At 44.6% G+C, this 72,089-nt stretch overlaps 1 protein-coding gene across 1 annotated transcript; it reads right to left on the reverse strand.

Moving 5' to 3' along the window:
• Positions 1-969: 969 nt before the first annotated feature.
• arhgef2b (rho/rac guanine nucleotide exchange factor (GEF) 2b) lies at positions 970-58,784 on the reverse strand (the record flags this gene model as incomplete). The annotated part of the gene is made up of 26 exons (XM_080540946.1): positions 970-1,566; positions 2,693-2,870; positions 3,376-3,738; positions 3,912-3,962; positions 4,438-4,479; positions 4,626-4,684; positions 5,044-5,136; positions 6,890-7,087; positions 7,915-7,982; positions 8,195-8,367; positions 8,699-8,775; positions 8,964-9,212; positions 9,333-9,450; positions 10,079-10,204; positions 10,320-10,570; positions 10,812-10,955; positions 11,174-11,283; positions 11,862-11,991; positions 12,626-12,689; positions 14,030-14,097; positions 21,569-21,731; positions 49,588-49,744; positions 50,481-50,532; positions 52,320-52,461; positions 56,450-56,636; positions 58,507-58,784. The coding sequence occupies 26 exons, from the start codon at positions 58,782-58,784 to the stop codon at positions 1,484-1,486; spliced, it is 3,624 nt and encodes a 1,207-aa protein (XP_080397072.1). The 3' UTR covers positions 970-1,483.
• Between the last annotated feature and the right edge of the window lie 13,305 nt (positions 58,785-72,089).

Raw genomic sequence — 72,089 nt, forward strand, 5'->3', positions numbered from 1 at the left:
ACACACTTCAGACTTTCCACACACCAATTAATGACGACACCCAAGACACTCGATTTCTGTAAGATTTATACAGCACACGAAACATACAGGACTTGTAAGTCAAATAAAAATAATGAAAAAGACAATAAAATTACATCAACGTTTACAAAGTCAACTTTTCTTTTCTTCCAGAATGGATGAAATATTTATACAGACAGATACTTCATATACAATATAATGTAGCATATATAAGAAAAACACGGGTCTAGTCTTTTTAAATGTAGTTAAAATAAGGAAACACACTTTGAATCCAGTCAAATAATTTCCTTTCCCTATTAATACAGTTGTTCTGAGTCTAGGGAGGTAAGCTCACAAATGAAGTCTTAACATGAGTCAAAGGAGGTTTTGGTTGGTGTGGGATACTTGAGTTGACTTTGGATACCAGCATAATTTACTGTAGCCTACCTCAGAAAATGTACTCTTGTTGTTTGTTACATTCCACCCTCAAGACTGAACCAATAATTAAGTGCACACCATATTTACTCTGATTACATTAGTAGTTACTTTAAGAAACTTGTGACTTAACATTAGATTAGAGGTCATAATACCCCAGAAACATTTAAGTACATCAGTCAGTCATTCCAAATCATTGAGTAATTCATACAGTAAATCAACAATGGTGTTTGTAAATTATAACTTTGGTTCAATGTGGTCCTTGTGTGTGTATCCTTCAAAAAACAGTTAATTGTAAACCGCCTTTCACCTTATAAAATGCCTTACGGCCAAATACCCTTACTTTTCCAGAAAAAAGAAACAATTTGGATTTTTTTTTTAAAAAGCAAGTTTAAGTGTTTCAAGTGTTTACGTTCAAGAGGGAGTGGGGTGAGGGGTAAGAGTTGATTAATACCCGCGGAACGTTTAAACAATTATATACAGTATATATATACACCCCCCCCTTTCCTGACCCCCGCCCCCTCCTCTATGGTCCTTCAATGGTCTGGAGTTTAGTTTCAGTCAGTCAGACCCACCACAGACAAGCCAGGTCTCAGAGGAGACAGTTAAAATAATGACAGACAGTTACAGTATATAGTAATATCATAGTTCCTACTGGTATCAGTGGATACCTAGATCTAAGTCCATGGAATACCTTTGTTGCTATGAATCTTGTCCCCAGTCTCTCTTTTACAATGTTGTCTTTGTTTTTTTTCAAATGGTGATAAGAGGATCAATCTCCTGGTTGAAGCCTTCAACATAACATTTGAAAAACATATAAAAAACCATCATACAACACTCAGAACACATTTATATCACAACATTAGAAGATATAATACGCTTCCTGGGTCATTTTTCTATGCCAAAGCAAAAAAGAACAGATGAAATCACTGAAGATAAGTTCAATTAAAGTCTTGTTGGTTGAAAGTTGAAACTAGGTTGGTCCAGTCCTCACGTTTGTTTTTTTCTGGTTGCATGTCCAGTTTATGGTCTTAAAAGGCCTGGGTTGTCATTAACAGGGAGAAGTCTGGGAATCGGCTTCAGATTCCCGTGCCTCAGGCCCACACTCGCTCTCCTCCGGGATGTCTTGGAGATCTGGGGAGGTCACAGCAGGTTAGTCATGATTTAACATCTTGTTAATGTTGTATTCATGTCTCATTAGTGGGTCGATCAAACAGGATGAGCTTTGTCATGTCAATAGAGGCTTTCTGACAGGACTGAAGGATATACTCTACGTTCCAAGACACTGACTGGGGTAAAAATGTCAGACTGAGGGTGGTCAATATTGTCAGAATGGTTATCCACCACTCATTAATTAAACAGGAAGTTGGGGGAGGAGGGGTGGGGGGGGGTTAGAAACAGTGTGAGCAAGAACGTTTAGAGGCTGTAGCTGTATGAGGACTACAAATGCTCTAGTCTAGATAGTCATCAAATTATTGTTCAGTCAGAAGGCTGAAGAAGGGTGAACAAGGCCAGACAAGCATTTGTGGCTGTGAAGGCAGCCAGTGTAAAAGAAATATGGGATAGAGGGAGAGGGAGGGAGGGAGGAACGGGATATGTTTCCCACCCTTTCTGCAAATAGCTGAACTGACAATCCTGTGGCAGAGAGATATGACATGCAGAGGAACAATGTATTATATTGCATTTCATCTAATTGTATTTTGCACAGCTCTTTTGCACTATAGAAGCCACTACTGTAGTATTCTTATTTCACTTATTTACTTTACTCATTATTGTGATTTTGTATCTTGATGCAACAATGCCAATGTTGAGGAACCATAGCCAAATAATTGTACTCTTGTGGACTTTGAGACGTAATAAAAGACTTGTACATTGAGACGTAATAAAAGTGATTCTGATTCTGAGATATGGCAGGGGCAAAAGGTCATAAACCGAGAGGGAGTGTGTGTGTGTGGCTCCCAATGAACATTCCTCTTAAACTATTTCTAGGTGTGTTGCAGTTAGTTACGGAATTTGCATTACCAACCTCTCTAACTCACTGATAACAACCTAATCGGTGACTCATACTCGTCACTCAAGTATACTTTATCTCTGAATATTGTAATAAACAGGGGTTTGATGGTTGAAAATAAGTTTGAGGTGTGATCTTCAGCTCAAAAAGAGGTGTTGGTGCCAACGAGAATGTTCATTTGACCCCATTATACAATATGTACCTGTACAAGTTGTGTTTGTGTCTAAATCATGTTGTGGACAGTCTCACCTCTTGGACTGTCAGAGCGCGGCGAAATCTTTACGACTTCTGTCTCTTCCTCTGACATTTCCTCCTCTTCCTCGCTGCCTTCCTGTACGCCGTCCAGTTGGTCCACTGGTTCTTGACAGGCCAATGGGGCGACAGGGCCCGGCTCTCCGTCACCACTCCCTCTTCTTTTGGGCGGAGCCTGATGGAGTGAGTGAGAGAACTGTCATATCCTGTGGAACCTCTTGTGGAACCTCACCTACCAGGTGAGGCTATTCCATTCTATGCATTACAATGAGCCCATCCTCCGATGTCTACCTTCCCCAGCCTCTCCTGTCACCTTCAGGTCAACTATAGTGTACATTAATCTACGTTCAAAGGTCTAAAGTCTTATGTCTACTCATTTTCTTGTTTATGATGACATCATCAGCACAGTTACACTCAAGGTAAGCAGGCACTTCAGGTGGGGACCAGAGCGAAAGCACCACTTTATTACACACACATTAAGCTGCTACCTAGAACCATACAGAGTTCTTCAGCTGTGGGAAAACCCCCTGAAGAACCATGTTGGGTTCCATGTAGAACCCTGTCCACAGAAGCTTCTAAATGGGTTCTTCAAAAGGCTCCCCCGACGGGGACGGCCGAAGAACCATTTTGGAACCCTTTTTTCTCAGACTGCACAATTTGTCCTAGTGACGTCAACTCACCTGCTCTGAGACGACTACGACGTCGACTTTGTCTCCGTTACTCCCTCCTTTGCCTCTCCTGCCTCTCCTGCCCCTCCTGCTCTGCTGTGCCTCTTTCAGCTGCTGCTCTAGCTGGGTCCTGGCCCTCTCGCTGTCCTTCATCTTGGCCTCCAGGGGGCGTAGCCTCCCCACCTCCTCCTGCAACAGACTGTGCTGCTTCTGCAGCAAAGCCAGTTCTGCCAAAATGGCCACCCCCGGGCCGGTGTCGAGGCCCGTGTCACGTGACATGGAGCGGCAGAGCCTGGGGGCGGGGTTCGGGTGAGTGGGGGTGAACGGAGAGGCGAGGCACAGCTCGAGGACTGAGTCCTGGCGAATAACGGCGGCCTGAGTGAGAGAGAGAGAGAGAGAGAGAGAGAGAGAGAGAGAGAGAGAGAGAGAGAGAGAGAGAGAAGGAAAGAAGGAGAGAGAGAAGCTGTAACCACAATTGAAAAAGACAAAGTGAAAAGATGAAACGGACAAATGTGTTATATATCACTCTGTATGTCCTGTAGCCTGACCTGTAGTGCGTGGAGCTGAGCACTGAGGTTGACCAGCCTCTGACACACCTCCTGAAACAGAAACACAATCAATATAATCATCTCGTCATCAAGTCAAGTTTATAATCTGACATCTTTAAAGGTAGACTCAGCAATATGAGGGGGCGGCTGTGGCCCAGGAGGTAGAGCCGGCGTCTAATAATCAGCAGATCGGTGGTTCGAACCCTGGCTGGTCACATGTCGAGGTGTCCTTGGGCAAGACACTGAACCCCAAACTGCTCCCAATTAGCGGGCCGGCGCCTTGCATGGTAGCTTGCACCCATTGGTGTGTGAATGTGTGTGTGAATGGGTGAGTTAGAGGCCGTTATAAAGCACTTTGGAATAAGGCGTTATATAAGTCAGTCCATTTACAATAGGGGGGGGCCTTCGTCCTTGTACACTGAAGAAATCAATAGCAAGTGAAATGTCTTGCTTGCATCCAATGTCCCGTGGTAATGTCATATCGCTGAGTGTACCTTTAAGTTGTGAGAAACTTCACTAGTCATACCTCGTTCAGGGGTCTGTCTTGTAGTTGGTTACCATTTCGGTCCTAAAGGGGTGGAGAATAAATATGTATTGCATTGAATTAACAAAAGCAACAGTTTTACTTCTCTTATGCACTTCACTGATAATAATACAACTATTTTGCAACTCTACTGTCTAACCAACTATTTGGCATTGCCTCTCCATCCTCACCTTGGGGGCTGGACTACCATTGACTTCATGTGTTCCATTGACGGATATGGAATCGCCATCTGTGTAGATAGGATTGGGGGATAGATACACACACACAAAAAGGAGAAAACGTTGTCAGAATATAGTTTTGGAGGGATACAGAATGTTTGGACGGTCAATATTCTCATCATTATTTCTCATGCAATAGACCAAAGTCAAAGAACACTGCATTTAAACACTGCATTTTTGTCTTAACAGCATCAATAGAGATTCTTAAACAACTTTTAAGTCAGAGCTACTTTTGTTTTATTGACACAGATTAATCCAACTGTCGCTCTGGTCCACAAGAGAACGAAATAAACCCAAAAAATAAGCAACGCCATTTTTTCTCACTCATGCAGCAAAAGAAAAAAAAGAAGGAACAAAATAAACCACTCACTGCTCACTGGTGCCACTGGGTGGTTCTGGTCACCGTTGGTACTGCAGGGGAGCTCAATGTTCGAACCCAGCAGCAACTCACTCAGCCTGTCAACTAATTCAGGGAAAGAAAGCGAGAAAGAGAGAGAGAGGGCACACATTAAACACAGAAGACAAAGGGTATATGAAAAAATACCATGCAGTACAGTATTTCACACAATCTGTTTTAATGAAAACAGCTGAATGGATCTATGTGATATTTGGCCTATTATTTAGTCTGTCACCACTCAGAGAAATATTCAGTAATAGATGACAGGCAAAACTGCCCTTCTCAATGCAAAGTGCAACACAATCTTCTGTAGGGGCTAGTAGAGGACAGTATACCCTGGTCATCCTTAGGTCAGGTTGACTCTTGTGGCGCTTCTCCACTACTGTCCCGTACCGTACCAGAACTTGTGCGCCCGGTTTGTTTTGCTTTCTCCACTGCCAACTGGGCCGTACCGGGCCGCAGTACCCATACTGATTTTAGCTACCCTTCCTGACTCGGAGCTAAAGGTACTATCCAGGCTACGATGTGACGCTGCAGACCGTTGATCGGTTTGATTGATAAGTGACGCATCGTACAGATGTTGTTTACAATGGTCCGAGAGCCTTGAGACCGAAAGCTCGCAATAAACATCGTTTTTTGCACAGATTTGAGTGTGCAAATGCAGATTTTTTGCACTCTATTTGATACTCTTCAGCTGCAGCACCCCAGCTAAGTCTGATCACGGATGAGCGGTGGTATTTTCACTACATTGGTCATTTACATGGTGAAATACATTCTTAGACATGACTACGTCGTCATGATTACAAAGATGCCACTTGAAATGCATGAAACCCAAGTTTATTTGTGTCTTACACACACGTTCGCCTAGTGTTTGACTGCCTGTAGCCTAGTCACGAATGTTCCCAGTATTGTTGCTTCAGACGGAACAATTTGTTTTATTGTGCTTGCTGTAGCAAGCCCACAATATGTTATTGCTCATATATATTTATTTTAATCCTGTTCTTTTACCAACTGCTAAAGATATTGGCCCCCCAAATCTTTTTACAACTTGTTTAGCAATTATATTATGATGTTTCTGTCGAACCCCGCAGTGAAGGTATCTATGCAACGTAATGTAGCTAGTGAACAGACGTGGGGACTGTCCCGACTCGCTCCAGGTCTGTTGTGTATAATGGAGAAGTGTTTCTGAAAATACGGTGCGGGTAAGATACAAATGCGTGCCGTCCTGTACCGTCCCGGTCTGGTCAATGGAGAAGTGCCATTAGAGAGTCCCTGAAGAGCTCTTACTGGAGCTCTCTCTCTGCGGGGCTAAGCCCCATGTTAGCTGTCCTTTCACACTTGCTGCTTTAGAAGAGACATTATCGTACCCTCTGGCATGGCTCTAGGACAAGCTAACCCTACCCCATACGTCTAGATTTATTTATCCAGGTTAGTCTCACTGAAATAACATATCTTTTTCAAGAGAGACCTGGTCCAAGACAGCAGCAAGGGGTAACAATGTTGCAGATCTTAGATCTCCTTGGTTTGGAGGGTTTCTACAATCTCTTACCAACAAACATGGTATCGGTCATTAGGTGTTAGGCCTGGGCACTCACTGAAATAGAAACTGACCAGCAACCTAACCAGCAATCTAAAGCAGTCTTTAGGGGCACATTGCTACATCTCCTTACCCTCTGAGAAAGAAACTGAGTAAATGTACATGATCCAACCCTAACGGATGGCATCTGTAAAGTAGGGTTTGGCCTGGTCACACAAGTGACCGTAGGCTTCTCTATGGTAAGACTCAAGTGACCGTAGGCTTCTCTATGGTAAGACTCACCCTCTGAGATGGAGTCTGTGAGCAGGCGTTCAGCCTGGGGCGCGTGGGGCGTGTCTGCTCGGAACATGTTCCTGGAGTTGGTGGGTGCCGTGACCTCCTGACCCCCGCTGCCGCCTGTGACCTCGGCCAGGTCAGAGAACAGGGTTACCCTCTCCTGTAGCAGCTCCAACACCTCACTGTCCTTCTGCTGGATGTCCGCTAGGAGAGGGAGAGACACTTAGTTATTCTGCTGGATGTCCGCTAGGAGAGGGAGAGACACTTAGTTATTCTCACCAATTCAACAGTCTTCATTGGCATGAAAAATGGTGCACATGATGTTGAATTAAGTGAAAAGGTGTCAGATTATTCATATTAAAATACACTTTGTAAATAACAATACAAGAGACAAGACTTTTGTGTCAATTCTTCTAATTATAACTGATAAATAGCCTACATTTAATGGCAACTGCAAACGCCCATAAACATTTGTTTACATTGCCAAAGCAATAAGTAGACACAAAATCGTAACAACCACACACATGTACAGTAATAGTCCCCTTACAGGCACGCATTGCTGGAAATAATGACATTCATGTGCAATTGTTGTCATTTAAGTAAATGTAACTCGTATCTTTTCATATCTTAGTCTTTTAGTCATATTTTTCTTTTCTTTTTCTTATTCGTCTTTTCATATATATGATACCTTGATTTAATATACTGTATTCCTGTATTACAGCTTTGCCATCAAGATAGGGTTAGGGAGTGTATTGAATGGGTAAAGAGAAAAAGCAGGAGAGAGATGGAGCAATGCCACTAGAGCAGTGGTTCTCAAACCTCTCCTCGGGGCGCCCCAGCCGTTCCACATATTTGATCTGTTCCACCACCAGCACACCTGATTCAACTAATCAAGTACAAAGCAATTATGATATGAACGGCTGGTGGTCCCCGAGGAGAGGTTTGAGAACCACTGCTCTAGAGGGAGAGAATCAGAGAGAATCAGTGAGGAAAGAGGGATGGAGGAGAAGACATTAGGTGTTGCAGCCTACCTCTGAGCCTGCGCAGTAAGGCCTTGTCTTCTGTCTCAATCAGGGGGAATTCCTCTCTGGATGGACAGCTGGAGAGAGAGAGAGAGAGAGAGAGAGAGAGAGAGAGAGAGAGAGAGAGAGAGAGAGAGAGAGAGAGAGAGAGAGAGAGAGAGAGAGAGAGAGAGAGAGAGCTGGGTCATGACTAGAGGCTAGGACATAGTAGCTACTGGTTAGGATAGTAGTGTGTGTGTGTGTGTGTGTGTGTGTGTGTGTGTGTGTGCTTGTGTGTGTCTTGTCTGACCTGCTGACGGTGTGCTGTATGAGTTTCATCCACTTGTTCCTGTCATCTTTGGAGGGGGCGTGCAGCTCGTACATCTCAGGAGGTGTGGAGCTACTGAGGAGGAACATCCCCCGCTCCTGATTGGCTATGTCCCTGACAATCAGGCCCTTCAGAGACAACACCGCAGGCTTGTCCTGAAACGGAGAGACATTACTTCATACTTTAGAACAACTTTAATCTATTTCATTTTTTGTAACATATTTGTATTCAAAGAGATGAACTTTTACTTATAAGCCATTTATAAACCATTCATAAATAACAGACTCACTATTTACAAATGATCACAGTTATGAACGCTATTGAATGCTTTGTGAATTATTAGTAAGTACATTCACAAACATTTGAAAATGATTTACAGATGAAAGTTGTTGAAATTAAAAAGGTTTTAGAAAGTGTTTCCAAATGTTTTGTTCAATATATGTTGAAGAGGGGAGAGGAGAGGAGAGGCAAGGCTAGTAAACTAACCAGACAGGGGAAGATATACTTCTGGTCCTTCTCTTGCATGAACACCAGGATATCTGTCATCAGCAGCACCTGCACGTCTACACACACGGTCAAACATATTAGACCCACACACGCACACGCACACGCACACGCACAGTCAAACATACCACACACACACACACACGCACACACCCTGCACATATGTACGCACGCATACACACACACACACACACACACACACACACACACACACACACACACACACACACACACAGCCCTCTCTTACCTTTGAGCCTGGACCCTTGTGTCTTCCACAGCAGAGTTCCCTCGTGGAGGAGTGTCCTCCGGAGAAGCTCCCCACCCCGGAACACCCCCCCTCCCCTGACCTCGGCCTGGGCCCGCGGGTCCAGCCTGGCCCTGATCTCCTGGAGCCTCTGGGTCCTCTCCAGCTCTGCCACCTGACTGTCCACCGAGCTCAGCATCTCCCGGAGCAGTGCCAGAGAGTTGGCCAGGGACTGGGCCTCTTCTTCACTCCCTGGTGGAGAGGAGAGAAAAGAGTGGCTTGAACTTCCATGGCTGGAATACTTTTATTGTCCCATGTTTTTGTTCCATTGTACTTCATTTCTGGATAAAAATGTGTAGTAAGCTCTCTTACCCTTGGTGTTGTCTAGGATACGCTGGATGAGGACTGGGTATTTGGTGATGCGCTGGGTCACCAACAGGATGCACTCCTGGACGCCATGGCGACGCAGCAGGGGGCCCCGGCTCACTCTCTGGAATATGGGATGGATGACATTGATGATGATATTTCATTTTTCATTGCAGGAATGTGCATGATTAAATATTAAAGACGGCCACCAAACAATAATACGGTTCCACAGTCACAAGGGCCCGATTCTGTCCCAAAGCTAGGGGCTGATGAAAAGCACATCCTTGTGACTACTGTGATGGAAGGAAGCAGAAATACTCCTATTAATGGGTGTGAGACCTCTTTATTGCCTAGGAATACCTACAATGGGATATTTGTTTCAGGAGTTCAGGACTAAACTCAAGATGCCCTCTACATTCAATGTTCTCTTTCCACCACTCCTCCCAAGGCATGGGAAAGCCCTCAATGCCACCTCCTGACATACACACACGCAACCCTTTTCTTGTGCCTTCTTCTTTCCCCTTTTCTGTATCTCTCTCTTCCCTCTCTCACTCTACCTGCTTCATCTGGTCTCTCTGTCTCTCTCTCTCTCTCACCCACCCTTGCTTCCTCCCTGAATTCTCTCTCCCAATTGAGTACCCTTCATCATCTTATCAATCTCCCTTCCCCTCTCCCTCCCTCTCTATTTATCTCCTTCACTCGTGCTCTCTCGCGCTCTCTCGCGCCCTCTAGCGCCCCCCCTCTTCTCTTACCCGTATGAAGTGTTGGAACCTCTTGTCTCGGGCCAGTAGCTCCTTGTACAGTTTGACAGCTTTGGGGTGGCGGCTGCAGAACTCAGCGTAGGCCTTCCTCATCTCATCTGCACACTGGCCTGAAAACTGAACACACACAACAGACATCAGTGTGTGTAGTTGAGTGTGCGTGTGTGTGTGTGTGTGTGTGTGTGTGTGTGTGTGTGTGTGTATATGTGTCCAGTATTCTCTCCAGTGTTACCTGTTGGGTGAGCAGGTCCCCCAGCTGGTGGATGGTGAAGTTGGTGGTGCTGCCCTGGGCCAGGCTGTGTGTGCGTCGGGACATCAGTTGGGAGAGGAAGCGTGTGTGCATCGCCAGCAGCTGGTCCAGGAAGGGGAAGACGGCGTGCACCACGCCCGGCTCCAGGAGCACCTCATCCAGCATGCCCTGGCGGAACACCCCCTCCATGATCCGCAGGGTGCGCACGTGATGGAACTCTGTCTGGATCAGCTCTGAGGGGGTCGGACAAGACACAAGATCCTTTAGCTGACAGAAAACGGAGGTCGGTGAAATTTGTTTTCAGCACAGCATGATGGGGAGCTGTACGTTTACTGACATATACTGTATTCGTGTGTGTGTGTGTGAGTGTGTGTCTGTGTGTGTGTGTGTGTGTGTGTGTGTGTGTGTGTGTGTGTGTCTGCACACGGACGTGTGTTTGTGTGTGTGTGTGTGTGTGTGTGCGTGCGTTCTCACCGTAGATGACGTCCTGTCTCTTGATGACATCTTTGCGGTGCGTCTGAAGGTAGGAGGAGTCCACCGCCCGGCTCCAGGAGTCAGCCTCAAAGTCCTTCCCCTCCCTCTCCAACTCCTCCAGCAGGGCGGCGTAGTACACCTCCCCTGAGAGGAAGGAGGGATAAGGGACGTATGTCCATTAGATCATTCATGTTTTTGTCTAAAAAATACACTTTGACACTTTTGAATCCTATCTGATTTCCATCATGTTTACCAAAACAGCGTGTTATTCCTCCTTATTCATCCTCCTTATCGCGTCCCAAAACCTCACTTTCTCTATCCACCCCAGCCTCCCCTCCCCCCTCTCTCTCCCTCTGTCTTACCTTCGTCGTTGAGAGACTCCATGGACATAGCTCTGTTTCTGAAGTTGAGGGAGTCAGTGGACTGAGACAGGATTCTACGCAGCCCCAATGGAGAGTCATCATTCAGGTTCCTGTACACACACACACACACACACACTTCACAATTAACAATTGGACTACACATGGTGGAGGACACACAAAACGTCACTAGCCAATGTAGAGTATATGCAACAAAAAAAAAGAAATAGGTAAATGGACTGTAAAGTTGAAAAGTTCAACTCCACCTTATTCGCTAATCAGCTTTAAACCTCGTCCCCATGCTACTGGCGAACAGCACATAACAACTGGCCTTCATGGGAGCAAATTTACTGAGTAAAGTATTTGTTAATATTAGATTTTAGTGAATCACACAACTGCGAGGCATGGCTCCGAATCAGAAAGGTCCGTTGTGAAAGCACTAGGGGAAGGTGCTGTGGGATGAGAAATGGGAGGTAAAGCTAATAGCTATGAGTCAGGAGTTCTCCCCGATGTTCGCATTGGGTCAAGTTTGATGCATTGGTCCACCAGACCTTCTACACATATTGGGCCAGAAGTGTCTGGAAACAAGATTAAATCAGCTTAAACATCTGTCTCAAACCACATCTTTCTTTTCTCCTATTGGTCAGATGGGCCGTGTGAAAGACCAATGAGGTTGCAGTGATGCACTCACCCCAAGTTATTGGTGGAGACACTCTTGGAGAGGGAGAGGCCTGTTCGGACACGCCGAGAACCCAGGAGGGACTGACGGAGACTGTCGGACGGATAGATGGCTGAGCTGGGTCTCTCCTTCATCATAGGGGCTGGAGAGAGAATGAGAGAGAGATACATGGATGGACAGACAGACAGACAAACAGACAGCAAAACAGAAAGAGAGAGAGATAGAGAGAGATAGATAGAGAGAGACAGAGAGAGACAGAGGGAGAGAGAGAGCGTGTGTGTGTGTGTGAGAGAGAGAGAGAGAGAGAGAGAGAGAGAGAGAGAGAGAGAGAGAGAGAGAGAGAGAGAGAGAGAGAGAGAGAGAGAGAGAGAGAGAGAGTTGGGTGGGTGAGACAAACATTGGAATTTCAACTCAAGATTGAATGTACTTACAGGTCATACCTGATAAGATAAAGACCCAAATTTTACCCACTGTGTTTACTCAAACTGTTACAACAACATTGACTTAGTTATAGATAGATGCATACAAGCCATGCTGGAAAACTGATATTCTTATGTTTATGCACACTTAGGTATGCAGTGGCCTCCTTAGCTAAACTTGCAGCATACCGGTAAATACATATCAATATTGGACATACATAGTGCAGTGGCTTGCTGTGTCCAACAGGTGGCCCTGCAGTACTACAACACATCCACATGCCCTGTGAAAGCAGGAGGGAAGAGGAGGAGGAGGAGAGGAAACGACATGGAAGTTGTTGAGGAAAAGAGAAAACTCACTTTTGGTCCTCAGAGCCACGTTCTGCAGAGCTGAGCTGTTCCTGACCATGGCCAGCTTCTGTTGCTGCAGCAGAAATCAACACAACAAACGAGTCAGACCCATTTCATCACTCACTCTCTAGTTCTCACTCACTTTTCAAATTTTTAGAAAAGATGTTAACTTCTTCATATTATTTCATATTATTTCTTCGATTTCTTCGATATTCTATTTTATATTTTTAGTAGGACCTAATTAAGCAGACATTCTTGTTGGGCACAACTGAAAAGCAGTCAAAGAAGGAAGCTGGACACTTTGAAAGCAGCGTAATTCTATCCTTTATTCAATAGATTCTCAATTGACTGAGGCAGGGACAGCTATTGCATTCATGTTGATGGGCTAATAGCTCTTTTAGAGTTTTGTATGGACATGTGTCTTTGAGCATTGTGAAAAGGGCTTTACAACAAAAATATATTATTATTATTATTATTATTATTATTAGAAAATCCTAGTTTTTGTGTCAGTCAAGGATTAGAAAACTGAGATCAACACATTATTGTCAGATGATAATGACTGACAATGTGACATCAGGTTGCACTCGGACCCCAAAGAATCTGACCAGTTCAGACTCCTGACAGATCCTTGTATAGTACTTTCAGATAAAGCTGAAGACATACATCAATAGTATTGATTATTTATATCTTGTGGTGGTGGTTGGTGAAGCTAATTTAATCTGCCTTGGTCCAAATGTCAATACAATTCTATATATACAGTGCCCTGTGTAAGTAATGGGACAGTAAAGCATATTTTATTCTTTTAGCTATACACGCCAAAGGTTCGGATAAGTAAAAAAAAGAATTAGAGATTCTCAGCTATTATTTCATGGTGTTTATGTACATGTTGGTTTCACCATTCAGAAATTACAACACCTTTCATGCATAGTCCCCCTATTTTAATGTTTCCAAAAGTAATGGGACAATTGGCTTGACAGGTGTTTCTGGTAAGGTTTGCTATTGGTGTCTGTCAACATGAGGACCAAAGACGTGTCAATGAAAGTCAAGGAAGTCATTATTAGGCTGAGGAATCTGAAATGGATGGTGAAACCAATATGGAACCTATATGTACACTTCAAATACAAGCTGACAATCTCTACTTCAGCCTCAATGGTAGTTGCTTGAAGTCAAATCCAAACTTTTGGAGTGTAGAGCCAAAAGAAGAAAAAATGCTTCACTGTCCCATTACTTACGCAGGGCACTGTACATGTGAGTTTTCACTGGGATGCCCCTTTAATACAGTTCAGTCTACTCTGAATGGTGTCAATCATGTTCACTAACCCTATATAGTCTCCACTCTTTCTTTCTTATCTCTTCCCCCTTCCTGACTTCCCCTTATCCCCCCCTCCCTCTTCCCCCTATCCCCTCTCTTACCTTTTGTTTCATCTTGGCACAGTTGGCCAGTGTGTCTCGACAGCGGTTGTGGATGGTGACATTGCAGGCTGCAACACAGAAACACACAGAACAGTCAGCACAGTGGTCAACACACACACACACACACACACACGCACGCACGCACGCACGCACGCACGCACGCACGCACGCACGCACGCACGCACGCACACACACACACACACACACACTCACACAGACACAGACACACGCGCACGCACACACACACACACACACAGACACAGACACACACACACAGACACACGCACACGCACACACACACCATTTCCAAGAGGCAAAACTTCTTCTACACCACTGTAATAGCCACTGTTGTTGAGCATGCATTTGTGTGAGTCAAGAAATAATGGGACCATATGCACCTTTGTTAACTGTTGACATAAATGTGTGCACACACTAGCTAGTATAGACAATTTAAGATGTCAAGTGGAAAGTAACCAGCTGTGACACTGTGACAGGTCTTGTCATGTCCACAATGATATCATGCAGGCATCACAACATAGCAAAGTGTTATTGTAACTTCAAGCCTAAGCTTCAAACACCCCGGCCCTCCCCCATCCTCTCCGTCCCCTCACCCTCACTCATTGTTAGAGAGACTTCACTTCCTGTGACATGTTTTTTAGACAGGAAGTCCACTTTTAATGTAGATGAAAGGTTGAGAGGATGTCGGAGGCAGGAGTGTGTGTGTGTGTGTGTGTGTGTGTGTAAAGAGGTGATTTAGAAAGGAGACTGCACTTAAAGATGTATGCCATCATACCAGATATTTAGGCAAATAGTACTTTCAGAGTACATAGTACTTTCAACTGTTGGGATAACTTTTAATGAAGTCAGTTCACTGAAGCACGCGTCTGTGCTGTACTGTGTTCCCTTCACGCCCTGGAGAAAAAAGTTGACCCCCTCGATTGTCATTGTATAGTTCGCACTCTAATGGTAAATGGAGTGCACTTATAGCGCCTTTATCCAAAGCGCTTTACAGCGGCTTCTCATTCACCCATTCACACACCAATGGCGGCAAGCTACCATGCAAGGCGCTGGCCCGCTCACTGGGAGCAATTTGGGGTGCAGTGTCTTGCCCAAGGACACTTTGACATGTGACCAGCTGGGGATTGAACCGCCGATCTGCCAACCTTGCGATCATTAGACGGCAGCTCTACCTCCTGCACCACAGCCGCCCCTCTGAAGCCTGACTATTGATCACATATTCCTCAAAGAGAAATGCATCTCAGCCTATTCATATACTTTATTGTGGCATTCAGTTACATTTCCAGCTTCCAACATTACGTAACGCTGTTCCTCTACAGATGTATCATTTCCATTACAAACCCATACCCATTTCAACTCCCCCAACCTAAGGTGATGTCAAGTTCACAAACCATTTTAACTGTTAACATACAACTTGTTACCATTGATAAACTATTGAAAACGGGCCAAATAACCAATAATCAGTTATATTGAATAGAAAAGGGCCACACCACGAACAGGTCATAAAATTATGAGCTCACTTCCTCACCCAGCATCAGTGTGTGTGTGTGTGTGTGTGTGTGTGTGTGTGTGTGTGTGTGTGTGTGTGTGTGTGTGTGTGTGTGTGTGGCTAAACCCACTCAACAAACATTAAATGTCTACTGGAGGGCCAGAGGAGTTGTGAAGTCAGTAGGTTGTCATGCGTGCTAATCTAACTAACTGTCACAAGGTTGTCTTTGTTCTAACAGCAGGCCTAGGCCAGACAGCCAGACACACAGACACAAACACAGACACACACACACACACACACACACACACACACACACACACACAAACACACACACACAAACACAAACCCCAACAGAACTCCCATTATAAAAGTATACATATTCCTTACTTCATATTTCCAAAGTCCCTTCCAGGATAACACATTCAATACCAAAGCTGGCTAAATGTTGCCAAACAGAGAGTTATGCTTTGGTGGGGTGGCATTCCTATTTTCAACCTAGAGTTTCCACAGAAATGAGAGGGACCGAGGGGCTAAAAATACACACTGTTTGGGTGTGTTCTCCATAAAAGCCAATGTTTTTAAGGACACAGACTTGGCTAACATGCTTTCCACTTAGAACTCATAATGAGAGGCACACTGTTGCCTGTTCATCTGTTCAACAAGTTAGGGTTGGACAACGTTTGTAACTAAACATGTAACTAAACAATTCATGTGCACATACAGTATAACATCTAAAATAAGTCACTCCAAGTGAAGTAGCCTTACCTTTCATAAGCAATTATGAACAGTAATGCATGCAGGGTATATACAGGAATCTTGAGGTTAATTTCAATACCTTTCTAAGACTTTTTAAAGACCTTGTCAATATTTTTCCAGACCTCACCGCCACTTCGAGCTGTAACCGTTTACATCAGTGACACCTTTAACTTAACAGTTTTAGTTTGCAATAGACTAGACCCACTATCATACAACAGAATTTCCGGTTAATCTTTGTTTTTTAATAAAAACGAATAAATTCTTTTACTAAACTTTTACTAAAAGTTTTTAGGACTCAAACTCTTTGGACAGAGTCTAATTCAGAAAAATACCTACACAATTCAAGACCTCATAAAATCGTGATAAGACTTTTTAATACTTATTAAGGGTCTTGATTTTCCCAAAATTGATTTATCAACTTTTAATACTTTTCAAGACACCGCGGATACCCTGTGCATGTTTATAGAGCACAGAGAAGCCTGCTAAAGAAGAGCCTAGCTCCTTCACATAGGCCGTGGCATGACTGCCTGCATGAGCCAGTACACTAGCAGAGTAGTCCTGAAGCCTGGCTATAGAGTCCAGCTCAGAGTACTTTGACACGCACCGGTCAACACCCACATCATACATGCCGCTTGAGTGGGACAGGCCATATACCATATTGGCTTCAGCCTCTCTTGATAAACCGGGACCCATTCTCCCTGCTGCTCGATTTAAGTGAGAATGCTGCAGAGAATATACTTATATCTGTAATGTTATGTTCACACACAGAAGTTCACTGACTCGTTGCAGAAGGAGTGTAAACATATTGGGTGAACTTCCAAGAACTTTTGGGTAGACGATTGAGCTGTGATAGCTATTATGTAACCAACTATTCAGGCTAAATCAAACTATTTCGACTATCAACTATTTAGTTATTTCATTATGTAAATGCGAAATGCGACTGCAGTGTTGCAAACCATGTGGATTGTAAGTTGCTCATCGAACATTCTGATTTTAAACATGCTGTATATGTATTGAAATTAAAAAAGTGTGGGTAAAACATGTTTTATGTGGGTACCTCAAATGATGCCAAATATTAATATTTAATATAAATTAATACTGTCGAGTTGATTGCATATTCATACACTCAGTGTATTGATAAACAATTCTTACAGATCGAGCCTCAGATATACAGTATTGTATGACAAATTGTATCACACACACACACACACATCCCAACCTAACCACACAGCACCCCTGCCCCAATTCACAGGGGCCCACAGGGACCAATCATAATGTAGGACAAGGTCATGATGACCCCCTATCAAACCATCTCTGGGTCTCTGGGGCAATAATTATGGCTTCATATCAGCCCATTGTGTTAACATGGGAGAGGGTTAACTGTGGTAACCTCAGTTCATATATCTTTTAGTAATGCTTGGGACCAAGAGGGATTTGAAAAGTGTGATATGTGTAAATGTCAGTGTCTATGCGTGTGCACATGTATTGAAGTCTGTCTCTCTGTGTGTACGCTTCAGTGAGACTGTGTGTGTGTGTGTGTGTGCGTGTGTGTGTGTGTGTGTGTGTGTGTGTGTGTTCGCTCGCGCGTGCCCATGTAAGTATGCCAGACTGCTTGTTAATCTCCCGCACTGAAACTACCAGATGCACTACTTCCAGATTAGGGGGGTAGCAGCTGTGTATTGGGGCGAGAGGAGAGGGAGGAGATTGGGGGAGGAGGGCTGTTTCATAGATCCACCAAACAAAGAGAAAAGTCTCAACAGACAGGGAGGGGGCGTCATCACAGACCTTACTGTATAATCCCCTTAAACCTACAGTCTGTGGCAGCAGCACTACTGTATCTACTCTGTAAGATGGATAGATAGAGAGATAGATAGATAGATAGATAGATAGACAGATAGACAGATATACGCATTGTTTAAAATCAATGACACGTCGCTAGTCAACTAGCACAGCTTGTTTTGTGAGCCTGCTAACAATGTAAAGTAGTGTTATAGTTAACTAGATAGCAGTGGGGATTATTCACCCAATCCATTTTCTTGCAGTATTTTTTTGGTGATTCTCAACAACGTTGAAACGTAGTTCCATCTTTCAAAAGAAAAGTCTGAACATGTTGATTGGTTGCTGTCATGCGGACCACATGATCAGACTGGGTCACATTTTGGTGTTGGGTGCTCACAAGCCAACTGACCAAAAGCTAGACCGTGCAGTGCTGCTTATCTTTATTTTCTAAAAAATATATATATTTTAAATATTTTTACAGCAAGAAGGTGGCAAGATGTAAAATCCATAAGTATATATATATATGTAAAGGATGTAAAAGGAAACAAACAAGATAGGCCAAACGCTACGTTGATATGAAACATTATGTAAACTTTACACTATAATGTAACCAAATCATGTCTAGGCCCCAGGCAGATACCATAACTGGTTTAAAGCCAATACACAAACAAAGAACCCAAACAATGCATGCTACCCAAACTACAGCCATGCTGTAAATAACCTGAAATAGCCACACACCTCAATCTCTCCCTTCTCTCATTCTCCCCATCCCTCCAGTGCATCTCCCCCCCCTCTCTCACCTCCAGTAATTGGCAATGATAATGTATTCATGCCCCCTTCAGCCCAATACCACCCCCTCCCCCCAAACACACGCCCACACACACCTGAACCTAGATCTGACCCTCCAAACATGATAATGATGCCCTCAACCCAAATCAATAGCCTATGAGCCGTGCTCTGAGCTACAGCTGGTATACCCCTATACACCCCTATACCCATACTCTACACCTGGTATACCCCTATCCGGTTGTTAAGTCTGACGTCAAAAGTGACGTTTAGCCATTTCCGAGTCCAAACCAGAAATTCTCCGCACCAGAGTACCTGTGAACTACAGTGGTAGAATGACAGTTTAATCGTTTTTTAGACTCGGATCTATTCATACAACAAGGGACACAGCACTTTCCCGTTTTCTCCATATTGTCAGGGTATTTGAGCCTCGGAAAAGCGCTATATAAATATAATTAATTATTATTATTATTTCGACATTTCGAAGACAGCGCCTCAGCCAACGTTGGACCCGGAAACACGTCACGACTTAACAAGCGGATTCACCCCTATACCTCTACTCTACAGCTGGTATACCCCTATTCACTCACCAATGCAATCTCCGTGCCCACTGTCTCTCTCAGTCTGAAGAGCCGGATACAAGACATACACAGACAGTAAATACACACACACACACGCACACGCGCACACACATCTCCCCCTTGGCATCAGACAAGTGTAATTACGCCCCATGCCAGGAGCCTTCCCTCTCCAACCCCATACCCCGCTATACCCCCCTTGCTTTCTCTTTCTGTCTGTCGATCTATCTTTTTCTCCATCTCTTCCTCTCAGTTTGAATCTCCTCTTCTGAGCCACAGGGGTCAAGGTAACGAGGTAAAAGCAGGAGCGTATTGGTCAATACCAGACAAACTGAAACTGTGTGTGTGTGTGTGTGTGTGTGTGTGTGTGTGTGTGTGTGTGTGTGTGTGTGTGTGTGTGTGTGTGTGTGTGTGTGGGTGTAGATATCCCAACCTGTAACCTAGTTTCTGGACTGAGACAACACAGCTTTCACCTTGCAATGCAAAGATAGTCTTCTTTATATTAATTTAAAAACGAATGTTAACTGTTTGAAGTGAACAAAAACGTTTATGTATATTCAATCATACATGTGTATCACATCTGGTGTGTATATAAATATTCCCTTTGCCTCACCCACAAGTTCACAGTTAACGTTGAGAGAATAGCAAAACAAATAAACCAATGAATATAATTTGACACTGGTGAACCTTTGTACTTGCACAATTGTTTATGAAGTGGCGCATACCACAAGGCTCATTTCAAAACAGGGAGATGATGGCTAAGCAAAAAAAAATAAAAATAACACATGCCCTTCTCGGAGTGACTTCCTCTTTTTTTTTCTCTAGCCAGCTCCCCTTTGTCTAATTGTATCATCATGCATCATTCATCCGTTTTTCCGTTTGCCTCTTCTTCTCTCACTGTTCGACATATTTTGGTCATGATTGTATGATCCTGGTCATCTGTATATGTTTAGCCTTCCAATGCCCACTGATTCTGTCTTCCTCTCGCTCTCTTATCTTTTTTTTCCTCACTTGATATCCCTCTCTCATACTATCTTCTTCTCTTGTTGTCTTTTTCTCCTTATTCTTCTCTCCCTCCCTATTTACCTCTTTCCCAACCTCTTCTATCGCTCTCCATCTACTCCCCCCCCCCCTCTCTCTCTATCTCTCTCTCTCTCTCTCTCTCTCTCTCTCTCTCTCTCTCTCTCTCTCTCTCTCTCACAGTAAAAACACCAAACTAATGACATACTTGCCTCAAGTGACCTGAGAGCTGATAGGCCCTGAGGACTCTCTCCCGCCCCCATTCTCTCTCCTGATCCTCTACCTGGGCCTTTTATTTACTCCACTCCTTCCCCATTCCTCCTTTTCTCTCTTTTCTCTGTCTTTATCTAACCAGTTCCCTCTTTCATTGCCCTCTACCTGTGTCATCTACTAAGCCTCCCTATCTTTTCCCATCTCTCTTTGTCTCTGCGTCTTCCTTTATTTGTTTGCCCCCTTTGCCCGAAAGTCTCCTCCCCTTCCCTCCTCTCTCTCTTCCTCTCCCTGTCTCAGCTGTTCCTCCAGGCCAGTGGAAAGGGAGGCAGGTCGTCTGATCAGTGCTCCCCACACACTGACACCATTGTCTGGGCCAGGCAGGGCGGAGGGAGGGGGTCCCCTGGAAGTCAGCAGCTGATTGATTCTCAAAGGGAGGGAGGGAAGGAGAGAGGGAGGGAGGGAGGGAGAGAGAAATGGAGGGAGGGGAAGAAAGGAAAACAGCGAGAGGGGAACGCAGAAGGAATCCCTCCTCCTGTGCACTCTCCCTGCTACTCCCTCGCTCTGTTTCCTTCCCTCTCTTAGTCTGTCTCTCTTGTTCACACCATCTCCCTTGTTGTTTTTGATCCCTCGCTTTGGCAGTCAGTCAGTCAGTCATTTCCACTCAAACTCACTTCCACACACACACATACACACACGCACTCAACAAAAGGGTCAACTTTGAGACCGCCCTAGTTTGTCCGACCCCGAGGCAAGATGTCTGTTGGGCCACTGATTTGGTGACATCAATACATCAATATCCCAAATAATGTTGTAGGTAATGGAAATGTAGGTTACACTGAAGGAGGTTGTGTGTGTGTGTGTGTGTGTGTGTGTGTGTGTGTGTGTGTGTGTGGTACTCACTAGGGCAGCTGAGGGCCTCTTTAGCAGTGATGCTCTTGTTGCAGGCGGAACAGAGGGTGGTGGCGGACACAGTGAGAGAGGTGAAGAGATGGCCGTTGCTGTAGCGCGCCTCCCTCTCCCGGGCCTCCTTCTCCCTCTCCTTCATCCTCTCCTTCTCTTTGTTCTGCCCAAGAGAGGAAAAGGTAGAGAGAAATCAGCACCAATCTATGATCGATATGAAACTGCGAAAGCATCACAGAATAGATTGACAATTTTTATTTTCAGAAAGCTTCAAAGCTGCCCTCAACTCACACTCACTCACACACACGCACGCACACACATGTATACACAGTACACACGCACACACATCCTCTCAAGATTGCATCTTTCATTCACAGAATAACATCACCAAAGATCTAAATGATTTTACCTACAGAAAACTCAATCAACTCAATGTCAACTCAATGATTTTGACATTATTCCTTATTGTGCCAGTAATTTTTGTATGCTTTTACAGTACACCGCCCTGGATAAGGGCAGCTGGCACATGAGGAGTAGTGAATGGGGTGTGTTTTCAACAAAAGACAAATATGCTTTCTCTCACTCCCACACAAAAAGATTGGCAGCCTAAGGACAAAAGGACACTACTGTAGCATACCGAATCTTTAATCTCATTATTACAGTGTGGAGAGCACTCTATGCTGTCTCAGCACAAGTGTATTCCGTGTGTAACAGTGTGTGTCCTGAAGTGTTATGGGTGTGTGTGTGCGCGTGTGTGTGTTTGTGTGTGTGCGTGCATGTGTCTGACTAAAGTGTGAATGTGCCAGCCTTGCCTCTGTCATATCCAGCTGTTTCCTAGCATGAGAGCCACCAATGTGCTGCTGCTGCTAGACCCCGACTGTGCTAAGTAAGTAAGCAGACTTGTCAGGTGACAAGCAGCCGGAATCTCACAGCCAGTGGCCATTAGAGTATCAAGATAATCTCTTGACGTTTGAGAACACAGACAAGCAGTTTTGTCACGCCTTTTTGTTGTACTTAACAGCTAATTGTTGACACACATTCAGGAGCAAAGTTGTTTATTGGTGGTGTGTGATTTAAAGGTGCACTTGTACGATAAATTAAATTAAAACATTTAAATATCAGCAAATAAGGAAGTCTGATTGGATGTGTAATTCAGCCATATGTTCACAAAGATTACTTCCCCATTACATTTTAACCATTTAGCAGACGCTTTTATTCAAAGCGACTTACAATTACAGATTTCCTTGGAGTAACTTAGGGCTAAGTGCCTTACTCAAGGGCACACTAGTGGTGGTGTTCCCAGGTGGGATTTGAACTCATGGTCTTCTGACCACCAGTCCACTGCCTCATAAAACATTTTGAAATGGCTAGTACGGATATTCCATGTCATATACTGTAAGCCGTGTGCATCACCGTAATTGCGTACGGTACCGTAACAAATAAAACAACATTTCAAATGCACAACCAGTCTATCATCTGAATAATGCGCTTCAACACAATTTCAACTTAATCTCCAGAAACCCTGAGATTGCGTATGTAAATAGTTGAAACTTTCCCTGTGTTTTCGCTTGCTGCTAGCTATGGCAGTCTTAAGACCCCGCCACGGAAGCTAACCCCCGCAGTTTCAGTCACGAGGGTTGCGGAGGGTTAAATTCCCTTAACCGGAAAAAACCTGTGTGTTATCGGAAAAGGAGCAAGCAAAAAGAAACTAAAGAGGGATTTGTTCGGGGTTCCTTTGAAAACCTAAACAAAACGATGGGGCCCCCATTGTGTGGAGCTCATTCAGGACACGTCCTCATTGGCCCCCCTAGGGGGCATGTAAGATACGCCCAAAGGAATAGAGAAGATAGAGGGAGGGAGGGATGGGGGGGGGGGAGTTAAAGCCCCATCCACTTAGATTAGCTAATTAAAAAAAGTGACCCCGCCAAGATTGCATCTACAAGGGTTATTTACGAGAGGATCTCCACTCCCATTTCGTATGTTAACTTTATTTAGACAGGAGTGCATTGTGACAGGGGTCATATAGTAAAGGGACACAGAATTGAAAGTGGCAATGGTGGTTTTCAACCCACTGCCAAGGGGTCCGCATGCACTGGGGCACTAAGGTGGCGTAGCGCGTTAAGCGTCGGCCATGTAACCGCTGGGTTCCTGGTTTGATTCCGGCCACGGACATATCCTGCATGTCATCTCTTCTCTCTCACCCATCCTTCCTGTCAAAATCTCTACTGTATCTATCAATAAAAAGAGAAAATGACTTAAAAAAAAAAAAATCTTGAGTCTGGCATCCTGGTAATGCAGCGGTGGTGCTGGTAGGATGTGAACAAGGGAGGGAACCACTCATGTCCACTCATGTCCCGTGGAAAGGGGCTGCATTTACAAACGTGCATGTTTAAAACACATCAGCCAAATGCATTCTTGTGATGTTCCAAAGCTAATTAAACACTTCCCCAATTTCCATTTCTCCCATGACATTTCATTCAGAATCGAAGAAAAGGGGAGCAGGTGCAAAATTGGCACTTGGCGCCAAGGCGTCTTAGTACATTTTTTGTAAGCCACTCTTTGGTTTAATCCATAGAGTTTAACCGCATCCGTGTCCAGGTCTATCCAGCAGTGTCTACCTCTGCAACCTGCTAGCTTAACTGGCGGTATCGTGTGCTCAGAACCAGGGACTAATCCACTATCTCCCCCACAGAGGAACGTTATTAGACTGGCCCAGTCCCAGATGGGCCCCATACTGTATTAACGCACAGTCAGCGCTATCACTCAGACTACCTTATTATGGCTTTTTTTTCTATAGAACTGCCTATTATGCTATCTGGCACACTGACAGACTTCCCCATCCCCCCCTCTTTTTCTCTCCCTCTCTTTTCCCTCTTCCCCTCGCCTCTGTCTTTCTCGATCCCTCTCGCCTTATCTCTCTCCTCTATAGTGGATTAACGGACTGGATTAAAATCATCTGACTCTGGGGCGATATGGGGGATGGTGTGAGAGACAAGGAATGAAAGAGAGAGACAGAGAGAGAGAGAAAGAGAGAGAGGGAGGGAGAGAAACAGAAGACATGTTGCTAGGAACATTTAATTGGAGGAAAGAATGCCACCACAACGTGGGTTTGGACAGGGGGGTGCCAGTAGTAAATTGTTACCAAATGTGAAGTAATGACTTTTTAATGAGAAGAGAGCACAGCGGACAGGGAGGGAAGAGAGATGCTGCTGTTATTTAGGAGGGATTAGTAAATACTATTAGGGGTGGGTCATGCCACAGACTTAACCTCTGCCCAAGTGTTCCAGATATCTAACCTTACTCCTCTTTGGGGTTTCACAGTGTGGGGGTGAACAGAAGACAAGGCATTCGCATTTAGGTATTATTACTCATGTATGTTGACTATGTTCCCTCTCTCTCTGTCTCTCTCTCTCTCTCTTAATTTCTCGTCTCTGTCTGACTTTCCAATTCACATGGCTTCATTGACATGACAAAAGCCGTATCATGTCAATAAGGTTTAGAAAAAGCACAGTAGTCTTTCATCCACAACCAGCTCCTGTTGATACCTTCTCTCTCTGTGTATATAAAATCTACAGAGGCTGAATCTTTTGCTCAAGGCCACAACAGCAGTATGCAAATCCCACCTGGGGATTGTGAGCTGGTAGTATCCCCTCAGGTCATACGCCTTTAACAGCCTGGCTGAGGCAGACTCTTCTCTGAAGTTCAACTCTGACCCCAGCCAGACTAAACACAGAGATGAAAGAGCTGTAAACAACAACTGTTTCTGTTGTGAAAACACAAACCACCATTGGTCAATAGGTCAACACTCATCTCTGATACACACACATACCCCCACCAGACATGCCATCAGTGGTAACTACACATTTCCAAAAACTAAAACAAATTCAAAACAAGCTGCGGTGCTGTATATAACTATGGTTGAATGGAACGTCCTAATGGAACCTCCTACCAGGTCATATCTCAAAACCCCCAAATAAAATCAGTTTCAAAAAACAAGTGAAGCAACACATCATACACATTAGATCCTAACTGAGTATTTTAATTCTATTTCTGTTATTTATTGTTGTGTGTGGATGGTTCGTCTTTGTTATGTGTTTTGTAATCAACAAAAACTGAGGCCATGAACATTGCTTTTATTTGATTTATTTGTTGTTATAAATGTTGAGGTTTTCCTTCTTTGTTATATGTTTTGTGATGTTATGTATGTTGATGTTATTCTTCTTTGTTATATGTTCTGTGATGATTTCTCGTATGTTTTGTGTGGACCCGAGGAAGAGAACCACCGTAAAGTACCACCGGGATCCTAATAAATCGAAATCAAATCAATAGACTTGCTACAGGGGACGTGATCAGAGAAAGTTCTGACTCACATTGAGGATAAAGTTCTTTGGTGTTTTGAATCGTGGAACATTGAAAACGTCTTAATCTGAGTTGAGATGAGATCTCAGGAAGCATAGTCTGCCTGTACTCCAGTGGTTCAAGTCTACCTTTGGCCACTATTCAGTAGCGTAGCATGACCAATCCTTTGTTTCATAACTGACTATTAGAACTAGTTTTGGGTCTCTGTGTCTTTATAAGGATGCATGAGATAATTTCTCTGAGACATTTGGAGAGAGGAAATGACTTGACTCGTGATACTGGGCTGCTTTATTGAGTCTAATGGTTAATTAAGGGATTAGCATGACCAGGAACCTTGCAAAGTCCTACTCCTTGCAGGCTCAGATATCCGCTTGTTAAGTCGTGACGTGTTTCCGGGTCCAACGTTGGCTGAGGCGCTGTCTTCGAAATGCCGAAATAATAATAATAATACATTAATAATGTATACATTATATTTATATAGCGCTTTTCCGAGGCTCAAATACCCTGACAATATGGAGAAAACGGGAAAGTATTGTGTCCCTTGTTGTATGAATGGATCCGAGTCTAAAAAACGATTAAACTGTCATTCTACCGCTGTAGTACACTGGTACTCTGGTGTGAGGAATTTCTGGTTAGGACCCGGAAATGGCTAAACGTCACGTTTGACGTCAGACTTAACAACCGGATACCAGACAGTTACTATGAAGCTCAGTGTGTGCAAGTTGACATAATTGACTATCACTATTTAACATTTAAAAGTCAAGTTTCTTACACCTTATGTCTGTGTGTTTTGGATGAGCCAATTTCCAATTGTCCACCAGTTTTCCGTACGCAACAACATTTCTTCGTGTAGGCTAACACGGTAGGGCTTAGAAGCTACACTCATGCCATGTTAGAGGGGTTTCATGTAAGAGCAGTGTTATATGCTCTCCCTTCTACGTCTGTGAGGTGTGCTATCTCTCCCACATACTCTTGACATTGGCAGCTGTTGTTTTTTCGTGGAAGAAACTGAACTCATCTGCAGATGTCACTCAGTGGGCCAGAGGGTGGACTTGTTTTTGGAATTGAGTGTGAACACTTGTGCTTAGTATCTGTGGTGGGTAGGGATGCACGATATTATCGGCACCGATATTTATCGGCCCGATATTGGGGAATTAATGTTTATCGGTATCGGTATTTATTATAAAATTTAGCCGATATTTAACCGATAATATGAAGCCGGAAATATTTCTGCTTCCGGTTTCCGGTTTCCGCGCTCTGCTTCCGGTTTCCGCGCTCAGGCACGCAGTTTGTATAGACGAGACGCGAGCGAAACATGCCTTCCCCGGTGTGGACATTCTTCACAATTTCTAAGGCAGATATTGCGTTTGCAATTTGCAATACATGTTCAACAAAAGTTCGGAGAGGAGGGCAAAGGTCTACGAGTTACAACACAACAAATCTAATAAGTCACCTGAAGAATCACCATTGCAAGCACGCTGTATGGAAGGAATATCAAGCACTCGTTGTAGCAGAACACGGTAGCCTAGCCGCAAAAAAAAAGCCATTGTGGATTTCATGAACTTACATGTAATGAATATACATGTAAACATACTGTATACTGTCTAAAGCTATGGTTAACATATACATGTAAACATGCAGTATACTGTCTAAAGCTATGGTTAACATACATGACATGTAAACATACAGTATACTGTCTAAAGCTATGGTTAACATATACATGTAAACATGCAGTATACTGTCTAAAGCTATGGTTAACATGTACATGTAAACATACAGTATACTGTCTAAAGCTATGGTTAACATATACATGTAAACATACAGTATACTGTCTAAAGCTATGGTTAACATGTACATGTAAACATACAGTATACTGTCTAAAGCTATGGTTAACATGTACATGTAAACATACAGTATACTGTCTAAAGCTATGGTTAACATATACATGTAAACATGCAGTATACTGTCTAAAGCTATGGTTAACATACATGACATGTAAACATACAGTATACTGTCTAAAGCTATGGTTAACATATACATGTAAACATACAGTATACTGTCTAAAGCTATGGTTAACATGTACATGTAAACATACAGTATACTGTCTAAAGCTATGGTTAACATATACATGTAAACATGCAGTATACTGTCTAAAGCTATGGTTAACATATACATGTAAACATACAGTATACTGTCTAAAGCTATGGTTAACATATACATGTAAACATGCAGTATACTGTCTAAAGCTATGGTTAACATGTACATGTAAACATACAGTATACTGTCTAAAGCTATGGTTAACATATACATGTAAACATGCAGTATACTGTCTAAAGCTATGGTTAACATACATGACATGTAAACATACAGTATACTGTCTAAAGCTACGGTTAACATAAGATCTTTATGAACTTTGGCTAAAAAAAGCATTGTGCACTGTCTATAACAGATTCTGTTTATTAGAGGAAATAATAAATAAACATTTGAAGAGTCAGAAGTGTTCTCTTTGTTGTGTTAACAATAGTGATGTAAGTTAGATTTGGTGAGATCACTATGGAATATTAAATCATCAATCTTTGCTCACTACATAGCCTTTCTTACCTTCAGGTGTGCATGAACTACAGGTTATCAACTGTGAAATTATATCTGAATGGTCTTTATTGTCATTGATATAGTACAGGTACCAAACAACGAAATTTGGGAGGGGGGCTCCCCTGGTGATAGGAAAGAAAAAAATAAAATAATAATAATATCGGTATCGGTATCGGTTATCGGCCACGAGAAGCGGGTAAATATCGGTATCGGTATCGGTTGGGAAAAATGCATATCGTGCATCCCTAGTGGTGGGTCTATTAATGCAAAGCACCCATAAATACATGGCATTCAAAACCCTCCCCTTCCTCTAACCATGCAAGCTCAGACACAACAAAACTAGACAGGAAGGGAAGGAACAAAACTCACAATTGTGACGAAAAAGGTTTGGATGGTTTAGTGGTTTGGAAATGGGTTTGTATACACGATCCCGAGAAAGCTATTTTGGTAATGCTTTTTCAAATGTTTTGCTTATTTGCTGCAAAAATGTCTGTGCTGGAGCCTCAGTGTTGACTGACTACATGCAGAGGAAGTACATTAAACTGACTTCCCTTTTCACAGATAAAACCGTGACGCTCAAAGATGAAGCCATGGAGACCTGGGGAGTGTTGGAGCTGGAGAGTAATCGGAGGATTGGACTGTTGCACAAAATCTTAGTTCTCAAGTGTTCCCAGAATGAAATGTAGACTTTGACTTAGGTCAACAGCATTCTTTGCTTAGCAAACATTTTCACCAAGAGTGACTAGCATAGCGGGCATTTTACACATGTTTTCACTGTGTCGCTGTATATAGAGTGAATCTAGGTTAAGTACACAACAACATTCACTGTCTAGGCCCTAGAGTCTAGGGCCTAGACAGTGAATGTTGTTGTGTACTTAACCTAGACTCTAGGGACTTCAACCAAAAGTCTAGTAAGTCCTTAGCCCAAATATAAAGATACTTGATGACTATAATGCTTTGTTTTGTCAAGTGTCATTATTTGTTCTCCTTGAAGTTACTCATTATAAAATGTTTAGTAATAAGTTACTAGAGATGCAATACAAGTCACACAAGCTCAGCTGACTTCTATTCTGGTTGAAAAGCTTTGGCTGTGTCCTCTCCTCCATTTAAGTTTCTATGTATTTATTTAATAGATGCTCTTTGGAATTAGGGAGTATTCAGTAGATTCAACATGGAGACTAATCAGCCTCGAGAGACAGTGAGAATCAGTGAGCTGTTTGACTTAGCTCACGGAAGCAGAATCAGCCTAGTCTTATCACATAAGCCATAAGTAGTCAACTAACCTCAGGACGAAATCATCTGAAACACTCTTCCAAAATGCACTATAGCATCTTACATAAATGTACATGAACTCTGGACAATCTTGGACAAAACATATTGTCAAGTTCATCATGTTCATAAATAGATTGGTCAGTTCTTCTTTATCTTAATTGAAACTCATCCATGTTCTTGAATTCAGGGTAAAGCCAAAGTCAGTCAGACTTTACGGTAATTCAGAAGCCTATGCTCAGATGGCATATTATGTAAACAATCAAGCTTAAACCAAAACACAGTTCTACAGCTCAGACTAACCTGAGGCGGAGCAGGAGAGTGTGTATTCAGACATCAGAGGAAAGTCACTTTGGGCTCCCATAAAACAGTTAGTGCTCATCAGCACATACTGTAGAGTCACACTGCAAGGACAACAGCCTGTCACCTTGGTCTGCAAGAACAGCAGCCCTTTCACCTTGGTCTGCAAAACAATCAGCCTGGGTCAGGCGTCTATCACCTTAATTATTGCCCCCCCCCCTCCCCCCGCGGGCTTAATGACAGTCACTGTGCTATACAAAAACAGAGGAGGGGGGATGGGCTAATTACATGCGATTATAAGTATGTCTGTACTCTACAACTGTTCCACTGCTCTTTCTGTTCCTGCGACTGTGAGTGGGGGAGGGACACCGAAAAAGGGTACGGTCAGAATCAGAACTGCTTTTATTACATCAATGTACGGATACATAGAGTAATATTCTTGGGTTCAGGTTCATTAGACATAGCAGAAATATAAAATCAATAATAGAATAAGCAGGATCTAAACAACAAGATATAAACAACAAGATGTGATAGAGAGATAGAATCCTTGCAAATACATCTACAGTGGTTTACCTAATATGAGTTTAGTTTAATGTAGAGATGTTAACATTACTATGAAAGGCATACAAGGAAGAAAACCGTGTATCATTTATGGGCATAATAAATCGTTTCTATTGTACCATCTTGAAACTACTGGGTACATCACATGGCTGCTGGCAAGGTGGACGCCAATCAATAAAAGAGGTTGTATGAAACCGTACCTTTGGAATCCATAATCAAAGGGCAAAAAAACAACCTGTGTGTCTCTTATAAATCAGATAACGCTATCAAAACAAAATGACATAGAAGAAAAAATATGAGGATCAAGCAAGGGATGGCTTTGATAACACACACGTCATCACCATAGAATGTTCAGTATTGCTGCCTCCTATTTTTCTTCCAATGCACTAGTGCACTTTGCCGCATGGATTTAAATGGGAATTTACTATGTGTAATAGCCCATGTTTAGACCAATCATATGCTACTAAATCCACGTGGGGAAGTGCACCAGTGCATACTGGGAGAAATGGGACGCACGTATATGAGCGACAGAAACAGCCACAGTGGGGAGACGCAGCTTGATGATGTCACTGACAACGTGGAGCACAACGTGGAGCATCTCTCTTTCCAACCTCAGCTGTGCTGAGTGCAGATTTAGATGGATGTAAAGCCATTATGTGTGAGGAAGAGATGTGCTGCCGGAGAACAGATACGATAATTATTAACGCAAAGAGAGAGAGAGAGAGAGAGAGAGAGAGAGAGAGAGAGAGAGAGAGAGAGAGAGAGAGAGAGAGAGAGAGAGAGAGAGAGAGAGAGAGAGAGAGAGAGAGCGAGAGAGAGAGAAAGACCCATGAGACTGAAAAAGAGTGAGTGAGAAAAAGGGAGACCTAAACGAGAAAGAACGGGGCCTGGGGTGAAGGGGAGGGGGGCAGACAGATGGAGAAATGGATACAGGGGGGAAGAAAGGACCCCAGAGAGGGAAAGAGAGAGAGAGAGAGAGAGAGAGAGAGAGATGCAGTGAAGAGACAAAAGAGTAGAAGAGAATACCTGACAAAGAAAGAAGGGTCCTAGCAGGTAATTCCATTTCAAAGCGTATTGACGGCCGAACAAAGAGAGAGACAACGCAAAAAGAAACACAAAGAGAAGTGGGGAAACTAGAGAAGACAACTACGTGTTTAGATATTATTCTCAGGGTTATGTCGTGGAACAGAAAAATACATATACTACATTGTGCATGAAGATGAAGATCCATTGTATTGGTGTAATTGTGTGTGTGTGTGTGTGTGTGTGTGTGTGTATCCTCCATGAATATGGGCATGAACATGATCTGCATGACAGGATGACCAACAGTATATTTGTGCTAATGTATACGTGTGTGTCTTCTAGGAAGGGGGGCATGATAATTGTTTGAACACAGCTATACATTTACATGTTCCTTCCTATGGTTGAGGAGAGACAGATGGCATCCATCATGAGGCTTAGTACACTTTGACCTTGAAAGGAGACAGCCCCCCCAGCCCCCCCCACCCACTGACCCCCCACACACAAACACACACACACACACACACACACACAGCACTGTGGGAAAATTAATGGATGTCCCCACTCCCCACTTTAGCAAGTGCACTGCCAGACTGTCCCAGGGGCTCACTAATTAATAAAATTAGGGTACAGCAATATGCCCGTCCACCCACCCACACACAGACAGACACACACACACACACACACACACAGAAAGATCCACCTACACATACCCATTATGTACGCACCAACACACATATGGAACAAGTGCTTCACACCTACAGACAAAGAGTGAACACACTGCAATGCATTAGTATAATAACCTAGCTAGGCAGTAGGAGTTGTTTACAAAATCTATTTCCCCTAAATCTTATTTCATACATCACCAAAGAGAGGCTTACCGTCGGTACAAAAAGAAGAAGACTCTGATGAAGGCTAAACAGCCCAAACGCACAAATGTTTTTTTTATAGTCCTTGTGGACATTTAATAATCGAACAGAGGCCATTTTCATATTTGAAAATGATTGGGGGGGGTTTCTCAGTTAAGGAACACGTTATCTGGGTTAGGTCGCGATGGGGAAGAGAGGAGAGTGGGAACCAGGTCCAACCACCCTTATGGAGGTTACTATCCAAGTATAGGACCACTATCTATCTAGCCTCCCCCATTAACTCACACTCTTCTGTTTGGTTCATGGTCCTGTTTCAATACTCCCTCCCTCCCTTCCTTTGCTTTTACTTGGAGAAGTCACTGGTCTGACATGACTTGGTCTGTGAAAATCCATGCAGTGGGAAGCCTTGTGTTGCTTTGACTCATCTCATCATTAGATCCGTGCTTATTACAAGGAAGGAAGGAAGGATACAAGTAAACAAACAGATCCCTTGTTTCAGCACCAGGTATTCCTTTACATTACAATGAGCCTGTCCATTTCTACCTCCACCGGCCTCCCCTGCTGTACACCCCAAATGCTGTTGGCGCCAACTGAGCGTGGACAGAGAGCCGGGGCAGGAATAGAGCATAGGGTAACATTGGTGTCATTAAATGTACACAGATTCGATAGGAGAAATTGAACTTGAACTGAGGTAGTGTTGGTCTCTAAAATCGGCTTTCAAAATATGGTGTTGAGGTCGAGCGTGGGAGGTAAACTGGGGCCATGTGTTTGTTTAGGCAGTTACTAACACCAGTTTGCATGGAGCGGGGGGGGGGGTGTATGGGTGTTGATATTAGAGGCTTACATTGTATCTGTCTCGCTCTTTGTGAAAACCCACTACTGGTGGGGAGGGGGGAGAAATCCCACGCTAACCAAAGCCAGAGTCACAGGAAGTGACCTAATCAAAGTTGTACCTAAAACAAACACCCTGATTGAACCCGATGACCCAGCCAGTCAGTTACACACACACACTCACACTCACACACACACCTGGTTTGGCTGCTACTGAGCGAACTCTACTGTGGTTCAACAGATTGACTATTATTTTCTATTAGCACTGGTCTGGAAGAAATTAAAGGGTATTACCACTTTTTTCCCCTCTATCTCGCCTCCTCTCTCACTATCTTGTGATCTCTCTGGTCCCTCTCTTTCTACCCTCTCCTCTTCACCTCGCTTTATTTTGTGGCCTTTCATCTCTCTCTTTCTCTTCTCTTCTAGCCTACTCCCTCTTCTATATTATGATCTTTCTTCATTCTTTCTCTTATCGTCTGTCTCATCTCCCCATGACCTCTCCTCCCTCTGAGTCTTTCTAGCTCACCTCTCTCTCTCTGTGATCTCTCTATCCCCCTACCAGTCTATTCAGCTGCTGTGTGGCGAATACATTGACAGTCACTGAGATGACAGAGAGGGCACTTTTACAACCCTCTAAAAACACAATTTAAACAGGTGCAGACACACACTGATGACCACAATGCCTGTGTGTGTGTGTGTGTGTGTGTGTGTGTGTGTGTGTGTGTGTCGACACTCACAGGGTGAGATGGTGTGTGTCTGTGTGATTATCCATCTCTGTTGGGTGTTTGTTGAGTGTGTGGGCACACTTCTGAGTGTTTAACCAGGCCATCGACCACTCAAAAGAACTCACATACTTGTTATATACTGATGTTATTCATGCAGCTGTGTGTGTGTGTGTGTGTGTGTGTGTGTGTGTGTGTGTGTGTGTGTGTGTGTGTGTGTGCGTGTGCATGCGTGTGCGTGTGTTTAGAAAAGGTGCTTTGTTCATTCTTCACATGGTCACCAAGGTCCCACCTTTGTAACCTGACTCCCCGCTCCAATACTCCTCTCCAACCCCCTTTCTCTCCCTCTTTTGCATTCCCTTCTCACTCCTCTCAGATTACAGCCTCTGAGAGAGCCACTGTGGAGATCTGGGAATCCGTAAGGTGGAAAGAGAGAGAGAGAGGTAGCATGCAGCTAAACAAAAACACACTGAAAACATGTGAAAAGATGAGAGGAAAAAGAGAGAGAGAGAGTGAGAGAGAGAGAGAGAGAAAGAGATGCATAGGGAGGGAGTGAGAGTATAGAAATGGATGGTTGGATTTAAAAATAATAATAATAATAATTAAGGAAAGGAAAAGGAGGAGACAATACATGTGTGAAGGAGTGGGTGGGTGAGTAATGATGGCGAAAGAATGATGGAAAGCTCTGCCGTCCACAAAGCAAAGCAGAGAGGGGGAGGGGGAGAAAGGAAGGAGAAGAGGAGTGGGACAGGTGAGTCGCTTTGTCGGTAACACACTAGACTAGACTGTAAGCTGATCCTTACTGTCCCTGGGCTCTCTGTGGAAACAACCACACACACACACACACACACACACATACACACACACACACAAACACACGTGTGTAGCAGCAAGAACAGAGCTAAAACATGCCCTGCTCCCTCCCATTCAGCTTCACTGGTCTGGCGAAGACAATGGACCAGTGGAAACCAGGTTAGTTCCTCAACGAACGACAAAGAAAGCTACTCTCTCTCTCTCTCGTCACATGGCTGAGTGGTTCAGGTCCATTAACCCAGCCTTCCTCATGCCTGTAGCCATATGACGCATGCCCACTTCATGAGTTGGTACTGAAGAATGGTGTGTGTGTGTGTGTGTGTGTGTGTGTGTCTCTCTCTCTCTCTGAAATGGGAGCTGGGTTGGGTTGGGCGGTAATGTATTTGAAAGCTTACAATCTTCACTTTCATAATCTGTAAAAAAAAAAAAAAAAAAAAAAAAGTGATACGGTAATACCGTATATCATGGTAAAATTTGGGGACGGTTTAACAGTGTAAAAAATGTGACCCCTAGAGCTGATGTAGAAGACTAGGATGTCCATTATGAAATACTATGAATGGAATAAGCAGGCGTTTACACAACGGTAACAATTTATGAGCCTAAGTGCCACTTTGAATGGGCGAGAGACGTTTTTTCCGGGTAAGAATCACGTAACAAATGGTGTAAACCTTAAAGCTGAAGTCATGTGCTCTCTGTCCCTCTACAAAATGGGTTCATGTCTAAACAGCTGTGAGAGTGAGGACGGTGTCTGTTCTATCCTTTCTGTTTCTATGATCTTTTTTCACTGGGCAGCAGGTCAGAGAGGTCAGTTCATAAGTCACGGCTACACCTGAGTAGGTGAAGAGTTGGTCACGTGGTCACAAGGAAAAGGGTCCTTTGGGCTGAATTTATGGCTTTGGCTTTAGGGACTGAGCGTGGTGTGCAGTGTGTAACATTTGTTAGACCACTGGTAAATGTGCCCAACAGTGTGTGTGTGTAGACGGTAAATCTCCTGTGTAGACTCCTCACTATTGTTTCTGGAGGCTCCGGGCCACTGGAGCACATAATGAGACTACAAAAGGCTGATCAAACAGACACGCTACAACACACCGGTCTGTCTGCAACACACACAGGACAACACACGTCAACACAAGTGCACACCCACCCATCCACCCAGCCTGTACCCTGAGTGGCACACACACACACAAAAAAAGGTATTAACTGACGCATCGCACATCTTTCTGACTCATCCAGACACTGTCAGCCAGACACTATTTGCGATCGGCTGTAGCATTGAACCTTGAGGGACCCCTAATACTTCAAACATTACAAAGCCCTGAAAAAGTGAACAATTACAGAAGTCTAAATAAAGGTGCACACACAGTGAGGTAGAGTCAATATGGGAAACAGTAACAGTCCGAGCCATTCCCAAATGGTACAATTGTAACACTGTGACAAGAATGTTCTCTCTATCTCCCTCTCTCTCTCACACACTCACACACACACACTCCTTTTCTCTCATCCGCTACCCGTTCCACACTCTCTCATCCCATAGCTTTTCTCCATCTCTTTCACTCTTATCCCCCACTCTCTCTCTCTCTTGTCTTCCCCAGGGCTATTACATGTCACAATCCCTGCTCTGTCCTGCCCCACATTGGCCCCATCGATGGGCCGCTGGGCGAGGTGGCATTGGGACGACTAAACAGTAATGGAGCCCTTGAGAGACAAAGGAGTGTGTGTGTGTGTGTGTGTGTGTGTGTATGTGTGTGTGTGTGTGTATGTGCACGAGTGCATGCATGTGTGTGTGTGCCAGTGTGTGTGTGTGTATGTGTTTAGTGGTTTTATTGTGCAATGCATTAATGATGGGAATCTTGGGCTGATGTGATCTGTGTCAAGTGCCTTCACTTCATCTCTCACACACATGCACACTAAAAAGCTCCAGAATCTTGCAGCTTACAACTTCATACCGAACTGCAATTTACAGAAACTGTCTCCTTCGGCAAAAGGGAGAAAGAGAAGAAGTTAGAGCCGCCTGTGTGTGTGTGTGTGGACATTGTGCCCTGGAGTATTTCATATGTGACTGTCTGGTGCTGGGAGTTTGCATTGGCATGAGGCTCTGTGTGACTATGCATGATACTAGCCTGCATGCCTATCCACCAGACACATCTGCTGGCATGTGTGTGTGTGTGTGTGTGTGTGTGTGTGTGTGTGTGTGTGTGTGTGTGATGCCATGCATGTGTTTGCTTGTTCTAGTGGGGGTGGGGGTCATGGCACTGGAATACTAAATTAGCTTCGGACAAACGGCCGAAAATTCTACAGTCAGAGGGGGCGAGTCGCACGCACAGCACACCCACACAGACACTACTAACTGACATCACTGACTCACTGTGTGCATCACCCACCAACTTCCTCTGGTAGAATGATGCACCCACACACACCTACAGTACAAACACCTACATCATACACACACACCGACTGAACTCTGAAAGACACACAACGCAGAGGTTGCCTACATCAGGGAAAACAGTTGAGGGAATTTGCATTTTATCAAGTCTATGATCCCTTCCCACCTGTATCCACCAAATATGTTGTGACAGTCAGTCATTAAAGTGTGTGTGTGTGTGTGTGTGTGTGATCTATGTGTTTGTACTTGCGCGCCTGTGTGTCATTCTATCAGAGGTAGTGTCTTGTTTTCGTCACAAGAAAAGAGCCAGAGATCCTTGCATGTCACAATTGTACTGTTCTGCAATCCAAGTCAGCTTATGATGCCACAGTTGGCCCTCATCAGTCGTATCTATGCTCACACTAATGTGTGGCAAGTCTCTAGCTGTACCTTCTCTTTTCTCCTCGCCAAACCAATCTTTATTTTGAGAAATATTGGAGGTCAGTCAGCACAGCATCTAAGCCTAGAATTTGAACTAAAGGAAATTGGCTATGCAACAATTACACTGTAACTACAGTGTTGTACCTCCATAGAAACTACTGTGTGTTTACCAAAACATCCAGGTTATAACTTCAACAACACTTCAAACACACTATATACAGCAACAGCATTAATTCCATTGGGGGCTAATGGTTGTTTTAATGGTCGCTAATGTAGTGTTAAAGTGCTCACACCAGTGCTCACCATGACTAACACAAACTTTATTGTAAACTTCATTATGTTTATCACTAAACCTTATGACTATGGTACTGTCATAACGATTGGCAAAGTAGTTCCAGACCTACTAACCGTATACATTGCATGATGTAGGCAACGTCTCCTATAATATCCACAATTGGGCAACAGTTCAGTTACAATTATTGTGAAACTGAAACAATGTCTTCTCAAATCACATGACAGGGAAGAGAGCCGGGGAGAAGTAAACAATGGACAAATTATTCTTAACACTATCTATTTTCCTGGATTATTATTAGATGCGAATTTGCCATCTACACACACACACACACACTCACACACTCTCTCACACACACACACACACACACACACACACACACACACACACACACACACACACACACACACACACACACACACACACTTTTCTCCCCCCTCCCCCATCGGTTTCCTCTCTCTCTCTCCCGGTCAGACAACGTGTTGGTGTCCCAAGCTTCGGCTACTGTGCCGCACAATGCGACCCCCCCCTCACCATGCTGTACAGAAACATTTAAGTATCTCTATTTATGTACTATGGACATATACTAAACAGAGATAACCGATCATCCACTTAAGCCCACATTGCCACAATTTTACAAAGGGTGAAACAAAAGTAGCAGAACGTGGGAGAGTAGCCCTCCTTCAGGGTGAGAGAGGGGGGGTTCCCCGGGCATTACTGGAAAGGCAACAGCCTACTCACATGTCAAAATTAATTACACTACCATTATTACAGTTTCTATTACTGTTTCAAAGGTGCTTTAATGATGATGTTCGATTTTAACATGATTTTAATGGCATTTAATGGATTTTAATGGCATTTAGGATTCGGTCTTTTGAATGCAACAACGAAGAACAGGCTTTTCACACTCACCCGTAAATTGATTTCTTTCATTCTCTCTTGACGCGTTTTTGGCAGAGGCTCCGTGACACGGGACATACCGAGGGGGCTGGATCCACGGAGAATAATGATCCTCAATTCAAACCAAATAATATACAATAGAGTTCTCCTCTATCACTTCCTTTTCTATCTTCCGGGGGGGGAAAACTCAATAATAAAAAATTCCAGTTTGATATTTCCGGCAGAAGATGAGACGTCAGATAATAGCACATGGGAGTATGAATCCGTTAACTTTTCTCTATTTGTCGGGTGTGTGTGTGTCTGGGGTGAACAACTGAACGGTTCATTCTGCAGTTGGGAGATTCGGCGTCTCAGGAGGAGGGGCCAGACCTAAAGAAGGCGGGGCTTTCGTCAAAACCTTTCATACTTTTGACCAACCACTAACAAGTATTCTGCACTAACTCCCGCCCACGGCGTCAGTAGACGTGGCCAGAAGCCAATAATATCACCTCTTGACTAGTATGGGGCTTTATTATTGTAACCACACCTTACCAGAAGTAGCGCTGTGGCTGCGGATGCGGGTTTGATAAGAAACCCCATATTTACAGTATTGAAAGCGGAATCCCCAGTTTTTCCGAGCCCCCGAGTGAGCCAGAGCTATAACTGACCGTATCTTAGCCTTGTTGACGTGGCAGAAACATGACTGAGTTGGCTTGAAACTTCCCATGTTCCCAAACCAGCTCTTTTCTCTTCTTGTTTTTAGTTTTCTTTCCTAGCACCAGGGGAGCCCCCCCTCCCAAATTTCGTTGTATGGTACCTGTACTATATCAATGACAATAAAGACCATTCATTCATCCATTCATGTTGGCACTGAAGGACCCTGCTTGGAAGAGGCAGGAAAAGTCACATGATCCATGCAGCCAAATATTGAAACTCAGAGAGAGTATGAGACAATATGTGGCCATAATGAATGAATGAATGGTCTTTATTGTCATTGCTATAGTACAGGTACCAAACAACGAAATTTGGGAGGGGTGGCTCCCCTGGTGCTAGGAAAGAAAAAAAATAGAATAGACAGTGAAAAGGTCAATATCTATGATAAGGGGATGAAAGAGAAAACATTGAGATAGAAGACAGACACCTAGGGTAGTAGGCCTACTCTAGCAGGAACGCTGGTGCTGGAGAAAGAGAGGTAGAAGAAGGAGGTTATTCAAGGGGACACTTTAAGTGGCTGTGTCTAAATGTAGAGGGAAAAGATACGGGAAACGCCCTGCATTGCAGCCCACTACAGCCAAAACACTATTTTATGGACCTCTGCAGTTCACATTGTAAAGAGATTTTTGCGCAAGTGAGAGAGAATAACTGAGTGCCTCAAGTGAGTCATGATTCTCTCAAACAGAGCTGTGATTGTGTAATGTTGCTTGAACTTACTGCCCACACTCTTCTTTCAACACCTGTCCACTCTGTCTGGACTCCACTCCCCCTCTTTCTCTTTCTCTCTTTCTTTATGCACCTACTGAAGTTTGGATTGGATTATTGGACTGGATTATCTCATCCTCTTCCTCCCATCTCTACTAAAACTTCTCTCCGTCTTCTCATCCTCTTCCCTCTACTGAAACTCCTCCTCTCTGTGCTTGAGACCTCATTTGATAGCAATTACAACCCCCTGAAATGCAAGGAGCCGTGCATGCACACAATCTCTCTCTCTCTCTCTCTCTCTCTCTCTCTCTCTCTCTCTCTCTCTCTCTCTCTCTCTCTCTCTCTCTCTCTCTCTCTCTCTCTCTCTCTCTCTCTCTCACACACACACACACACACACACAGATACTTTGTCTGACTCTCCATTGAATGTGTGTGTGTGTGTGTGTTTGCTGGATTGTTCAAGATTGACTCTTAGTTTGACTGCCCCCCTTTGAATAGCAGCTGATACCACAATTCAAGTTCTCCAAAAAGTACAACCGAGTTGAGATAGTAAACTCACTCCTCAAGTTCAAATATCCCCACCCATGCTGTTGAATAGCTAGCTTTTCGATAGCATACCTGGTTAACATCGGGTATTTGAGGCGACGGTCAGGTGTGTGGGCAAGTCAGAGGTCGCAAGTTTGAGATTTGGTCGGAGCAACTGAATTTGGGGCAACCACTTGATGTCTGTGGGACCCTGAAAACATGCGTTAGCTCCCCAAACTAATGCCAATATCTTTTCATTACTCCCTTTTTGTGTATAAAGCCCTACGGCATAAAGCCCTATGGCATAAAGCCCTACTGTAAGCCCTCCCGGTTTACCTACGGTAATCTAATTTTTGAAATTCAAGAACATCAATTACCAAACTTTTCATTTGGTTGCTCTGGTCCCGCTCTGGCAGTTTAAAGTTTTTATTGAGAACATCTTTGTTGAAAAAATGTGCTTGTTTTTCTTGATTGAGTTTCATAATGTTGTAATTTTGTATTATGTATGGTTGTATACTGTGTGTATGTTGAGCTCCCTTGTAAAAGAGACCTTGGTCTCAATGGGACTCCCTGCTAAAATAAATGTTCAAAAAAGATTTCTTTCATGTGAGACCCCCGGGCTTGAACTCCAGACAGTCCCACACTGACGCATTACTACTGTGGTTACTGTAACATGTACCTTGACGTGTGTATTATGCCAGGAAATCCTTTGTTGAGTGTGTTTACTACCTCTAGAGAGTACAGGTTGAACATACAGGACCAGGCACGCTCCCCTCTCTCCAGCTCACATCTTTGTTTCAGCACGGAGTAATAATAGTTACCAGAAATGATAAACAAACAAACATTAATTACTCTCTGTTGTCATCCATAAACCCTTTATTTATGTGTGCTTTTGTGCGCTATAGAGATGGTCATAGAATCAACAGATATCACTTATACCCCTGCAACTTACCTGTACTGTATACCAGGGGAGGCTGGCGGAGGTAGAAATTGGAGGACGGGCTCATTGAAATGCATGGAATGGAATTAGGAATGGTATACATGCATTACAATGAGCACTTCCTCCAATTTCTACCTCCAGCCTCAAATACAGTTGGAACCCACAGTCAGTACTGGGTAAGGCACATTCAAATCATGTCACATTCATCATGTTCAAATCTGTCTTGTTTTGTGGTTTAGAGGGTGTGTATGTCCAGTCCAGTATGCTCTGTGTCGGAAGTGTGTTCTCTTTGTTTGCCGTGTAATTGTGTGTTGTTCCATAGTGTGTGTGTGTGTGTGTGTGTGTTGCCTGGCAGCGCTTGGGTGGTATATTATGAGATAACACACAGGTGTTGGGCACAGCACAAGACTTCTATTGAGCATAGTCACCCAGTGACACACACACACACACACACACACACACACACACACACACACACACACACACATACACAAGAGACACTGTCAAACACTAACTCTGTGATGGGCCATTGTAAGGGAGACAACAGGCCTCAGTAACATTGAGAAGTGTAAGAGAGAGAGTGTGTGTGTGTGTGTGTGTAAGAGAAAATGTGCAAGAGAGACAATAAGTGAAGAGCAGCATTCTCCTCTTCTCTGTCTCTTCTCTGTCCACTCCAGTCAGACCACATCTACATCCCCTCTCTTGCCGCAGGCTAACCCCAGGGTCATACATGCAGTAGGAACCTTACCGTAGCTCTCTCAAACGGAAACATCCCATTGACTTTCATTGTAAAATGGCCATGCTTATCCCCACCATGGCCAGCAGTGCTGTATGTTTCCCTGCCTCTGTTCACTTCAGTCGCTTGGTTGGAATCGTTTGAAATTTAAGGGTGGAACTTTGTTGTGGAAAGTCCACGCTTTCTGATAGAGAAATGGAACCAGATCATTATTTTGCAAATGTGCAAACACAGGGTAAGCACAGGGGTACACAGGGTAAGCAGACTGACTAAGAAGGTACCGTGTCACTGTTTGAGGGGCTATACACACTACTGGGCGCCAACCCACACCATACTGTGCTGGCTCAAACATGTTATTTGTTTCTGCATTGTCTTTAACTGCACTGTTACAAACAACTATGGTGGACGCATGACCAGCACAGCTCAGCTCAGCTCAGCTCAGCACAGCTGAGTTTGGTTCAGTAGTTTGGTAAGGTGACTAGCCTATATCACAGTGCGAACACCTGCTCCATGAGCCTTATGGAGTGTCATAACTGCATGTGTGTACCAGACCTAGGCAACATATTTGAAACCATTTCAAATACGTATGTAGAACAGGTCTTGAACAGGGAAAACATGTGCCCAACTCTGCCCTTATCTTCAAATGACCCTTCTCCCGATGGGACAAAATGCTCTGTGATGTTTGTAAGGTGTTGAAACTGAGGTGTCATATGACTTGGATGGGGGTCTGGTAGGTTCCCTTCCAAAAAGCTGTTCATTTAAATACTATGGTTGAAAGTCAGGTATAAAACAGAAGTCAAATACAAATGCATTCTCTTTCCTTTGTGTCCTGGTCAGAGGTGTTGTTTCATGTAGAAGTTCATGGGGTCTGTCTTTGTTTAAAAAAGGTTCTCTCTCTCCCTCTCTCTCTCCCTCTCTCTCTAGCTATCATTTACCATTGAGAGTAGAATGTAACATTTTTCAATTAAGTATCTGCCTTGTAATAATTGTATAAGTATATTCATGAATGAATGAATATAGACATTAATATAGACATTCTGACCCTACTAGTCCTAATGAATCAAATAAAGAGGCTCCAGAGACGTGACAGGGCCTGGACAGAGGAGAGATAAGGAAGGTGAGCAGAGCTGAGTGAACATGTTGATATAAGACTGTATATGTTGATATAAGACTGTATCGATAAGAGGAAGGATGTGGTAAGGTAGGGGGGTAAACTTTACTCAGACAGGGTAAATGTGCCTGGTTAATATTCTCTGTCGCTCTGCATTCCTCTTTATGGCTTTAATATCCTCCACTCCGCCTGCCTCTGGTAACACTCCATGTACGACGTTAGAATGGAAATTTGGAAGGGAGGAGAGAGAGGGAATGAGAGAGAGAACAAGGAAGGAGTACAGGGAGTTTGTGTTAAGACAACAAGAGTAGAACTGCTTTCAATGAGTAAATGATTGCATAGAAAGGTGACATTTCTACTTTTAACAGTGTCTTGCTATGCAGAGACAAAGGAAAAGGGAAAGATATGGAGAGAGAGAGGAGGTGGTTGGGAAGAGAAAGAAGAGAAGGAGAGATATTGAAGACGAGAAATAAAAGGTTTTGAGAGAGATGAGAAAGGGTAACTCAAGAGTAAGCCTTTGTTGTACAGTTGGTGTTTACCAAGAAACAATGTGGTAAATGGGGGGGGGTTACCTATTACCACATCGGTACATTTTGGTATTTACCTCAATGCATTCAGCACAATTGGTAACTAGCTGGTACTAATGGCTCATAGCAGAGCTTGTGTCAGTGAATCTAAAAGAGAGGGAAGGGGAAGTATAAGAGAGTGAGGGAAAGAAGAAAAAGGGGTGGGATTGATACAGATGATGGGAGGAGTGGGAGGTGGAGTGATGGAGAGGGAGAAGGAGGGGGAAGGATGGCTGAGGAGAAAAACCGCTCTCGCTGATGCAATCCTGCCACCCGGCACAGCAACTGCCCAGCTGGGAAAGAGAGAGCGAGGGAGGGAGGGAGGGAGGGAGGGAGGGAGGGAGGGAAAAGAAGAGGGGGTGGGATGGTTGAAAGGGAAATAGAGGGGTGAAGGCTTAACTTTAGCCAAGATCTGTTCAACTGCAAATTATGATTTACTGTAGTAAAGTGTAACTAAGTACTGAGTACTGTAGTGTTCACTGTGAAACATACAGTATTGTAGAGGCACACACGCACACGCCACCCCCCCCCCCCCACACACACACACACACATCACTCTACAAAACACACATGCTCGCTAATAAAACCGAGCCACATGTTATCAAGATGTGTCTGCTCTCTCAGCGAGGTATGTGCCCATCTCCCTCCTCCACCTCTAGTGCTTAACAGCACAACAGCCCCTCCACCCACACTCCCACCAACACCCCCGCACAGTGCAGTAACCTTCTCTTGATATTCATTACTGCCTGTTTTCCCACCACACAGCATGTTACCATTGAAAGGAGAGTGTTGGATGAATAAGAAGACAATTCACCCCCGGGGGGAACGTTTGTCAGACGTTTACACACCTACCATATCTCAGTGTTCTAGTCCTGTCCTACCATACCTCAGTGTTCTAGCCCTGGCCAGCTGTGTAGCACATACAGTACACCACCCCATCTTGGTGAATAGATCAGACTATACTGACTGATCTCGCCTTTTGTTACTAAGGGAGACATTGGACATTTATAGAACTAGGATCACTATGCTATTACACCATACTCGTGCTTTGAGATTCGTGTTGACAGGAAAAAGGACCTGGGTGCTGATGAGGCACTGTCAGCTCCTAGTAGCACCTAGAGCAGTACCAGAACCGGTACCAGGATGTACCTGGACCACCATCAGGTTGTATTGCTGTCATCTTTATTGTGTTGTTGCATCATAACTGCGCTTGAGATTCTCTTTTGGCAGGACCTGTGCCCATGCTGGATGCAGAACAATGCAGATACACTAAATGTATGGACAGTGTGTACGCCGATAAAATGCAAGGAACTTTTCCTGGATACATGGTGTACAGGTTTTTCACCCTTGCTTGCTTGCTTTGCGCCGGTGGTCCTTGGGCCTCCCCTTGGGGGCCCCCGGCTGCCCCGTGTGCCTGGTCTGTTCCGCCGCCAGGGCACCTGCTTGGCCGTCCTTGTGCGGGGCCTTTATGGTCTGTGCTTGCTTGGCTGGGCCGGGTGTGCTGGTGGTGGGGCGGGCTGGGTGTGTGGGGCGGCGGGGGCTCCCCCCGGGGGGGGGGGGGGGGGGGGGGGGGTGGGGGCCCACCGCTGGGTGCTGGTAGGCAAACTGGCTAGTAGTCGCTCTATGTGTAGAGGGCTGCACGGGAATTTTCCTGGCTACATAGTGTACAGGTTTTTACTTTTGCCTGCTTGCGGCTCTGTCAGTATTGATTGATTGATTGATTGATTGACTGAGAATGTTTATTATGTGAAGCGCATTGAGTTGCATCTTGTAAAATTTGATTTGATTTGATTTGATGTTGTGAACCAGTTATACTATCTGTATATGCATTAGGAGAAATCTGTCTCAATCCCAAATTAACAGAAAAAAGCGGGACAATCTAGCGGTAATCTCATCTTTCCCCTTCATTAGGAACAGAGACTAAACGATTACTGTCTGAGTGTATCAGGGAGATCTAATACAGCCATGGCCAAAAATATTGGCACCCCTGCACTTCTGTCAGATAATGAACCACTTCTCCCAGAAAATGGTTGCAGTTACAAATGCTTTGGTATTCACATGTTTATTTCTTTTGTTTGCATCGGAACAACACAGAAAAGCTGAGAAGAAAAGCCAGATCTGATATCCTTCCACACAGAACTGTGGACTGGACAACTTAATATTTGGTAGTACACCCTTTGGAAAAAATAACTGAAATCAATCCCTTCCTGTAACCATGAATGACTTTCTTACACCTCTCTACTGGAATACTGGACCACTCTTCTTTTGCCAACTGCTCCAGGTCTCTCACATTTGAAGGGTGCCTTCCCTCAACTGCTGTTTTGAGATCACTCCACAGGTGTTCTATGGGATGTAGATCTGGAGTCATTGCTGGCCACTTCAGAACTCTCCAGCACTTTGTCTTAACCATTTCTGTTTACTTTTTGAAGTATGCTTTGAGTCATTGTCTTGCTGGAAGACCCATGACCCCTGACGGAGAGACCCAGCTTTCTGACACTGGGCCCTACATTGGTCTTCAGATTTCATGATGCCATGCACACGATGACCTACACATGACTGTAGGGGACCATGTACTTTTCATTGAAGGCCTCATTTCGTTTTGTGTAAACAATACAATGATGTGCTTTACCAAAAAGCTCTATTTTGGTCTCAAAGAATGATTTTGCCTTCCCCAAGTAAGTTTTGGCAAAACTCCAGTCTGACTTTTTTATGTCTCTGGGTCAGCAGTTGGGTCTCCTACCATAGAGTCCCATTTCATTCAGATTGTGACGGATAGTGCGAGCTGACACTGTTGTACCCTGTGTCTGCAGGTCAGCTTGAATTTGTTTGGAAGTCGATCACGGTTTTTTATCCACCATTCGAACAATCCTTCGTTGCAATCTTTCAACAATTTTTTCTCTTCCGTCCACGTCCAGGGAGGTTAGCTACAGTGCTATGGGCTGTAAATATGGGCACTCCAATCTCTGTAGATGGACTTGTAGCCTTGAGATTGTGAATGCTTTTCAACAAGTTTGGTTCTCAACTCCTCAGACAATTCTTTGCTCCTCTTTCTTTTCTCCATGCTCAATGTTAACTGGTTGCAAGTGTGGTTTCTATATTCCCAACACTTGTAACTTGCCATAGGTGCATTTTGGATTTGCATTTTGGATGTTCCAATGCAAACAAAGAAATAAACATGTCAATACCAAAGCATTTTTCTGGGAGAAGTGGTGCATTATCTGACAAGGGCAGGAGTGTCAATATTTTTTGTCCATGACTGTATATCAATAGAAGAAAAAAAAAACATTCAAGATGTCTAAGTATTCTAAACCGAAATATTTCAGCTATGAAGGCCTCTGACAAATGTTGATGTTGAGGTCAGCTCTCTCTCTCTCTCTCTCTCTCTCTCTCTCTCTCTCTCTCTCTCTCTCTCTCTCTCTCTCTCTCTTTCTCTCTCTCTCTCTCTAATCAAACAGTCCCAAGGGTGTGGACTCAAACCACACATACTTGGTCACACCACACAAACACAGCAAACTCAGACACATGCAAAAGTTACAGCTTATACACACAAGTTACAGCAAGTACACATGCAGAGATGTATATATGGACGGACGCACACACGCATACACAAATGCATACATACACACACACACACACACACACACACACACACACACACACACAAACACCCACACATGTGTTACACGACAGGAATAGCTCAGTCAGACAGGGCCGGCAATCTTTCTAACAGGTCCTCTGAGGCCTTGATATAATCATAAATAAACTGCTGTCAGAAAGGCACCATCTCCTTATCAGGTTGCTAATCCTAACCCTAAAATCAGGGGACTTCCACTCCAGTTTGAACTGAAGTTGATGAATGAGAAAATTAGAATTATAGAGAGAATAATATCACTGTGATATCGAATCAGTATTCTATGCAAAAAATAATAATGATGGCAATACGGATACGTCAGATAATAGTAACAGCAATTTTGTTTTCAAATAAATGTTACGTTTTTTGAGTGCTGTGTAGTCCCTAAACTCCCACATCTGAAACACACGGCAGAGTCTCCCCCTGCTGTCTGAAGATCGTCATCACACGCACGCACGCACACATGCACACACACGCACGCACAAGAGGGAGGGAGGGAGCGAGCCTAGCAGTGGGAAACAGACTTCAATCACCGACAAAATCAAGAACATTTCCTCCACGTTCCTTAAGTAGTTGTCTTTAAAGGAGCTACAACATGGCTCCCCTTGTGGCCAGGAGTCAAAACTGCAATTACAATGAGCTGTTTGTTTACACTAGCCATCGGTACTAGCGAGCTTCCTTTACAAAATTGGCTACACAGACCATTGAGATAAGATCCTGACATGTCAGGTGAACAAGTAATAATATATATTTGCTACGGATAGTTTTGATTCGCCTGCTTACTGTAAGCAAAGTCAGAAGTAAGTAAGAAAATAGTAAGAAGTAAGTAAGAAAATCAATATGCTAATTCCACAGTCAATCAAACATTGGTATATTACGTTTCAACTATCTCCACAATCCCTGCATAGTTTTCAAGGGCATTATATGTTGTAGTACAGTGAAGATGTAATGTGTAGCTCCTTTAAGCTTCCCCATTTTCCAATTTCAGTTTCTGTTCATTTGTGAAACATCTGCACCATTAAGCCCCTTAGAGAAAATTATTGTTTCTTGAACAATTTTATAACAATCAACTGCTTTCACAACGTTGTTCCATTCAGAGTCATCATGCCAATAAATCAGCGTGAGGTGTAATGTGAGGGCCTTGGCTGGGTTGTGGTTAAAGGGGCGGTTTGTCTGTATACAAGTAATGGACATTTCACAAATTTCACATGAACTATAAATACGGCTGTGGTGGTTGATTCTGCTCAATCTAAACAGAGATGATGATGACTTCCTCTCTCTGAGTCTCACCACTGTGACCCTTCACAAAAAGGCCAAGCTTGACTGTTCCCAGACTTGAACTCTTTTTCCCAGAGAGAGAGAGAGAGAGAGAGAGAGAGAGAGAGAGAGAGAGAGAGAGAGAGAGAGAGAGAAAGAGAGAGAGAGAGAGAGAATGGCTTCCTGTCTGGCCCTTCTGTTTCTCTCTCTGTCATTCTCTCTCTTCTTCCACCCTCTTCTTTCTCTCTTCCTCTTTATTAGTGCTCTGAAAATGCTCTTTCACACCAGTACGACTGTGTACCAGACCCAGGTTCTAAATAACATTTAAAATGTCAAATACTTTATCCTGTGTTTGATTGAATGTGCCTGGCACAATGGAACCAATGGAATGGTCCCAAAAGTGCCAACCCCGCCCACCTGGAACTCCAGGCAGGCTCAAGCGAGTGCTCTGTCGCTACACACACACACACACACACACAGATACATGCACACATGTACACACACGCGTGCACACGCTCACGTACCTTGCGTGGGGGGCCGGCCATCTTGCGCAGGAAGCTGAAGGTGCGTCCCAGGGGGGTCCCAGTCTTCTCCTCCCCCGGGGGGATCCTCCTCTGGCCCTCCGTCCTCCTCTCTTCTCTCCTCCTCTCTTCTGTCCTCCTCTCCAGCTCCTCATCCACACTGGGGGAGGGCAGGGAAGATGAAGGTGAGATCGGGGGATCAGGAGGGGAGGGGAGAAAACAGAGGAGAGGTGGGGAGGGGAGAGAAGAGGAGAGGAGGGGAGGGGAGAGAAGGGAGGAGAGAGAGGAGAGGAGACACAAGGGAGTGGAGGGGAAAGGAAAAGAGTGGAGAAGAGTTGGAAGTAGAGGAGGGAAAAGGGAGAGAGAGGGCAGGAGAGGTGGGGGAGGTGGGAGACCGAGAGAGGAAGAGAAACATCCTACTGTGAGATGGGGCAAGTCTCACTGAATTTAACATTTAATAAAGATTTTTTCCACAGTGTCTTACGAGTCAACAGTTGTTATCAGAAATAAAAGGACACTTCAGTCTCACCTCTGTGTGGACCCCCCAAATGATGAGTGCAGGGAAGAGTCTGAAAAGAGAGAGAGAGAGTGAAACCAAAGTCCGTTTTTCTCCATAACACCATAATCGTCATAACCATATACATTGTTATGCATCAACTCAGTCATCTGGTAACTCTTCATCTGGGCTTGGATCCATTTCATCATAATGGACACACTCATGTACGGATGCACACACTCATGCAAGCAAGCAGGCACGCACGTACACACACACACACTGGCACACACACGCACGCACGCACTCTCTCACTCACTCTCACACACACACACACACACACACACACAAATACACACACACAAACAAACACACACACACATACATACACAAACACACTAACCACTCCTGCAGCTTGTTGAAAAACCCAGCTAGTCCCAGCGAGGTGTACAAGGCTACGTGTTCAGGAAGGCAAGTCAAACAACAGGAGACAGAGAGAAACAAGAGTCGTCTGTTGAGGACAGGGTTCGAGTGATCTCTGTCGACGCCATAGAATGAAAGGGCATACAGAGAGAGCGCTAACAGACAAATAGATGGATAGAACGAAGAAGGGAGATAGAAAGAAGAAGAGACAGCTGAGAACACAGTGCCTTCTGTGGGGTGGGCTCGCGACAGCAGCAACCCCCAGTGAGAACAAACACAGGAAGAGGGCTTCCGCATAGCTGCACACACACACACGCACGCGCGCACACACACACACACACACACACACACTACGGAACACACACACACTCACTATGGAACACACACAAACACACACACACATACACACTATGGAACACACACATACACACACACATACACACTATGGAACACACACATACACACACACATACACACTATGGAACACACACATACACACACTCACTATGGAACACATACACACACACACACATACACTACGGAACACACACACACACTATGGAACACACACACACACACACACACACATACACACTATGGAACACACACATACACACACATACACACTATGGAACACACACATACACACACACATACACACTATGGAACACACACATACACACACTCACTATGGAACACATACACACACACACACACACACACACATACACTACGGAACACACACACACACATTACGGAACACACACGGACACACACACATACACACACACAAACGATATGGAACACACAAAAGAACGCACACGCACACACACACACACACACAAATGCGATCTAGCACACATACTCATGCGCACACATACAATGGCACTCCCATAGAGACATCATGACATCACATACATACCAAGATATGGGTGTTTAAGTATATGTGACAGCAGCTGGTAAAACCGGGAACAAGTTGGCAATCACACATGCAATGGATTCGGAAAGTAATGCCCACTACTACCTAGTTAGTGTAGAGTAGAGTAGTGGGTATTACTCACCGAATCCATTGCATTGCAATGTTTTGGCTTGACTAGCGAGCTTGTCATTGTTTTTCATCAACGTTGACATTTATTTACATTTTTCTGAATAAAAGTCTGAACGGTTTTGATTGGTTGGCGACTTCCCGGTTTGACCAGCTGCTGTCACATATGCACCCACGCACACACACTGCTCTAAAACCTTTTTTTATAACTGGCATACTACACACTGGCATACTACACGTTGAGTGGCATGCAGTATAGTAGACATTCAGTTTGATTGCATTTATCCAACTCTCTTTATATATTTCTCTCTCACACACACACACAAACCCCAACTGATGCTCTGTGAAAGGAGGAGGAGCGCTCTCATATACTCTGGACACTTTCCTCCACTCTTACTCTCTTTTATAGAAACGAACAAGGTACCAGCTGATGGAACAGCTGAACATCCACAAACACCAACAACTCACCAACATAATCGCATACGAAGAGAGGAGGCAGACACAAAGAAAGAAAGCCGCAAACTGCCGTCATTCACTGACTTGGCAGCATGCTAGTGACTGACTGCATTACCTCATCATCTCTTTATGTTCTAATTGAACAAGAAGAATCCCTCCAAGAAGCCATTCTCTCTCTCTCTCTCTCTCTCTCTCTCTCTCTCTCTCTCTCTCTCTCTCTCTCTCTCTCTCTCTCTCTCACACACAGACACAGACACAGACAGACACAGAGACACACACACACACAGACACAGACACAGACACACACATCAGTCCTACCTTGGTAGTGAGTGTGGGAGCTGGAGTAGGAGCTGGCGTTGGAGTAGGAGCGATGTGTGTGCTCGGTGTTGGGGCGCTGGCACAGACTGAGACTGGCACACAGGGATGGAGCGGAGGAACTGAAGCCCTGCAGCTGAGATGACCGTTCCTAAGAGAGAGAGAGACACACACACACACACACACACAGACACACACACACAGACAAGGGCATCAGTGTGTGAGTATGTGTGATTGTGTGTGTGTGTGTGTGTGAGAGAGAGAGAGAGAGAGAGAGAGAGAGAGAGAGAGAGATAGAGAAAGAGTGGAGGAAAGTGTCCAGAGTATATGAGAGCGCTCCTCCAGTTTCACAGAGCATCAGTTGGGGTTTGTGTGTGTTGTGTGTGTGTGTGTGTGTGTGTGTGTGTGTGTGTGTGTGTGTGTGTGTGTGAAAGAGAGAGAGAAATATAGTTGGAAAAATGCAATCAAACTGAATGTCTACTCTACTGCATGCCACTCAACGTGTAGTATGCCAGTGTGATTACAGTTTTTCTCAGTTGCTTAAACACATTTCTTGAAACCTCCACCCATTTTCACAAAACCTCAAACTACATTCACAAAATAAAGGTAAATAAGAGGCCGTTGTAAAGCGCTTTGGATAAAGGCGCTATATAAGTGCAGACCAATTATTATGAAGTGCTGGTTGTTGGTGAACCACTCGTATCAGGACAGCACAGTGAAAGCTCACATTGTCCCAAACTATGACATATACAGGATGAACTGCTTGCTAATGCAGCTGCTCACGCACAGCCATAATATCCTGTAGACCATCCAGAAATGTAAGGAGATGTTCAGTGTTATATGGCCCCAGGTCTGCATGACGGTGGAGAACCCCCCAGTTACTTATGGCTGCACAAAGGGTGACATTGCCACCACGCTGGCCAGGGACTTCCACAATGGCACGTTGACCAATTGTGTTCCTGGCTGCCTCTCCGCCTCCTTTTCGCCAGATTGAACCCTGCTTCATCTATGAAAATGTATTCCTGGGGCCTTTCAATGTAAACATAGCAACTGCAACTACTAGCCTAACAGTAACAGTAGGCCTATGAGCATAGAATTGTACTGGAAGCATCAGTGCTGAAAGTGTGTGTAGGTTACACTTACTTGCACATACTGATATCTTCGATCTTTGGCTCTTGCAGAGTTGCGATCAAAAGGTACTCTGTACACTCTGTTTCATGCTAAGTCTGTTGCGTGTGAGGACACAGTGAATAGTTGACAGAGACACACTATTGATTCCACCAAAGTTGACATTGATTCATGCTGACAAACATGCTGATTCTCACAGAATCTTGGCTACGCGACGGTGTGCCAGATAACGCGATCGAGCTACAAGGCCGACAACTGAATAGAACAACTGATTGCGGTAAGATGGGTGGCGGGGGACTATGCATTTATGTAAACAACTCTTGGTGTAGAGATAACGCCACCATCGACAAGCACTGTTCTGCTCATCTTGAGTTCGTCATGGTTCCAGCCAACAGCCATTCCAGCCATTCCAACTGCCCAGAGAGATCTCAGCCGTCATAATAATCGCAGCCTACGTAGCACCTCAACCGTCGCCAAGAAGGCCCACAAACGCCTCTTCTTCCTGAGGAAACTGGCCAAACGACACCTTTCTACCGCTGCACGATTGAGAGCATTCTTACCACCTGCATCTCAGTCTGGTACGGTAACTGCATTGCCAAGGACTGGAAACCACTGCAGAGGGTGGTGAAAACAGCTCAACGCATCACCAAGACCCCTCCTCCCTTCCATCACAACAATCTACGAGAAGCGTTGCCTACGGAGAGCACGGAACATCATCAGAGAAGCTTCTCACCCCAACCATGGACTGTTCACCCTCCTACGTGGTACTCGCTCTGGGGCACGCTACCGCAGCCTCACGGGCAGAACCAACAGGACCACCAACAGGCCAAACTTAAATTCCTGACACGTACCTGTTTTTTCCATCTCAGAAACATCGCTAAGCTCCAGTCCATTGTATCCCACTCTGAATTAGAACTGTCTATACATGCCATTATCTCATCTAGACTCATCGCAGCCTCACGGGCAGAACCAACAGGACCACCAACAGCTTCTTCCCCTCAGCTGTCAGACTTTTGACTCTAAACAGAGTCAGACATGGGCCTGCTATCCACCCCCCGCAAACAACCTACGGACCTTTGGGGACAGAGCCTTCAGCGTGGCCACACCTACCCTCTGGAACTCCCCCCCCACAGTGATCCGCAATGCCCCCACCCTGGACTCCTTCAAATTAGCCCTCAAAACTCATCTGTTCTCCAAGGCCTTTGGCCCCTAGTCATTGTTTCAGTTTTGCTTTGTTTGTTTTCTGTTTTGTCTGTCCGATCATTCCCTTGTAAAGCGTCCTTGGGCTTTTTGAAAGGCGCTATATAAATTAAAGTTATTATTATTATTATTATTATTATTATTATTAATAAACTCTACACCGTCTCACTGACCATACAGTTACAGTTGTGTGTAGATCATGCTGTACATAGCCCATCCCTGTGTATCATAGCCCACAGCCTGTATTTTTGTATTTTTGTATACTATCACTATGTACGATAGTATGCTGGCCACAGAATCTGCTCAAATTGGGTTGGACTCTTTGTCCTGCTTCCCTCATTGTCATCCCATAAACAACAACATGGTGTACAATAGTTGCACGGATTTCATCAGTAATGATTGTTCTTGGTCTTCCTCGGCCTCTTCCTCGTCCCCTTCCTCCTCGTCCACCACCTCTCACACAAACTCTTCCTCCTCTGCCTCTCTGTATGTCTCCATCCATTGTAGATGGATGCACATGTGCCACCTGTGTGTGCACTCTGAACTGACTTTTATCCTGCCCAAGAAGTACCGATTGTAGCCACTGAAAACATTTCCTCTAGAGTAGCCACGCACTTAGGGTCCCTTAAAGACAATGTTCGCCCCCATCTAAGAAACCTGGGTGTTATTTTTGACCAGTCCATGCATTTGGATAAACATGTTAAATTCCTGACACGTACCTGTTTTTTCCATCTCAGAAACATCGCTAAGCTCCGGTCCATTGTATCCCACTCTGAATTAGAACTGTCTGTACATGCCATTATCTCATCTAGACTCGATTACTGTAATTCACTGTTTACCTATCTCAACAAATCATCTATAGCACAACTTCAACTGGTCCAGAACGCGGCTGCCAGGCTTCTCACCAGGTCCAAGAAATCATGCCACATCACCCCCATCCTAGCATCCCTGCACTGGCTCCCGGTACAGCTTAGAATTCAAGTGCTGGTGTTTGCTTTTAGAGCCCTTCATGACCAAGCCCCCGCCTACATCTCGGATCTCATCCACCCCTACGCATCCACCCGGTCACTGAGGTCCTCCGACCAGGAGCTCCTGGTCGTACCCAGGACCAGACTAAGAACTAAAGGGGACAGAGCGTTTGAGGCGACGGCCCCAAGACTTTGGAACGCCCTCCCCCCTGACCTAAGAGCCGCGCCCTCAGAACTCATCTTTAAGCGGCAACTAAAGACTCATCTGTTTAGGCAGGCCGGCAGTCACCTTTAGCCTTCTTTTTGTTACTGTTTATGTTTTGCTTATGTTGTCCCCTTTGTTGTTTTTAATCATTGATGTTTTGAAATTTGCACTTTTCGTATTTTGTTTTATTTATTTCTGTATGTAAAGTACCCTGTGCATCCGTGGTGGGAAGGGTGCTATATAAATAAAGTTTTACTTACTTACTTACTTACAATTGGTCTGATCACATCATTAGAAATACGTGTGTTACATTTTTTGTTGTTGTGTGTAACAGATGACAACTGAGTTGGAGTTGTGTTCACATTCTGCTGCCAGTGTTCACAATTTTGCAACACACGTGTATCACAGTGTGAAATGTGTTTAGTGACTGAGAATGTGTTTAAGGTTTGGCAAGAAAGAGCGGATGAGTTTTGCAAATTGTGTCTAAGTACCTGAACAGTGTTTAAGGTTTGGCCAAAAGAGTGTTTGATTCGACAAATGAGTTTAGGCCACTGAGAATTTGGTTCAGAGAAGGGTGTTTAGTGTTTTAGCAACTGAGGAAAAACTGTAAAGCGACAAAGGCCGTGGCTCACCTCCAATGGGATGAGGATCTGGGGCTCGGAGGCCGTCTCCTCCTCGGTGAGTGACAGCAGGGAGGCCATCTCCTGGCCGTAGGAGGTGATGGGGGCTCTTCGAGGGTCCCGCCCCCCTCCGCACCCCCCCAGGTCCCCGAACAACACCTTCTCCATCTCCTCTGGGTCCAGGCCCTCCAGACTCACACTGGGAGAGGAGGAGTGGGAGGAGGAGGAGGAGGGGAGAGAGAGAATGAGAAAGCAGGGGTTGGAATGGGGAGGGGGGGGGTATAGAGAAGAAAGATGGAGAAAATGGGGAAACAGGGGTGGAGAGAGAGAGAGAGAGAGAGAGAGAAATACTGTTGACTGAAGTGAAGTGAGTTGAAAGGTAGGCGTGGACGGAGTCCCTCTCACAGCAGAGACAGTACAGGAGTTAAGACAGTGGAGAAGGCTCATCCCGTACTCAACGTCACTGTAGACACAACATAATACTGTAATGTCCAAGTGTGTGTGTGTGTGTGTGTGTGTGTGTGTGTGTGTGTGTGTGTGTGTGAGTGTGTGCGCGCTACAGCACAATAGTGCTACTGAGAGACTGTAGCTCTGTGATCTCACATTCTTGAAGACTCTTCTTTCAGGGTACATTGTGTTGACCTCAGTCCATTCTGCACTTATACTTCTCTGCTGCCCTTACTATATGACTTTATATTTATAATGAATTAATAAATATAATATATGTCTCTCTCTCTCTCCTCTCTCTCGCTCCTCTCTCTCTCTCTCATCATGCTGAGATCTATTCACATCAACATTCATTTGCATGGCAGATGAGCCTGCACATTGGGAGAAGGGAGTGGAAAAGAGAGAGGGAGAAGACAAGATGAGAAGAAAGATAGCAACAACAGAGGGAGGGAGAAAGAGAGAGGGGGAGAGAGAAAGAAAGAGGGAGATGGAGGGAGAGAGAGAGAGAGAGAAAGAGAGAGAGAAGGAAGAGGGGGAGAGAGGGACTTGCACAGGAAGAGAGAGAGAGAGAGAGAGAGAGAGAGAGAGAGGAAGAGCAGTGCCATGCACAGTGGATCAGGAGCTGTCAGGAGTCTGAGAGAGTAGGAGAGATAGAAAGAGGAGCGGAGCTCCAGCTGAAACAGCACTGATAAGACCTCCAGTCCAGAGAGAGGAGGAATGCCAGAGATAACAACAGTATGAGGAGCCATAGGGCTCTGAGTCCTGGTCACGGATCAGTCAGCGCAACTTGTCCAAACTGCAACCATTAGAATGGAATAGATGTTAACTTGGACTAGATGTTAACTTGGACTAGACGTTAACTTGGACTAGACGTTAACTTGGACGAGATATTAACTTGTTCCGAGGCATTTCCACCCCCAAATGTTCGGAAGGTCTAGTGGACCAACGCATCAAACTTGGCCTTGGTTTACAATATTAGGACCGGGAGAATCTGCCGGTTGCAGACCTATTGGTTTAATAAGCTTCATCTATCAAGCAATCATCTGCCACAACATGTGGAAGGCAAGTGAAAAAGAACACTTATGGAAAAGGCCAGCACTTACAAGTGCTATTATTTCCTCCGTTTCCATAATAAGTTTGATCATTATCGGGCTACGGCACAACATTTGTGATGTGAAAAATAACAACAGTACAATATTGACGGTATGAGAGGAGACACAAGCCTCATTACAGACCTCCCTCTCAGCCTCAATCTCTCTCTGCCTGTCTCGCTCTCCCTCTTTCCCCGTCTCTCTCTCTCTCTCTCTCTCTCTGTCTCTCTCTCTCTCTCTCTCTCTCTCTCTGTCTCTCTCTCTCTGTCTCTCTCTCTCTCTCTCTCTTTCTGTCTCTGTCTCTGTCTCTCTTTTCACCTTTAAAGCGCTTTGAGTTGCATTTCATGTACGAAAGGCGCTATATAAATAAAGCTTTACTTACTTACTTACTTACTCCCTTCAATTCCATTTCAAAGTGAATTTCAAAGCAAATATATAGGAACTTAGAAATTAATGAATTAGGTACAACCAACACAGCAAACAAAATTCAGGATAAGCCATTTTCTCAACTCCTTAGGTGGCGCCCCCTACCTGCGTTGCTGGTACTGTGGGTTGCATCCATACATCATGGCTCCTGGTTGCCAACTGTGCCTGCGGAGGGGGTCCAAGGCCTGTGTGACTGTCAAGCAGGACGAGAAGGAGGAGGAGGAGGAGGGGGGCCGGGGCCGACGCAGGGTCACCCCCCCTCCGAAAGAAGGGGAGGGGGGCGGGGAGGGGCAGGGGGAGCTGGGAGGGGCAGTCGGACAGGTGAAGTCGTGGTCGACGCGGTAGGACGGAACACTCGGGGAGTGAGGCGGTGTGTCAATCATCTGGCGGGAGGGGGTGAAGAGATGGAAGAAGAGGGGGAGAGAGGGGGTGAGGAGTGAGAGGGAGGGGAGAGAAGAGAGGGGTGAGATTGAGGAGGAGAGCTTAGAGAGGGGAAGAGAAGGGTGTAGAGTACAGTGAGAGAGAGAGAAAGAGGGGAGAGATTGAGAGTGAGAGTGAGAGAGTAAGTAAGTAAGTAAGTAAGTAAAGCTTTATTTATATAGCACCTTTCATACAAGAAATGCAGCTCAAAGTGCTTTACAACAGGAATAAGAACATTAAGTGAAAAAAATAATATAACATATAAAAACATGTACATGCATAGAATGAATATAAAAGCAGGGGAAAACAGTAAAAAGAAAAGGTAAAGGTCAGTCTTTCTGTACTTCCCATTGGTTTTCACCACAAACATCAGTTTTTGGAAAAGGTCTGTCTCAGTCTCTATGTACGTTCTCAGTCAAGGAAATTGCCCACAAACTATCCTAGCTTGTCTTGCCGGATCGTTGAGGCTAGTACCATTTTTTCTTACAAGATGCACTTTTTGGGGGGGGAACACAGACACACGTCAACCACTAGTCAACCACTAGTCAATCACTAGTCAATCACCAGTCAATCACCAGTCAATCACTAGCCAATCACTAGTCAATCACTAGTCAATCACTAGTCAATCACATGTCAATCAGCAGTCAATCACCAGTCAACCACCAGTCAATCACTAGTCAACCACTAGTCAACCACCAGTCAATCAGTCTCTGTGTACGTTCTCAGTCTCTGTGTACGTTCCCAGTCTCTGTGTACGTTCTCAGTCTCTGCTAGACCTTGCACCAAAAATCCAGCTACACAGTCAGTATCAACATTACAGTTTCTTTCTTTTGCACACCTCTTTCAACTAGTCAGTCTGTGTACGTGAATATAAGAGCAGGGGAAAACAGTCAAAAGAAAAGGTACAGAAAATACAAGAAAAATAATAATAATTTAAAAAATTTAAAAAAGGGCTAGTTGATAAAATATTTAAAGTGCAATAGCTGGCAAATGAGCAGTGGGCAGGTGCAGATAAGCTAGTTGAAGGCTATATTGAAGAAGTGCATTTTTAGCTTTCTTTTAAAAATATTTAGTGAGCTGGCTTCCCTGATCTCTAAAGGTAATGTGTTCCAAAGCTTTGGGGCATAGTTGGCAAAGGCTGCGCTCCCGATCTTCTTCTGACTGTTGCTGGGAACCTCTAATAAACCTGCGATAGATGATCTTAGTGTTCTTGAGGGCACATAATTGACAAGGGAATTAGCCATGTACTTTGGGCCTCGCCCATTAAGGGCTTTGTATATAAGGAGGAGGACCTTAAAATCAACCCTACATGTTACTGGCAGCCAGTGCAGAGTAGCTAGGACCGGAGTAATGTGTTCTCTCCTCTTGGTTCTAGTTAGAAGTCGAGCTGCAGAGTTTTGAATGAGCTGAAGTCTTGCAGTCGTTTTTTTAGGAAGGCCAGTAAAAAGTGCGTTACAGTAATCGAGCCGGCTTGAGACAAAGGCATGAATCAGTTTTTCAGCATCTTTTTGGTTTATAAGTGGTCTTACTTTAGCAATGTGTCTAAGGTGAAAGAATGATGTTTTCGTCACCTTGTTAATATGGGACTTGAAGCTTAGGTCTGAGTCGAAAATAACACCTAGACTTGTAGAGAGCACAGTGAAGAAGATGTTAGAAACATGTTTCTATTGTTTGCACATATCACATTTAACTAATCTACTTTTCGTTAGGGTTAGGGTTCCATAAAGGACACACCTTCACCACTCAACAAGTCAATCAACTGCTGCCCTTACTATGACTTGATATTCATAATTATTCATATACTATGTTACTTACCTCACCTCACCTCTCTGTCTTTGTCTCACTGTCTCTCTGTGTCTGTAATATATTACTAATATACTACTATATTACTATTAAATTCAAAAGCTCACCATCATGTGTCAGTGATAGAATCAACAATCAGATGATTTCAGTTACAGGTCGACAGTTCAAAGCACTGAAAGGGTTAACTCTGGACGTCGTGGTTAACATGTTGTCATGGAAATACTTTAACAGCATAACGAGAACGCAAACAAATAGTGGAACCTACGCACATCAGAGGATAGGTGTGGGCACAAATAGCCACTTCCTGTTTCAATGTCAACCCTCTTCATTTGATAGAGGTGATGTGTAACTTCTTATAGAAGTGTATCTGAAGAAAAATGCTAATGACGCTAATTGGGGAATGATGATTTTTGGTTAAAAATGCTAAAATTGGTAAGCAGTTAGTGAGCCACAGTGGCCAGATAAACAAAACCAGTGTGGCTAGAAGTCTGTCCAAGCTTGTCCATGTGATGTTGTAATTTGAGTGAACCATCCCTTTAAACTAGATTCCAAATGAATTGATCTGTATGAAATGATGGGAACCGCAATCATTTTGGGTTCTATTCACAGTCTAATCCTTTTTTGTCTCAATCTAGAAGAGCACAACTGAAATACAATTATAATACCCACCGTGTGTACAGTAAGAGCAGGACTATTCTCAGGGCCCATTGAGGTGTGGAGTCACAGCGCCCTCTAGTGGAGACGACTGGACAGGACCATGTCACGTCCAAACCTCAATCTGCTTCATGAAGAGAAAGAGAGAAAGAACTTCACTTATGTGCTCATCATTATAGACAATACGATCAAATAAAATAAATAAATAAATAAATAAAAGAGGGAGTATGTTTGCAACCATGCATGTGCTTGTGTGTTTTTACAAATGTGTATGCGTGTGTGCCTGTGTGTATTTACAAACATGTGAGTGAGTGAGTGAGTGAGTGAGTGTGTGTGTGTGTGTGTGTGTGTGTGTGTGTGTGTGTGTGTGTGTGTGTGTGTGCATACACTAGAGAGAGAGAGAGAGAGAGAGAGAGAGAGAGAGAGAGAGAGAGAGAGAGAGAGAGAGAGAGAGAGAGAGAAAGAGTGTCGTAGGGAGGTTGTATCCTGTGTGAATTCCTTAGCCTCTATCTGAGCTGTCTCCAGCCCTGCATGGTACAGTACTGAACCACACCCACTGAGGTCTACACTAACACACACAGCTGAACGCCCGTCTACACGTCAAGGTACAGTGTGTGTGTGTGTGTGTGTGTGTGTGTGTGTGTGTGTGTGTGTGTGTCTGTGCGTGCGTGCGCGCACATGTATGCGTGCATTTGTGCGTGCGTGATTGTGACTCTGAGCATGAGTTGACAGATTGAAAACAAACCTGATTAAATCCAGTCTGTGTCATTAACACTTGGAGTGCATTAAGGGACAGGTGCGCCCCAGCGCCTAATAAAAGGGTCATTTACAATACCAGCTACCACATTCCGTACACTGTACCATGTCTAACTCTACACAGAAAGCCTGTGCCAACAGTCATTGATCCTATTGCAGATGAGTCAAAACAGTCTGACAGTATTCTCCCCCTGTACTTTGTAAGTCAGGTTTACATGTGTGTACTATTCCACTTCCCTGTACCTCAGACACACCATATGACAACCATATGACAACTACTAAACACATTCTATGTCGGATGGCTTACGGATGGCTTATGGCTTACAACACTTGCTACCGTGGAGGATGTGTATGAGAATCGGGCGATTGCCCTTATGAACAACACCATGGATAAGACAAGGGATACATAGACACAACACATGTCTCCACTGACTAGACATAACAACACAAGGCAAAAGGACTAAAGGTGAATTTATGCGTCCCAACTCCTTTCATCCATCTCTCCCTCCCTCCATCGACTTCTCCCTCCCTCCTTCCCTCCCTCCCTCCCTCCATCCATCCATGTCTCCCTCCCTCTCTCCCTCCATCCATCCATGTCTCCCTCCCTCCATCCTTCACATTCTTCCTATCTGACTTTAGACAGCACTCTGGATAGGAATGTAAACAAAAGGAGGTGAAATAACAGGTATGTGGTGTTTCTGGTGCAATACTTTTGTGTGTGTGTGTGTGTGTGTGTGTGTGTGTGTGTGTGTGTGTGTTTGTTCGTTGCGATGTCCCTTAACATGTTTCGTTCCTTATGGTGAGCTCTCTGGTTAACCTGGTATTCTTCAGTTTACTGTATAGGCCTTACTTCAACTTCACACACTTGATTTGATTCAACTAAAAGAGAGCAGAGTTCTAGAATGACTTCACCACATTTGTATGACCAATGTGTCTCCTGTGAACTGCCTAACACTTCACTTTTGAAGTGTGTAAACAAACACAGGTGGTATACTTTCAGGGCTTGTCCAACTGTAATCATTACCTAGGCTAGGTACATCCTACACACAGCAGACCTGACGTCATGGACTCCTTCATCCTTCTCTTAACTGTCGGTGGACAGTGTCAGATTTATTTGTAGGCTACATCTCTAATACAAATAAATACCAATGGAACTATTCAGAGATAAGATTATTCCAAACAAATTCTGTGAATTTGTTTGGAATAATCTTATCTCTGAATAGTTCCATTGGTATTTCTTTGTATTAGAGATGTAGTAGCCTACAAATAAATGTGACACTGTCCACCGACAGTTAATAAAAAAAGGAATACAGTATTTGAGGTATTGTGGTAGGCTATGAATCAATATCCATTAGTGCCACTGCGACACAATTGTTACATCAACGCAATCAAGGCACAAAAAGATGCTCTGTTTGGCTAAATAAAGTCAATACATTACTAAATTAAATATCAAAAACAAATAACAAACGACTGTCACCTTTAACTGACTTGCACGGCAATGTCTAGTCAAGAAAAACAACCTGTAGCCTGTCTCTCCCTTGGGCTACACAGACAGTGACTCACCTGCCAGACTCTCCAACCAGCTTCAGCTATGAATGTTCTATCGGACGTCCCACGGTTTAATCGAGGGAACTAAACTAGTCAAATTACCGTTTTGACGCAAAAGTGACCAGATGGAAGACGTTGCCGTCGAAATTCCTTAACTGTTATACTGTCCCGCAACCAATAGTGTCATGTAGAGAATATTCCCCAACTTCTCAGGTGAGAGTGTTCAGTGTTGTCACTTGATCCCGACAAGGAAACCCGTTTTGTCTCGCCACTCCCTCGGTGACTGTGTCTGTCCTCATGTTACCAGTTTCGCTAGGCTTTCTGCGCGTGGCTGCGCGTTATTATCCCGTGTGTGTGTGTGTGTGTGTGTGTGTGTGTGTGTGTGTGTGTGTGTGTGTGTGTGTGTGTGTGCGTGTGTGTGTGTGTGTGTGTGTGTGCGTGTGCGTGTGCGTGTGCGTGTGTGTGTGTGTGTGTGTGCGCGCGTGTGTGCGCGCGTGTGCGTGTGTGTGTGTGCGTGTGTGTGTGTGTGTGCGGGCGTGTGTGTGTGCGCGTGTGTGTGTGCGTGTGTGCGTGCGTGTGTGTGTGTACAGTTCAGTTGTATAATGTTTAAACGCTCATTACAAACAAACTGAATGGATGGTAATTTTAAAAAAAAATCACCTTTATAAAGTTCCTCTTGTGCTGGAGTGCATGTAGCGTCTGTTGATGACTCCTCTATGGCGACATGCGCTCTGTCTCTGTCTCAGTTGGTAAGAGAGGGAAGGAGATAGATAGTGCATGGGCAGAGGAATGTACAGTGTGTGAGAGCTCTTTATTTCATTGGCCCCCTCTCCTCCTCCGGGAATGCTGCTGACTCCTTGGATCCTGCTTGTCTCCGGGTGCCAACTATGCAACCACCATTGCAGTGTTGCGTTCAACACCTCCATAACCTTGTACAAAACATTCTTAGAGGAAAACTGAGATAGTGATGGCCTAAATCAATGATGCGAGTGATAGCCTGGCTATAGTCAGTAATGAGCGTGTGGTCGAGTATAAGAAGGAACTGAACACACCACAGAATAGAATAGAGTAAACTTAGTTACAGTACACAATCAGTCAGACTTGTTATTACAGTGCCCTGTGTAAGTATTAGGACAGTTTAGCATGTTGTATTGTTTTGATTCTATACTCCACAAAGGTTTGGATTTGAAATCCCCCCGAATACTATGAGGTCTCATCTCTCAGAACCTCTCACCTCGTCATTCTGTAAGACAGATTTCAGGTCAGAGGTGTGGACACTTCAATAGTGTGGGCTTGCATGCTTTCCACTCACATAGACTCTCATGAACATAGTGTACTCTACGTGAAGTCGAAGTTGAAGTCATCCTGTATACACATACGGCACAGAAAGAAGTAGGGTAGTTGAAAACTATAGATAAACTTGACTGGTGGTAAGTTAAAATAACTGTGGATAGTCCGGTTAGAACTATGATGTCCTTGAAGTATGGGTAGGCCTATAATAACCAGGCCAGGTTATTATTAAAGGCTTTAATGAAAACCGTGAACTTGTGTTTTTTTATCATGGACGCACAACTCACAATTCGTAAACAACATTAACTGAACTCCGGTATTAGACCGTTAAACTAATATGTATTATTAACTTTCTCCACTCGTAAGTTAACTCTCACTCCACCTGCCAGTTATTCTTCTCTCGCTCTAGTGTTTTAGAGCCCGCCCTCTGCTGGCCAGTGATTGGCCGCTCTGACCACTCAGTCCTCCACAGCCTTTTTAACAGTAGTGAAATAATTTCAATCCGCAGTATTATTCTACAGCAAATCTACAAATCAGCAACATTCTCCAGCATACAGCTGCGAAATATGAGTGATGTACAGTTTGTGAGAAAGACCAATCAAAAACAAGGAAGGAAAGACCATCACAAGACTGGACCAACAGCAAGAGGGATGGGCAGAGTAGTTTGAAGAATCCTGAATAGACCGACACCACCTAACCCCCCGGACATTCAACCTGCGGAGACTGACATAGTCATCAACTGTGGAAAGCCCAGCAAGCAGGAGATCCAACAGGCCATTGCACAACTAAAGAATAGTAAGGCAGCAGGACCAGACAACATCCCTGCCGAGGCACTGAAGGCAGACATAGACACCTCGGGAGAGATGCTACACCCCCTGTTCGAGAAGATCTGGGAGGAAGAGGAAGGGCCAACAGATTGGAAAGAAGGCTACTTGGTCAAAATACCTAAGAAAGGAGACCTCAGCCAATGCCACAACTACAGAGGAATCATGCTTTTATCAGTGCCAGGAAAAACCTTCAACAGAATCCTCCTCGAACGAATAAAGAAAGCGGTGGATCCGCAGCTAAGAGACCAGCAGGCAGGCTTCCGGCCCAATAGATCATGTGTGGACCAGATTGCAACCCTCCGAATCATAGTCGAGCAATCATTGGAATGGAACTCTCAGCTATACATCAACTTTGTAGACTACGAGAAGGCATTTGACTGTCTCCACAGAAACACCCTCTGGAAATTGCTTCGACACTACGGCACACCAGAAAAGCTTGTCAACATCATGAGGAACTCCTATGAAGGAATGACCTGCAGAGTCATACACAGCGGGCAGCTCACACGAAGCTTCCAAGTGAAGACCGGAGTAAGGCAAGGCGGTATACTGTCCCCCTTCCTCTTTCTCCTGGCCATCGACTGGATATTGAAGACCACAACGGCAGAGAGGAGAAACGGGATCCAGTGGACACTCACAACACAACTGGACGACCTAGACTTCGCAGACGACCTTGCCCTCCTATCCCACAGTCGACAACAGATGCAGGAGAAGACGAACATACTGGCAGACACCTCAACACAACTAGGCCTCAACATCCACCAAGCAAAGACCAAAATAGTAAAGATCAACACAAACAACGAAGACCCAGTAAACCTGGAGGGAACAGCACTCGAGGAAGTAGAATCCTTCACCTACCCAGGTAGCATCATAGACAAGAAGGGTGGCACAGAGGCAGATGTCAGAGCAAGAATCAGCAAGGCAAGGGCCTCATACATCCAACTAAAGAACATCTGGAGCTCCAAGGTAATCAGTCAGCGGACAAAGATCAGACTCTTCAAATCCAACATCAAGCCAGTACTCCTATACGGATCAGAGACGTGGAGGACAACCAAGATCACAATGACTAGAGTGCAGTCATTCATCAACAGATGCCTGAGCCGGATCCTGAACATCCACTGGCCAGATACCATCAGTAACAACGAGAACGGGCGAACAACCAGTGGAAGAACAAATCAAGAGAAGAGGGTGGGGATGGATCGGCCACACACTACGCAAACCAAACACCAGCACCACCAGACAGGCCCTTAGATGGAACCCCCAAGGCAAAAGGAAGAGAGGCCGGCCCAAGAACACCTGGCGCAGGGACTTGGAGACAGACATCACACAGAGTGGACTGACATGGAAACAGCTGGAAAGCAAAGCACAGGACAGAGGACCCTGGTGAACTGTTGTCAACGGCCTATGCTCCTCCAAAAGGAGCGATAGGCGTAAGTAAGTAAGTAACAGTTTGTGAATGAATCATTATTTTTGATTCCACACAACATTACCGTTCATTACAAAAGCATTTACCTTTTCTATCTATCATATCTCTAACAAAGCTAGCTAGCTAGCTAACAAGCTAACACCTGTTTGGTTAGCCCAGTAAACACACAAGCCCAGTAAACACACAAACACAGGCGTGTTTGTTTCAGGCGTGCAATCCGTAACTGGACCCTCTAAATCAAAAATCTGATTAAAAGACCCGAACTATCCACTGTACATACTTTGTGTTTTGTCCCCCGCCCCCACCTGTGGTGTATGTCCCCACCTGTCCTACCCGCTGTACATACCTTATGTTTTGTTGTATTGTTCTTCCCATGATGGATGTATGTTTATCTTGTAGATAGTACTAGTTATTTGTCTGTATTATCTTGTAGATAGTACTAGTTTTTTTGTCTGTCTTACATGTAACGATGAATTGAGAATCAAGGACCCCAATTGAAATAAGCCAGTGGCTTTCTTGGGTTTTTATCCTGTTAGTTGACCTTGTATGTAATATGTACTTTCATGTACCTACTTCTGCAAATCTTCTAATAAAGTTTTCAATCAATCAATCAAACACAATAACGTGTGTGAAGGGTATACCGCCGTCCACTAGGTGGCAGTATTTCGCTTGTTATGGGTCTTCGTTGTCATCGTTGGCATCGCGAATCATAGCGAATCATAGCGAATCATAGCGCTACCTATGGCCGGAAAGGGCAGAACCTATGACCGGATCTAGTAGGGTCGGAAAAACCTCCAGGGTCGGAAAATCCGGTACTAATGAAACAGGTTCATATGGTCTGCATATGAATCTCACCAAAACACCCCTTGTTTCTTTGTTTTGTTTGAATCTCCTACCTGTGTGCTCTGTAGTTTGGTGTGTGTTGAATGCGCCTACTTTGGCTACGTCACGTCGTTAGGTGCGCATGCGCGTCACAGATCTCTAGATCGTCTTGAGGTGAACTGCGTCGTGATAATCTCCGCCTGATAAATGTCTATAAAAGTGTTGTGTCCTGTTTATACCGCCAGTGGGCGCTAGTATGCTTGTGAGGTATGCACTTACGGATGTGAAGAAGGGGAGTTGAATAAACGTGCGAAAGAACAGCAACTGCGTGTCTCCCGGTCTCATTCTTTCCTAACTACTTTCTTACTACAGAATACCACATTTTTGGCGACGAGGATGGCTATTTCCGTACCCTTACCTACACCGTTCATGCCTGTGCCAGGCGAACCTGCTATTTCTTTTCCTACTTGGTTGAGAATGTTTGAAAATTACATGCTCGTAATTGATGCTACCGGAGAAAAATGGCCGGAGGAAAGAAAGCGAGCGGTTCTTCTCCATGCACTTGGGACCGAAGGACAAAGACTGTTCTACACTCTAAAGGATACGGGTGTTACCTACACTTCTGCCGTGGATGGACTGAAAAAGTACTTTGTTCCTAAGGTGAATGTGATTGCTGAACGTCACACATTTCGACAGAGAGCTCAGGGTCCTGACGAGACGGTTAATCAGTTCCTTGCTTCATTACGCGAGCTAGCTGCAGCTTGTGAATTTGGCGCCATGGAGGAACAAAGGATTCGTGATCAACTGATTGAGCGTGTTGCTAATACACGCATACGAGACAGACTTTTGCTTGAATCGGACTTGTCTCTGGACAAAGCTACTTCAATGGCCTTACAAATCGAGGCTGGACTACGGAACTCCAACGTTCTCTCTGGAGCTACAGCTTCGGTGAGAGCCATCGAGAAACAGCCGACGAGGAGGAGGTTCGACAAGGGCAAGAAGAAAGCTCCGACGACGACTGCACCTGCCACGGTCTACAGCCAGCCAGCTACAACTGGGAATCAGCGCGCCTGCTTCCGATGCGGATCCACAGGACACTTAGCTAACAAGCCTACATGCCCGGCGGTTAAGGTGACTTGCAATACATGCGGAAAAGTTGGACATTTTTCCAAGGTGTGTAGATCGGCTCAAAAAGAGGTGCGTGAGGTAGTGGTGAATGACGTTACTGTGCTTTACATGCAGGGGGCCGTCGTGAATGATAAAATTATGTGTACTGTACGAGTTGATGCAAATTATCATTCCCATGATGTTGAGCTGATAGTGGATACAGGCTCATCTGTTTCTATTATTCCAGAGAGTACTTACCAGACAATTTTCCATACATGTGTCCTTGCTGAGCCTACAGTGAATCTGCTTACTTACTCCAGAGAGAAAATTCCTGTCAAAGGTTGCATGCATGCTACAGTTGTTCATAATGGACATTCAGTTACAGGTTCATTGATAGTGGTTGAATCAGGAAATGCATTGCTGGGACTAGATTTATTTGTAGCATTGCAGATGTGCATTGAGGGTAACAAAATTATTACTGTTAGCTCTGCTAGCTCTCCTACTGTGCTCCGAGCACCTACTGTACAGAGTACCACTCCACAGACCGAACCAGAGGTTCTAGTACAGGAGTTAGGGTGTGCAAAAGGTTTTATGCACAAAATACAGGTTAAACCAGATGCTGTGCCAGTACAGCAGAAACTGAGGAGGCTTCCGTTCTCAGTGAGGCAGGCTGTGACCGATGAGCTCGCAGATCTACAGGAAAAAGGCGTTATAGAACGTATAGACGCATCTCCATGGGTTTCCCCTATAGTTGTGACCCAGAGAAAGGGGGGAGGAAAGCCTCGCCTGTGTGTTGACCTCAGAGAACCTAATAAGGCAATCATCAGTGACTGTCATCCCTTACCGCACATGGATGAACTGTTCGCTGAGCTCCGTGGAGCCACAGTCTTTTCTACTATAGACTTAGCCTCTGCTTATCACCAGTTGCCATTGCATCCAGATAGCCGTGATTTAACTGCGTTTATCACGCATGAGGGTCTTTTTCGTTTCTGCCGAGTGCCATTTGGCCTCGCTTCTGCTCCTTCAGCTTTTCAGAAAATGATGTCGACTGTACTGACAGGCCTGCCAGGCGTACAGGCCTACCTGGATGATGTGATTTGCTACGGCATCACACAGCAGGATCACGATGTCAGCCTACGGAGAGTGCTACATGCTCTAAATGAAGTGGGACTTAAACTGAACATGCACAAGTGTAAGTTCAACCAGAAAGCTCTGCGCTTCCTGGGCCACACTGTGTCCAAAGATGGTCTTCATCCTGACCAAGACGGGGTCAGTGCTGTGGCGAACGCGCCTGCCCCGCACGACACATCCTCCCTGCGGTCCTTCCTAGGACTTGCATCGTGGTATAGTAAATTCATACCTGACTTCTCTACTGTGGTGGAACCGCTACGTGCTACACTCAGGGAATCTACTGACACTAAGTTTGAATGGACAGCGGATGCAGAGTCCAGTTTTACTGAGGTTAAGAGACTGATTACTGAGAGTCCTACCTTAGCATTATATGATCCTGAGTTACCTACTTATGTCACTACCGATGCTTCTAACTATGTATTGGGGGCTGTAATGAGCCAGATTCACCCAGACAATACAGAGAGAACCATAGCTTTTGCGTCCAGGACACTTTCTCCTGCAGAGAGAAAGTACTCTACCGTCGAGCGTGAGGCGCTGGCATGCGTTTGGGCGGTGGAAAGGTGGAGAACCTACCTGTGGGGACATCGTTTTGTCCTACGCACAGACCACCAAGCGTTGACAACCCTACTCACTTCCAGGGGTACGGGTCGCGCAGGTCTGAGAATAGCGAGATGGTCTGCACGTCTACTATGCTTTACTTATGATGTCACTTACCATCCAGGGAAACGTAATGTGACTGCTGACTGCTTGTCCAGACTCCCTCTGCCTTCGACAGGAGAGGTGGAGGAGGAGCCAGACATGGTGGCTACTGTGTTCACAGGTTCCTCACATGCCATATCTGTGACCGAGTTCACTGCTGCCTGTGAGGCCTGTCCTGAACTGACTCAATTGAGACAGCAGATACAGAAAGGTTGGCCAAAATGCAGTAAGAATGTGACAAAGGAACTTGCTCCATATTTTAGAGTGAGAGATGAACTGGCTGTGGATGAACTACTTGTCATGAGAGGCCCCGACCGTGTGGTTGTTCCTACTACACTACGGTCTAAAGTGGTAAACTTAGCTCATGAAGCGCATCAGGGAATAGTGCGTACTAAACTAGAGAGCTATATTGGTGGCCGCAAATGGACAGATGTGTCCAGACATTAGTAGGCTCATGTGTACCCTGTCAATACAATGACAAAACAGCCAAAACTGCGCCTGCACCACTTACCCCAGTGGAACTGCCAGGTGGACCATGGGAGAAGGTGGCCATTGACATTGTTGGTCCCTTTGACTGTGCGACATGGGACTGCCGTTACGCTATTACACTCACAGACTATTACAGTAAGTGGCCAGAGGTGGCGTTTGTCTCTACTGTAACTACAGAGGCGGTTATTAGCTTCTTGACTACAGTGTTTAGTCGTGAAGGTAACCCTTCCTTCCTGGTCTCTGACAACGGATGTCAGTTTACCTCCCATGCTTTTGCAAGCTTTCTGGGAGAGAGAGATAAAGCACCTGCGTTCCAGTGTTTATTATCCAAGAGCCAACGGGGCTATTGAGAGATTTAATCGAGTTCTCAAAGAGTGTATTCAGACGGCTGAGAGAATGCACAAGCCATGCACGCCGCATGCTACTACAGGAGCTACTCCCTTTGAGTTGCTGAGGAACAGAAAGATGCGTACAAAACTAAATGTCCTCCCTGTCTCACAACAAATTAAGTCACATGAGAAAGTGCAGGAGACAGTGAGACGCAAGCAACAGGAGAGTAAGGAGTACACAGACAGAATGAGGGGAGCGAAAGTGCCCATGTTCCAAGTGAATGACACCGTACGTGTCCGCAGACCGGAGCATGTAAAAAAGGGATCATCAAGATTCACAGAACCGCTGACAGTAGTTAGTAAAGCAGGACAGAATACATACCTGCTCAG

This window comes from Nansenia antarctica (genome assembly GCF_963989245.1).
Source record: "Nansenia antarctica genome assembly, chromosome: 10".
Taxonomy (NCBI): Eukaryota; Metazoa; Chordata; class Actinopteri; order Argentiniformes; family Microstomatidae; genus Nansenia; species Nansenia antarctica.